The sequence below is a fragment of the Oncorhynchus clarkii genome, chromosome 28 (genome assembly GCF_045791955.1).
Source record: "Oncorhynchus clarkii lewisi isolate Uvic-CL-2024 chromosome 28, UVic_Ocla_1.0, whole genome shotgun sequence".
NCBI lineage: Eukaryota > Metazoa > Chordata > Actinopteri > Salmoniformes > Salmonidae > Oncorhynchus > Oncorhynchus clarkii.
The window spans coordinates 29,832,710-29,904,540 of record NC_092174.1 but is presented as its reverse complement, the minus strand read 5'-3'; the positions used below and the strand labels follow the sequence as shown (position 1 = coordinate 29,904,540).

Genomic DNA, 71,831 nt, shown 5'->3' with positions numbered 1-71,831 from the left:
AGTAAATATCACTTGTGATACCCTAAATAAAGACAACATCCGACATTAGAATTAACATTTATTCTTACCGTTTTGTCAAACTTCTATTGAAGATAATGGATCCGGACTGATTCTGTATGCGCTACACACCAAATAGACACCGCGCTGTCCTTACATCGAGCTACTCAAACAGCAGTCCAAAATTAAGTAACATTTTCACACACGTGACGTAGGCTGTCTTTTTCCATTGAATTATCTCACACGTTTGGCCAATAAAAACCTCTCAACCTTTTAAAATTAATTTGTTCAATCTCTTGATTATTATCCCTTGTTAATGGTACATTTTATTATGGCCTTTCCCTGGAAAATAATAAGCTCGAGTTGCAAATAAACTAAATCGTTCACAGAAGAAAATCTGTATGAATTGTAGTTCGGGGGGAATTACAAAATCGGTTTTGACGGAGCATATACCTCCAAAAAAACGTGTTTAATTCCATGATATACACATGTGTATGTATGTATTTAAGGATCAGAGTATACATTTATTTTTGAGCTACTTACATTTTAGACGTCGTCTTAAAGTTTATTGGAACGCCATTTCCCAGAGTGCAAAACTAAACGGGGGGGGGGGGTGTAAAATAGCTTGTCTCATCCAATGTGCGCATTCCCCACGTGCTAGAACAGAATGTGCGCTAGTTATTTTGGATCTCGTGCTGTGAATCGATTTGCATGAAATGATTATCTTATACAACTCAAATATCTATCATAGGTTTATAGACATTGATAGAATTGACTAAAAACACAGATGGTTCATGTTTTAAATATTTAAAATAATAAACGTCTATACCCTATCTATACATAAAATAGATTCAAGTTAGGTCTATAGAGGTATAGGTCTAGAGGTAAATCGTTGAGTCGTTGAGTTCAACAGATGCTGTATTTTGAGTTTCCATTAAGAGCACAAAAAAACAACAGGATTTTACATACCTCTTATACGTAAGAGGAAGAGGTAATGACAAATACCAGGAAACAGAGGAATGCCTTCTTACTTCAGACAAACTGCTTACTTTGTCATACCTATAGTGCTTATTACTTAAATGCTCCTTTGTATTGCTGGAACAGAACTTTAACTACTGGCTTTTAGGATTTCAGAAAACATTTTTTTCCAGAGGTAAGCCTACCCTACTGCATGCATAAAACATCATAGAGGAAAGTTGTTTCTTCTTCTTGACGGTATATCATCTGTCTGACGTCTGTATTTCACATTTCTCCTCCTTAGATATACAAGAGGATAATGGATTTAAACATCCCCGAACTGAGTGATGACTATAATTACAGCCATTATTATGACTATGGAGATGAACCATTGGACGGCTTTGGACTTTGTGAAAAGGCACACGTCAAAGTATTTGGAAGAATTTTTCTACCCGTCTCTTACATTGTCATTTGCACCCTCAGCATTATAGTAAATATACTTTTTATTTCAACTTTAATCAAATCCAAACATCATAGAAAAACATTTCCTATGAATATGGCAATTTCTGATATGTTGTTTGCATTAACACTCCCTTTTTGGGCAGTGTATGCCCACAATGAATGGATATTTGGCAATGATTCCTGCAAGACAGTTACTGCGATTTACATCACTACTTTGTACAGCAGTATCCTGTTCATCACTTGTATAAGTGTGGATAGGTATTTAGGTGTAGTATGGACTCTTTCCAGCTGGAACCACTGTTCACCTATGGAAAACACCTTAGTGAGCTTTGTGGTGTGGAGCCTCTCCATCTTAGCAGCAGCTCCACATTGGACCTTCGTTCAGGAACAAGAGTTTCACGGCCAGAAGATTTGCATGTACCCTTTTGGAGAGGAAAATCACTTGCCTCTGTGGAAGATTCTCATGAAGTTTCAGCTGAACGTCTTTGGGTTTCTCACACCTTTTCTGATCATGCTCTTCTGCTACCTGCGAGTCTGCTGTGCTGTAGCGAAGGTTAAAGTGGGACCGAGACGAAAGAGTCTGAAATTGGTCATGATAGTTGTTGTGGTATTTTTTGTGTTATGGTTCCCGTACAACATTGTGTCCTTTTTACACTCCTTGCAACACTTGCATGTTATTTCTAATTGTGCCACAAGCCTACATCTGGATTTCGCCATTCAGGTTACAGAGGTCATTGCCTATAGCCATGGTTTTGTAAATCCCATTGTGTATGCCTTTGTCAACAAGAGGGTTTGGAAGGGCTTTGCTACGATGTGTGGGGGGAAATGCAGAAGAAGAACCAGTGATGAGTATGTGCTGGAGTGCTCCGATAGCACAAAGTCCATGTCAGTTCAGAGTGGAGTGATAGAGTTACAAGCAGTTCAGAGCTACCTAGAGAATAATACTCATCAACCAACAAACACAGAGCGGAGATAATCCTCCATAAGAGTTGAAATGGCTTTGCACAAATAACTGTTTACATTATAACATGTTAACTATACCTGGGAAGTTAAGTGGATTATTTACAATCACTCTCTATTTACAGTGTGTTTGTGTCCTTCTATTCCTTGTATTCATATACAGTATATCATTGTACAAATAGGGGGGGGGGGGGTATATTGGCAAAATACATGACAATAAAGATGTTTAATAGTTGAGCAGTTTTTTTGCTATCACACAGTGTACTGAATAAAATGAAGAAATAAAATAAAGTCACTCAGCATATGTGTGACACCAGTTAAACCTCTTGGCTATCTTACAAGGATAAAGTGGTGTCCTCCCTTCCTGTAACTCATCATTTCATAATGGCAGTACAGATTTTTTTTTTAAAATCAGGGCTATGTACATTGCATTTGAAAAGTGTTCAGACCCTTTGACTTTTTCCACATTTTGTTACATTACAGCCTTATTCTAAAAGGTATTACATAATTTTTTCCCTCATAAATCATAAATCCCCATAATGACAAAACAAAAACAGGTTTTTAGAAATGTTTGCAAATGTAAAAAACAGAAATACCTTATTTACATAAGTATTCAGATCCTTTGTTATGAGACTCAAAATTGAGCTCAGCTGCATCCTGTTTCCATTGATCATCCTTGAGATGTTTCTACAACTTGATTGGAGTCAACCTGTGGTAAATTCAATTGATTGGACATGATTTGGAAAGGCACACACCTGTCTTTATAAAGGTCCGTCAGTTGACAGTGCATGTCAGAGCAAAAACCAAGCCATGAAGTCGAAGGAATTGTCCGTACAGGATTGTGTCGAGGGACAGATCTGGGGAAGGGTACCAAAACATTTCTGCAGCATTGACGGTCCCCAAGAACAAAGGGGCCTCCATCATTCTTAAATGGAAGAAGTTTTGAACCACCAAGACTCTTCCTAGAGCTGTCCGCCCGGATAAACCGTGCAGTCGGGGGAGAAGGGCCTTCGTCAGTTCCTCTGGGAAGATGGGAGAACCTTACAGAAGGACAACCATCTCTGCAGCACTCCACCAATCAGGCCTTTATGGTAGAGTGGCCAGACGGAAGCTACTCCTCAGTAAAAGACACATGACAGCCCGCTTAGAGTTTGCCAAAAGGCGCCTAAAGGACTCAGACAATGAGAAACAAGATTCTTTGGCCTGATGAAACCAAGATTGAACTCTTTGGCCTGAATGCCAAGCTTCACGTCTGGAGGAAACCTGGCACCATCCCTGCGGTGAAGCATCCTGCTGTGGGGATGTTTTTCAGCAGCAGGAACTGGGAGACTAGTCAGGATCAAGGGAAAGATGAACGGAGCAAAGTACAGAGCAGTCCTTGATGGATACATGCTCTAGAGCACTCAGTACCTCAGAGTGGGATGAAGATTCACCTTCCAACAGGACAATAACCCTAAGCACACAGACAAGTCTCTGAATGTCCTTGAGTGGCCCAGCCACAGCCTGGACTTGAACACGATCTAACATCCTCTGGAAAGACCTGAAAAAAGCTTTGCAAGGGGTCTGAATACTTTCCAAATGCACTGTATCTAGGTAGAGGATATCTACCATATTCAAGGGATATATGTATAAAACTGCAAAAAATGTCAATGTAGTCTACTGCATCAGATTTTAAATTGTTTGTTTAAAAGTCATTTGTAACAGACTAATCCCGAAGAGGTATTCTAAGGTCATAGTGGTAAGAAAGCAACTTTGACCCATCAGACTTTCCACCCCAATTCCTGCCAGGACAGAACACAATCACTGAAAAGTAGACCCAATTGAATAACTCTAAAATATCTCTTAGAAGACTGTCAATAATATGCAAACAACATGGACCATAGTACTGTGACCCCTAATTCCTGACAGCAGGACAAGACACAATCACTGATAAGTAGACCCAAAGAGATTGAACTATTCTAAAATATCCGCTAGATTAGAAGACAGTCAATAATATTCAAACCACATGGTATTTTTTGGCCATATGACAAAATAGCTCAGTTTTCCTTCAGATCCTTTTCAAAATAATGTGATTTCATATACTACAGGGGTTATATTGTCAAGATACTGACAATAAAGATGTTTATTAGTTGAATTTTATTTTTTGCTATCACACAGTGTAATGAATATTTAAACATGTGGCACTCACCATAATAGTTTATAAAACTGCTACAAATCTCAGCCCACAGCATTTAATTTCTTATGTAAGTAATTTGTCACAGAGACATCTCAATTCCTGTTTCCCCAAGAGGTACTTCAATGTTCATCATAGGGGTATGGAACAAAACAGGATGCAACTTTGACCCATCAGACTTTCCACTCCAATTCCTGCCAGGACACAATCACTGACAAGTAGTCTCAAAGAGAGTATACTACAACATGGAAACAACATGGACCTTTTTTCTGTGGCCCCTTTGTGAAGAAGAATGTATGGTCAGTGGTGGTATAGATACACATGGTAAGGCGTGGCTTAACGTAACCACACACCCGAGTAGTGTACAGCAGTAGGGTATTCTCATTACTCCCGTGTAATTAGTCAAACTTTGGCGGCATCCTCAGCAAACAACTGAGACTTTTTGGTCGTTTCAATAAATGTTTTCAGCAGCCTCACATGTTGTTATTAACATACTTGGCGGTCACAACAACACATTATTTGAAAGATACTTATTCTGCCACTCTAATCGTCTCTTTGGCTGATAATCGAGATGTACATTCCATGCGACAGTCTATCTGTTCATGCTAATATTTTTAAATCAAATCAAATCAAATCAAATTTTATTTGTCACATACACATGGTTAGCAGATGTTAATGCGAGTGTAGCGAAATGCTTGTGCTTCTAGTTCCGACAATGCAGTAATAACCAAAAAGTAATCTAACTAACAATTCCAAAACTACTGTCTTGTACACAGTGTAAGGGGATAAAGAATATGTACATAAGGATATATGAATGAGTGATGGTACAGAGCAGCATAGGCAAGATACAGTAGATGGTATCGAGTACAGTATATACATATGAGATGAGTATGTAAACAAAGTGGCATAGTTAAAGTGGCTAGTGATACATGTATTACATAAGGATACAGTCGATGATATAGAGTACAGTATATACGTATGCATATGAGATGAATAATGTAGGGTAAGTAACATTATATAAGGTAGCATTGTTTAAAGTGGCTAGTGATATATTTACATAATTTCCCACCAATTACCATTATTAAAGTGGCTGGAGTTGAGTCAGTGTCAGTGTGTTGGCAGCAGCCACTCAATGTTAGTGGTGGCTGTTTAACAGTCTGATGGCCTTGAGATAGAAGCTGTTTTTCAGTCTCTCGGTCCCAGCTTTGATGCACCTGTACTGACCTCGCCTTCTGGATGATAGCGGGGTGAACAGGCAGTGGCTCGGGTGGTTGATGTCCTTGATGATCTTTATGGCCTTCCTGTGACATCGGGTGGTGTAGGTGTCCTGGAGGGCAGGTAGTTTGCCCCCGGTGATGCGTTGTGCAGACCTCACTACCCTCTGGAGAGCATTACGGTTGAGGGCGGAGCAGTTGCCGTACCAGGCGGTGATACAGCCCGCCAGGATGCTCTCGATTGTGCATCTGTAGAAGTTTGTGAGTGCTTTTGGTGACAAGCCGAATTTCTTCAGCCTCCTGAGGTTGAAGAGGCGCTGCTGCGCCTTCTTCACAATTCTGTCTGTGTGAGTGGACCAATTCAGTTTGTCTGTGATGTGTATGCCGAGGAACTTAAAACTTGCTACCCTCTCCACTACTGTTCCATCGATGTGGATAGGGGGGTGTTCCCTCTGCTGTTTCCTGAAGTCCACAATCATCTCCTTAGTTTTGTTGACGTTGAGTGTGAGGTTATTTTCCTGACACCACACTCCGAGGGCCCTCACCTCCTCCCTGTAGGCCGTCTCGTCGTTGTTGGTAATCAAGCCTACCACTGTTGTGTCGTCCGAAAACTTGATGATTGAGTTGGAGGCGTGCGTGGCCACGCAGTCGTGGGTGAACAGGGAGTACAGGAGAGGGCTCAGAACGCACCCTTGTGGGGCCCCAGTGTTGAGGATCAGCGGGGAGGAGATGTTGTTGCCTACCCTCACCACCTGGGGGCGACCCGTTAGGAAGTCCAGTACCCAGTTGCACAGGGCGGGGTCGAGACCCAGGGTCTTGAGCTTGATGACGAGCTTGGAGGGTACTATGGTGTTGAATGCCGAGCTGTAGTCAATGAACAGCATTCTCACATAGGTATTTTACGTTTCGAATGAAAGGGTTTTTAGGAATGATGTGGTTTGTTGATTAAGATGGCATGGAAGTATGAAAAATGACCAACCAAGCCTATCCTAAGTGTTCATAGAATGAATAAAAAAATGAATACAGCAGTTGTCGGGTTATGAATAAAGTAAGTAATTTAAGATATATGAGTAACGGGAGTACCCTGTGGCTGTATCCTACTCGGGGGCGTGTTCATGTTAAGCCCTGCCTCGCTGTGTGTATCTATAGCAAAATAAATGTACCCTATCATTTTTGGCCAGATGGCATGTCCCATGACAAAATAACTCAAGTTTTCCTTCAGATCCTTTTCAAAATAATTTGATTTCATATACTACAGGGGTTATATTGTCAAGATACTGACAATAAAGATGTTTATTAGTTGAACTTATATTTTTGGCCATCACACAGTGTAATGAATAATACAACAATTGTCACTCACCATAATAGTTTATAAAACTGGTACACATCTCAATGTAGCCTACAGAATTGTGTTATGTAAGTAATTTGTCACAGAGACATCTCAATTCCTGTTTCCCCAAGAGGTACTTCAATGTTCATCATAGGGGTATGGAACAAAACAGGATGCAACTTTGACCCATCAGACTTTCCACTCCAATTCCTGCCAGGACACAATCACTGACAAGTAGTCTCTAAGAGAGTATACTACAACATGGAAACAACATGGACCTTTTTTCTGTGGCCCCTATTTAAAGAAGAATGTATGATCAATGGTGGTATAGATACACATGGCAAGGCGTGGCTTAACGTAACCACACACCCGACTGGTGTACAGCAGTAGGGTATTCTCATTACTCCCATGTAATTAGTCAAACTTTGGCGGTATCCGCTGCAAACAACTGGCACTTTTGGTCGTTTCAATAAACGTTTTCAGCAGCCTCACATGTCGTATTTAACTTACTTGGCGGTCACAACAACACGTTATTTGAAAGATAAGTATCTGCCACCAATTCTGCCACTCTAATCGTCTCTTTGGCTGATAATCGAGACGTACATTCCATGCGACAGTCTTATCTGTTCATGCTAATATTTTTACGTTTCGAATGAAAGGGTTTTTAGGAATGATGTAGTTTGTTGATTAAGACGTAAGTATGAAGTATGAAAAATGACCAGCCAAGCCTATCCTAAGTGTTCATAGAATGAATAAAAAAATGAATACAGCAGTTGTCGGGTTATGGATAAAGTAAGTCATTTAAGATATATGAGTAACGGGAGTATCCTATGGCTGTATCCTACTCGGGGGCGTGTTCATGTTAAGCCCTGCCTCGCTGTGTGTATCTATAGCAAAACAAATGTATACTATCATTTTTGGACAGATGGGGGCAGCATGTCACAAGCGAAATTAACGCGGATCCTTTCTACAATTATGTGTTTCTAAGCTCCTCACTGACAATATAGTATAGTGTGATGTTTATGGTATTCTCTCTTTTCCTCAATCATCACTCAGGGTTTCAAAGTGTTATCATGGTGAAGGAAGTCCATGCTTAGTACGTTGCCACCCCACAGTTAAACTTAAAGTGGCACTCCAGTCACCTCTTCTAGTCATTTAACAGCTGATTTACTTAAAAGGCGCATCTCAAAAGGTGGTCCAAGTAAGTCATGACGTGGTACAAGTTTTAAACATTGTAACATGAGGATGTTAGCATAAGAATGACCAATTCATAACACATTGTTGGATGTTCTGGATATTTGTTAATACTGTCTCTAATACCACAATGTCTTTCTGAACATCACAAATGTAGGGTTGTTCTCTTTTGCTCCTCTAGTGTTCCTCAAGCAAGGTGGGAGGCCGGTGACATCACACAAATCCCATGAGACCAACTCCTGAATGCCTTGAAGTTTGCAGTTGTCTAAAACACACTATTTTGCTCAAAATGTATTTGACCCTTTAATGTGTGTACTTTACTGTATTTATACTTGGGATATCGCTTTTCAACTGTAAAAGTAAAACAATCGTTGGAGGATGTCTTTAGGGTTTGAAGTCCATGGACTTTCACACATCCAAATGAGTTCATACTACGTACACTGTAGCGAAATGTAAACTTGGAGGGTGAGTGTTTCAATGTTTCACAAATTACTATTTTTCGATCCAAAATATTATACTTTTCCTGTTTTCTACATTTCAGCAGCACATACATTTTTTTTAAAATCAGTTACAATGTAAGTAAATATGAAACTCCCTAAAAGTTGATTTCAATGGCCTAGAGTTAGTTTCCCTTTCAGGAAGAGAGCAGTTTTTCACAATATACTTATCTTTTAGATAAAGTGTACCTTGATACATGGTAAAGATGTCATCTGCCTGTAACATTGTTGAGGGAAAAAAGAACACACTGTTTTTATCACACACAAGATAGAGATCTGAATGTATTGTAAAAGTACTTAGGGGAATCTGGGGCTAAAAGTAACACAGGGTCAGGTGTAACAGCTAAATAACTCAAATATGAAAACCAGGTAGAAAGCTGTCATTCAATGTGCTAGTGATTGGTTAGTGTCTACATACCTGAGAAGTTTTAGGAGTACTCATAAATATTCTACATATAAATCATATATCATTTTTAGCAATATGAAGAGGTATTTTTATTGATAGAGTTGATGATAATAAGTATTGCTCAGATTACTAATTTTAATTAGTAATTGGGGTCAGTTGTAACACATGTTACAATTTACCCCTTTCCTAAAGTTCCTAAAAACAAAAGTATTTTTCCCTCACTGTTATTATAGCGCCCCCTTGGGCCAGTCAGTGTAATTTTGTAAATGCCGGATGTCAATGAGAAGACGTACAGTACCAGACAAAAGTTTGAACACACCTACTCATTCAAGAGTTTTTCTTGATATGTACTATTTTCAACATTGTAGTATAATAGTGAAGACAAACATATGAAATAACACATATGGAATCATGTAGTAACCCAAAAAGTGTTAAACAAATCAAAATATATTTTATATTTGAGATTCTTCAAAGTAGCCACTCTTTGCTTGGATGACAGCTTTGCACACGCTTGGCATTCTCTCAACCAGCTTCACCTGGAATGCTTTTCATACAGTCTTGAAGGTGTTCCCACATATGCTGAGCACTTGTTGGCTGCTTTTCCTTCAATCTGCGGTCCAACTCATCCCAAACCATCTCAATTGGGTTGAGATCGGGTGATTGTGGAGGCCAGGTCATCTGATGCAGCATTCCATGACTCAACTTCTTGGTCAAATAGCCCTTACAGAGCCTGGAGATGTTGGGTCATTGTCCTGTTGAAAAACAAATGATAGACCCACTAAGCACAAACCAGATGGTATGGTGTATCGCTGCAGAATGCTGTAGCCATGCTGGTTAAGTGTGCCATGTATTCTAAATAAATCACAGACAGTGTCACCAGCAAAGCACCCCCACGCTATCATACCTCCTCCTCCATGCTTCACAGTTGGAACCAGACATGTGGAGATCATCTGTTCACCTACTCTGCGTCTCACAAAGATATGGCGGTTGGAACCAAAAATCTCAAGGACAGATTTCTACCGGTCCATTTCATGTGTTTCTTGGCCCAAGCCAGTCTCTTCTTCTTATTGGTGTCCTTTAGTAATGGTTTCTTTGCAGCAATTCGACCATGAAGGCCTGATTCATGCGGTCTCCTCTGAACTGTTGATGTTGAGATGTGTCTGTTACTTGAACTCTGAAGCATTTATTTGGGCTGCAATTTCTGAGGCTGGTAACTCTAATGAATGTATCCTCTGCAGCAGAGGTAACTCTGGGTCTTCCTTTCCTGTGGCGGTCCTCATGAGAGCCAGTTTCATCATAGTGCTTGATGGTTTTTGCAACTGCACTTGAAGAAACCTTCAAAGTTCTTGAAATATTGACTGACCATGTCTTATACTAATGATCGACTGTCATTTATCTTTGCTTATTTGAGCTGTTCTTACCATAATATGGACTTGGTCTTTTACCAAATAGGGCCATCTTCTGTATACCACCTATACCTTGTCACAACACAACTTATTGGCTCAAACGCATTAAGAAGGAAAGACATTCAAAAAATTAACTTTTAACAAGGCACACCGGTTAATTGAAATGCATTCCAGGTGACTACCTCATGAAGCTGGTTGAGAGTGTACAAAGCTGTCATCAAGCCAAAGGGTGGCTACTTTGAAGAAGTTTAACACTTTTTTGGTTACTACATGATTCCATATGTGTTATTTCATAGTGTTGATGTCTTCACTATTATATTACTATTATTACTATTAATGAAAACGGGTCAGGAGATATACTTGTTCAAAGTTTGGTAGGGGACAAAAAGTCTAATTTGCAGAAAGTCTATGTGTGGAGTTTATAGGTTCTTATGGGAAGTTGTTGCTCATGAGGGGCTGCATATATCTACAACATGTCATGACTGTAGCTCAAACGGGAGAGGAGATATGCTTGTTTAAAGTGTGGAATTTCAGTTTATTACTATAGCACCCCCATTGTCCCAATTTTGACGAAACTTGGGTGAATGATGTGTCTTGTCATCGAGATCCAACATTTAATTTGGCAAATGTTGGCTCTCGATGACAAGAAACATCATTCATCCAAGTTTTGTCAAAATTGGGCCAGTGATGTCTGAGATATGAAGTACGCATATAGCCTAGGAGTTATGAGCATTAGGTTGGTAACCGAAACGTCACTGGTTTGAATCTCTGAGCTGGCAATGTGGAAAAATCATCTGTTCTGGCCTTGACTGAGGCAGTTGACCCCCAAAAGCAAATGCTCCCCGGGTTCCGATGACATCGATAAAGGCAGCCCCCCTCTCTGATTCAGGTTAATTATGGAGACACATTTTGGTTGAATGTATTCAGTTGTTCAACTGACTAGATATCCTTTTACTAATGTACGGACAGAGACAGATCCATAGTCCCCCTCTCAGTTTCATAGTGGGGGACAATTACCCATAATTTTTACCATTGAAGACAGTGTTACATCTAATCCTGCAGCCTGTTACATTTAACTCCATCCATAGGGTCAATTGTAACATTTCACCTCCGCCGCTCTTGGTTGAATTGTAAATGACTGTGTAAGGGGTGCGTAACCGGTGGCAGGGAAGTCAGACGCAGGAGAGCAGAACTAGGTAATAGCCGGAGCAGTTTAATAGCAAAACCAACGGTCTAATTGTCAAAGGAATTTAACAATTCCTATATGTGTTCATTAACCAATTCAATTAAAATCATCAGTCTGTTTCTAAGAATTTGTAAGATCCTTATTTGCATGAAATAGACAGAGACCAGTCTATTAAAATTAGCCAATAGTATTTATTCTCGGAGCACGCTGCTCATAGAACCATGTACAACAGCTTATATTTCACATATGACGTCATAGGTTATAAAAGGTATCTCCTCCTCTCGACCAGGACAAAGCAGGTTCAAAAGTTCATTCCAACTTACTAGCGCACATACATGACACACAATATATCTGGATTATCTCCTGAAGTCTCACCATAGTTTATTACCACTTAGCAGACAGTTCCAGATACGAAAACCTGGAGGGGCTCTCACTGTCTTATTTGATCGCCACAGAGTTATAGTTGAGTTGGCTCAAACATAGGTTAATGATTCTCTTTGCTTACTTTAGACCAGTCCTTCTCAAATAGTGGGGCGCGCCCCACTGGGGGGGCTCGAAGCGATGCCAGGAGGGGCGCGTGTGACCCCGGGGAACATGCTTTTTTTGCCGCAGGGAGTAGTTTTTTTGTTGCACCGAACAAGAGCAGACATCACAGAGCAGGAGATATGAAGTGCAGATAACAAACCCTTAAGAGACACCATGGAAAAATATTTAACAGGGATGAAAAGAAAGGCGGAGAGAGACGGAGATATTGAGACAAACGTAAGTCTCCCGAAAGCTAAAACGAGGAAATATGACGAAGCGTATGTAGCGCTTGGCTTCATTGTGACTACGGTGGGAGACGAGGAAAGACAGGTATGTTTACTGTGTCTAAAAATGTTGGCAGCGGACAGCATCAAGCCAAATAAATTAAGGCGTCACTTAAAGACATTACACCCCAATCACGCTGATAAGCCACTTGAGTTTTTTCAGCGAAAATTTACAGAATATTGCCAACAATCATCTCGCTTTGTGAATGCTACTTCAGTAAATCAGCGAGCACTGTTAGCATCATATAAGGTGGCGTACCAAATTGCTCAGTTAAAAAAAAAAACACTCCATAGCAGAGGAGCTGATACTGCCTGCGGCATTAGACATGGTCTCAGTCATGCTGGATGACGCAAGTGCTGCAAAAATAAAAGTACTTTCCTGAAAACAGTTCCCAATATGACTGGGTGAGAGATCCTTTCAATGCACCAACTCCAACTAGTTTCAGCTCTGCAGAGGAGGACCAGTTCAATGATATGATGTCTGACTCCACATTGAGACTGAGGTTCACATCACAGACACTGAGTGAATTCTGGAGAGGCAGTGTCCACTCTTAGGGCAGAGGGCCATGGGCATTCTTCTTCCTTTTGCAACAACTTATCTTTGTGAGACTGGCTTCTCTGCTGTTGCTGCACTGAATACCAAGTACAGGTCCCAGCTAAACATTGAGCAGGAGCTGAGAGTTGCAGTATCATGCTTCAAACCCCTCTTCGAAAAGCTGTGCTCATTTGGATTTTTTTTAAATCAGCACAAATTGTTTTATTCATTTTTGTTTAATAGAGTTAATGTTGCTGATCAATTTGAATTTATTATTTATTGATTATATTTTATTTTATTTTTCAGTATCAAATACAATGGATACAATGTTATGCAGAGATGTACTTATAACAATTTTATAGACAAATGATACTATTTCCAGTCGCGGCGGAGAGTTGGGGGGCGCGAAATGTTTACTTCTTCCTAGGGGGGGCGTAACAGAAAATAATTGAGAAGCACTGCTTTAGACACACACACACATTATAAATCAGATATAGTAAAACAGGGTAGAATTCAATTAGTTATAGTTATAGTTAAATGTATACATTGTTTAGCGATTAACTTTGATGAAATTAATAACAATAATGAATAACAAGACATGGGTAACAAAACCAGTTGCGCACCAGTCAACATGTGCACAAGCACGTACAATAAACACTCCACACAAAGACATGGGGGGAACAGAGGGTTAAATACACAACACTAAATGAGGGAAATTAGAAACAGGTGTATAGGAAAACATGACAAAACAAATGGAAAATTAAAAGTGGATCGGCGATGGCTAGAAGACCAGTGACGCCGACCTCCGAACGCCGCCCGAACAAGGAGAGGAACCGACTTCGGTGGAAGTCATGACAGACTGGTATGTGTGTAATGGTAGCTGAGACATGTATGTTGTGTGTGTATAATATTTGTATTTATCTAACTCAAACAATCTTTTCATAAATAAACAAAAGTCAAAAAGTTTTACTTTTAGCCCCGGTCTCCCTTTGTATTTGAACTCAAACCATTAAGGACACGGGGACTATCAACCCTATATTTCAAATACTGTATGTAAAATGAGGATTATTAAACACAATTATTGTACATTTCTAAATATTTAACACTTAAATCAAATCAAAAATCTAATTTTATTGGTCACATACACATGGATAGCAGATGTTAATGTGAGTGTAGCGAAATGCTTGTGCTTCTAGTTCTGACCGTGCAGTAATATCTAACAAGTAATCTAACAATTTCACGACAAGTGTAAAGGGATGAATAAGAATATGTACATATAAATATATGGATGAGCGATGTCCATGTGGCATAGGCAAAATGCAGTAGATGGAATAGAGTACAGTATATACATATGAGATGAGTAATGTAGGGTATGTATACATTATATCAAGTGGAATTGTTTAAAGTGACTAGTGATACATTTATTACATCCAATTGTACATCAAATTTTACTTACTGTAATATGCAATTATATCAGTGTATTGACCTTAATACCTAATGATTCAACAAACTTGCAACAGCAAGGACTGTTCTGTACTTTTGGGTAGTGCGCAATCTAGTTACTCATTAACTGCTGACAAGGACATCATAGTTTCATCACTGCATGGTTAGATCTGTCCATGTACGGTTCAAAATGTTTACATTATATTCTTTCCAAAAGTTTAGACATTTTTGGCTACGGTACTGAACATAGCTGAGTGTTGTAAAAGAAAGTGACTAAAACAGTCCAAAACACCAAAGTCTACAGTGGTTCCCTGAGCCTGTAAAAGTGATTTAGTAAACTAAGGGGACTCCCACAGTGCTTAGGGAAGGGGAGGAGCATGGCAATCTTAAACACAAAGGAATTGAATCTGTGCCCCAGACTGGCTCAGTGAGAACGAAGAGGAAAGAACATGGGCTTTTTGCTTCCAATCCTTCTGGCTTTGCTAGCTTCTGTCCTGGGAGGCCTCTACTTCCTTGGGGCCTTCAGGCAGCGTCGACCCGGGGAACCCCCACTGGACCGGGGCCCAATCCCCTGGCTGGGCCACGTCCTGGAGTTCCGTAGGGACACTGCAATGTTTCTGGAGAGAATGAAGAGGAAGCATGGGGATATTTTCACCATACAGCTGGGAGGATTATATTTCACATTCCTCATGGACCCTCTGTCCTTCGGGACGGTCGTGAAGGAGGCTCGCGCCAAGCTGGACTTCACCAAATTCGCAGAGCAGCTGGTGCAGAAAGTGTTTGGTTACCACTCCATGGAGAATGACCACAAGTTTCTGCAGATATCCAGCAACAAGCACCTGATGGGGGATGGTTTAGTGGTAATGACACAGGCCATGATGAGCAACCTACAGAATCTAATGCTGCACAGTGTAGGGACAAAGCATGATAGAAATAAGACCTGGAATGAGGATGGCCTGTTCAACTACAGCTACAATATTGTCTTCAGGGCAGGCTACCTGGCTCTGTTTGGTAACGAGACACCCAAATCCCCGGTGAGCTTAGAGAAAGCCAAAGAGGTCGACAGAGAGGAGTCCCAGGAGCTCTTCCGTGAGTTTCGTAAGTACGACCAGCTCTTCCCCAATCTGGCCTACGGGGTCCTGCCTCCGGGGGAGAAGAGGGAGGCAGAGAGGCTGAAAAGGTTGTTCTGGAACATGCTGTCAGTGCAGAAGATGAAGACTAAGGATAACATCAGTGGCTGGGTGCGCGAGCAGCAGCAGTTGAGGGAAGAGCATGGCATGGAGGACTTCATGCAGAACAGGTACATGTTCCTCCTCCTCTGGGCTTCCCAGGGGAACACCGGCCCTGCTGCCTTCTGGCTTCTCCTTTACCTCATGAAGCACCCAGAGGCCATGAAGGCTGTGCAGGGGGAGGTGGAGGAGGTGCTGAAGGAGACAGACCAGGAGGTGAAGCACGGTGGACCCCTCATCGACCTGACCCGGGACATGCTGCTGAAGACGCCCATTCTGGACAGCGCTGTGGAAGAGACCCTCCGCCTCATTGCTGCCCCTGTCCTCACCAGGGCCGTGCTCCAGGACATGTCCCTCAGGATGTCTGACGGAAATGAGTACCGCATCAGAGAGGGAGACAGGGTGGCCCTCTTCCCTTACACCGCTGTTCATATTGACCCAGAGGTCCACCCCGACCCACTCACCTTTAAATACGACCGCTTCCTGACCCCAGAGGGGGGTAAAAAAACAGATTTTTACAAAGGTGGGAAGAAGTTGAAGTACTACAACATGCCGTGGGGTGCTGGGATCACCATGTGCCCTGGGCGCTTCTTTGCCACCAACGAGCTGAAGCAGTTTGTCTTCCTCATGCTCACGTACTTTGACTTTGAGCTCAAGAACCCAGAGGAAAAGATACCTGATATTGACATAAAGCGCTGGGGCTTTGGGTCCATGCAGCCAACCAAAGACATCCAGTTTAGATACAGACTCAGGTTTTAAAACTGAGTGACTGACACGAACCAGCCAACACTTTGAATGTAAATGTCAATTTTCCGAGCTGTTAATTTAATGTTGATTATTATAAACTAGCTTGCGCCTAAACATGACTTTATCTAGAGTACATAGTACAGCAACAAGTGGTACAGTATTACAATACTGGATGTAATTGTTGTATTTATTAGAGGAGAAATCATCAACTTTGTCTCTCAAAAAATATCTTTAAGGATTCGTTTTGAGTCAGCTGGAAAGCAGACATTGCAAAATGGAAAGCTGACATGAATAGAAGACTGTAAATAAATAAAGACTGTAAAGCTGGTTAACAGATAGTATTAGAAATGCACAGATGATCAGAACCAACTACATGTAGGAGTTGAGTTGACAATTATTTTAAGATGTGGGAAGAAGTGTACTAGATTGCAGGGGCCTACCCACTGGGGAGCCAGGCCGACACACTGAGGAGCCAGGCCCAGTGAATCAGATTGTACATTAATAGGGTTCATAGCTTTCACCTGGATTCACCTGGTCGGTCAATATTATAGAAAGAGCAGATGTTCCTAATGTTTTGTACACTCAGTGTATGTCACAGTGCTTCTATGGCTATATACACCATGCCACTGCCTATTTAATTTGTTCATTTAGCAAACAAGACAGAACCATTGCTCTTTGAAAAACATTGTAATGTTAAGCATTACATCTTTGTGTTTTTTTCCTCCTGTCAAATGTAATAAAATATGCTTTTAAAGCCTTGATTGTCATACAAGTCTTATTGTGCACATGAAATGTGGCCTTGAATGTATTGGCAGAGGTGAAGCTAAGTGAGCAATGACCTAGGACTCTGGGAAACTGTGTCGATCAATACTATAGCCTAGCTCCCATAGATGTGCCCTGAGAAACGCTCAGGTGTACTGCGAAACCTGCCTCTAATGCATTGGTAGAGACTGTCTGGAGTTATTTGGGGTTGAAGCATCCCACAGATTCAACACATAGCTCCCCAACAGCTAAACTAGTAAGCTAGATATAAGGAAGCTTTGTGAAATGCTAAGCTTGCTAAGCTTACTGTGCACATAAAAGGGTGATGCATACTCCTACAAGTGTCCTAGGGCACCCAGTGGACACAAAGGGCAAATGTGGAAATCAGTCCAAGGTTACTAAAGTTTCTCCCATACTCAGGAAAAAAGTATTGGTTAATAAGGTTGTAGAGTATATTCTCACTTTAGTTTAACATTATGGCCTTCAACCATAATAATAAAATAAAAAACATAGAAAACATCAAGCCTAAAATTCAGATCGAATTCATTGTATTTCTGAAAATAGACCAATATTAGCCTGGGATGGCTTCTAACAGACCCCATAACAGACAAGTAATAGGGTTACTTGAATTAGGCTTCTTCTTAATGCTGGGCAGCCCAACATGGCAGGGAAATATACAGAACTTCAGCCTCCATAGTGCTGCCTGCCTTGTGTTCAACAATATGGGCCATGAGTCCTGAACACTGCATATAGTGTGATTGTACTGTAATGCCTGGGGCAAGATAATCATCAGTTCCAACAGAGAATATTTACTCCTGTTTTTTCATTGGCAATTTACAACTGAGCTCTGGGAACTAGGCCTGGTACTGAAAACCTGTTTACAAAAGTAAACAGCTTGAATTTGTATTGTGCTAGCAATAATAATGCACAATATGATCATCTTTGAAGCTTGTTGTGCCCTTTGAAAGACACTGTCATTTATTCCAGTTTGATTACCTTCATTCTTGATAAATCCACACTATGACATTTTCAATAGTTGAATCTTTCTGACAGCTCTGTCTAAACCATGAGAGACAAAAAGGTTCCGTTGGTCTGTATTCTACCTTTGATAAGGCCTACATTTGATGTAATATTAACAAATTGTCTTATGGCCAAACTACATGATGGACTCTTATGTTAAGTTTATAATGTACATTGATAATTACAGACAATGTAGAAACTACATTGGAAAGAAAGAGGAAAAACTACTGTTCATATAATTGAAATAGGACTTTTTCATTTGTATTTGACAATGGGTGTAAATTCACCTTTTACGTTTGTCCACATTAATACATTATTTTGCTCTACATATTTAGAGAAAACTGTAGTGGTTACTCTCTCCATCTGAGTTGCTGCCGTGAAACACACACATACACACACTGTTAGTTAAGTCACAAGGCTCTGTAGCTCTGGAGGTTCATAGCAGCATCAGTGACAACTTGCTGGGTGAATAAACAGCTGTAACAGAACAAGTCATCCTGGATGAAATAAACAAATAGTTGAACTACAGTAGTTGAGCAAGAGCACCACCAGTCATGGAGGCGACCGACTGACCAAGCCAGGGAACAATGGGGCCATTGGCAGGAATCCTGAGTGTCTTGCCTGTACTTGGTGGTGAGGGGTTTTGAAGAAAAATGAGCCATTGTCTCTCTCTCTCTCTCTCATCCTGTTTCCGAACCTCAGCAAAGCTGAGCAATGTCTCTGGAAGTCGTCCCAGGATGCTCCACTGTGAAGAATACTAGTCTGGTCAAACCTAGCTGGCCCCATGGAGAGGTAGGTGTGCCTTCTTTATTTGTTATCCATTTGTGATGCTCTTGTTTTACCTCAGGGGTCTTCTGATGTATTTTTATGTAATGCTATGTACTGTAAGTTAGGTATTCTAATTATGAGGGCACCAGGCAGATCAGGCAGCTGCCCTCTGGGCAGTGGTCACACCGGTACATTTTGGCATGTTATTTCCAAAGAAGCTTTCTTGGATTCTTATAGACCATATCATTTACAGGATTTACAGTCAAAGGAGAAGTACAGCTGAGTGTTGTTACTTTTTCTGTATGTCAGTTACCTTCGAACTGCAGACTACAATCAATCAATGTTGCCTTGGAGGCTGCTCTGCAGGGTGGTCAAGAGCTGGCACAGCCATAACATCTGTTTTAAACCTAACCCTAACTTTAATCTTAACCACAATGCTAACTCTAATGCCTAAGACCAAAAAACACATTTTTGTTTTCATGAATTTTTTACATATTGACAATTTTGACGTTGCAGCTGGCCCATCTAGCGTAAACCACTCAAATCAATTTTTATTTGTCACATGCTTTGTAAACAACAGCTGTAGACTAAAAGTGAAATGCTTACTTATGGGTCCTTCCCAACTATGCATTAAGGAATATGATTGTTATTTGTATACAGCACAGTGTGTATTCTCTTCCCTTTCTGTGAGTACACTAGAATAAATAGGATTTTTGTACCCTATCAAATTTAATAACCACCAATTCAATATTAGTAATTGAATGTCAATGAGTTTATATATCACGTATCTTCCTTGAGTTATTGTATTATCATTATTGCATTGTGTTATCATGTCTTTAATGGCCATGATTCCTGAACACTGCATACAGATAACTGGAGGATGACCTGATGTACCCTTTAACGGGCTGATGACACAAGTCACCCTTCAACTCAGGTTGACATTTATTGCCAAGAGTCCTACCCTAGAGGCAGAACAAACTGTAATAACAAGATCATTTCTAAAAAGATTATGCTGATTTCATTCAAAAAAGTTACTTTGCATCAAAGTGTAATTGTTTACGACTTCCGCCGAAGTCGGCCCTTCTCCTTGTTCAGGTGGTGTTCGGCGGTCGACGTCACCGGCTTTCTAGTCACTACCGATCCATTTTTCTGTTTCCTTTTGTTTTGTCTGATTACACACACACCTGTTTTACATTCCCTCATTACATTCCCTATTTAACCATCTGACAAACATTTCTGTTCTGTCTGTGATTGTTCATGTCGTTAGTGGTTGTGTTTGTGTTAGAGTTGTGTTGTATGGTATGTTCCTATTTGGAATTTTGTGTTATTCTTTGAGTAAACTCAGTTGGATTACTCTATACATGTGTCCTGCGCCTGACTCTGCTTTCACTCTGCACCGAATCGCTGACAGTAATGACAAAATCATTCTAAAAAGATTATGCTGATTTCATTCAAAAAAAGTCACTTTTATCAAAATTTTATCAAAGGGACTTTAAAAAAAATGAAATCAGCATAATCTTTTTAGAAATGATCTTGTTCTTACAGTTTGTTCTGCCTCTAGGGTAGGACTCTTGGCAATAAATGTCAACCTGAGTTAAAGGGTGACTTGTGTCGTCAGCCCGTTAAAGGGTACATCAGGTCATCCTCCAGTTAACTGTTGGCACACTACAAAAGTGGATTAGCAACAAGGTCATTCACCTTGTCACCCTGAATCACACTTGAACCAGAAAGAAAGTTCAAATAATTTTTCATTGTAATGAGACTACTATCCAAATACTTTTCAGCCGGACATTGCTGCTGTATTGGGGTATTTCAATAATATCATGGTCCTGTTCAATGACTTCATTGATAGTTGGTATGTAATAAACATTCTCAGTATGGCCAAACCCCTAGACATGTGCTGTGTGTTGACAGAGTAATAGTTACTCAATGGCAACTAAATCTATTCAGATTCATATTTGTTATTCTGCTGGCATTCCTACAGTGACTATTGCATGTTACTAGGCTACCAGCCTTACTCAAAGTTTTACATGCGGTGTCATACTGGGGTGAAGATGATCAGTGTAGACTCACCTCAAGCCAAACACCTGATGCCTTCTGTAAGTCTGAACCAAAATACCTTCTGTAAGTCATAAAATACCGATCCCATATTTAAAAAAGGAATGGGCTGCTATACAAAGGGTCATGCACCTACTTTCTATTGGGCGGGCACTGATGGCCAAATGTGATATCTTTTAATTAATTATGCATAAAATATACAATACATTTTATATGCTCAGCTTACAAATGTGGAAAAAAGGTGGTTTCTGCTATGTAAGAACAAAGGAGGCTCTGACGGTGTGATAGATGCACCATAGGCTAAGCTATCAGATTCAACACATTATTTAAGTATATCTAATATGTTACCCTGTCTGTTTGCATCCACTTCTGATGTAAATGTGTAACTAGTGAAAAAAAAAATATTGTGTCCCATGAAACCCTACAGTGTTGCTACGGTCCTAGTAGAACAAAAGCTTGTCAATTCACTTACAAAGTAGGCTGGATCTGATTACCTAATTCTGACCACACTTTTACTGTAGCATTTGTTACATGCTAGGCTAAGGATTGTGTAGTGATACAATAGAGAGCCTTTTGTCATATTGTTGGAGTGGCCTACTACCCTGAGACAGCGTGTGCACGCACAACCATTCAGATACATGGATGCCACCTAGTGGTTTAAAACATCCACTGTCAAAACCAGATATGGTGGGGAAATTACACCCTGCTTACACACGTTTGTATAGAAATTACATTCTGTATCAGTGACAATGAATATGACCTCTTGCATTAAGAAATAAGATTGTTCTTTGTATACAGAAAGGGGCATATTCTATCCCTTCCTGTGAATACACCAGGATAAATAGGATTTTTGTACCCTATCAAATTTAATAACACGCGATTCAATATTAGTAATGGGATGTCAATGAGTCTATACACAGCATATCTTCTTTGAGTTTATTTCGTTTCAGGTAAGACCCAGATGCAGACGACGTCGAAGTAACAGTTTATTAATCAAACAGAGGCAGGCAAAAGGCAGGTCAAGGGCAGGCAGAGGTCAGTAATCCAGATAGGTGGGGCAAAGGTACAGGATGGCAGGCAAGCTCAGGGCAGGCAAAGGTCAGTAATCCAGAAAGGTGGGGCAAAGGTGCAGGCCGGCAGGCAAGCTCAGGGTCAGGGCAGGCAGAATGGTCAACACCGGGAAAACTAGGAAACAGGACCAATCGAGAGATAGTACTAGTCAAAACTCAGTATTATCTTATTATCAAACATAGTCTACATAAAAACCATAAATCAGCACTAACGAGCTGACTTCAACACCTTGATCTCGTTATTACAGCGTTAGTCATGAAATATCACTTAGACGGTGGCAGGAGCAAGAGCCATAGATATGCAGTTCTGGTGTCAGCTATTGTTGCATGAGACAACACTGCATGGCAAAGCTACAACTAGGAAGTATTGGCTGATATGATATTAGGCCTGCAGTAGCATTGCCAGTGGCTGAAGTTCACTGAGTTACTGGTTCTGCCTCTTACACTGCAGGTTGTTAGAGTACTAAGAGTTCTGGGGGTGGTGTTTTACTGAGCATTTCTCTGCTACAGAAATCAAAATTACCCTTTATAGGTCTGCTACTCTTTGGGCCTGGCCTGGGTCCACCCCATGACATGGCAGTTATGACAAGATAATGTCAAAGATTACGGACCTTATTTGTTGCTTGGTTTGGTTTAAGGGGAAGTTGTGTAGAGTGATTCTTCTGGTGACCTGATAATCATGCAGTCTATTTTAGAGCACATCGATGAAATATATCAGGGATTATTGAAAGTCTGGACAATCTACTTTTTTCCCCACAAAATGTTTTCTTTATATTTTTTATATTTTTTATATATAGACCAAAGTATCAGCTAACACACCAAGTAAAGACACAACCTCCTAATTATTTTTTTTCCGTCTTCATGAAATATAAAAAATGGATTTGTCAACTCTGTCAGATGCCATAAAAGGCTTTTCATTCTTAAACGTATGGTACAACAAGTGTTTGAAACCTTGATTGTTTAATTCTAACATTAGATTATTCAAATATGAAATACGAATATCCAAATGTTGTTTTGTTTTATACATAATGTTATATAATGTTCCAGGTCTAATGTTGTTAGCATTTGGCATGTTCTTCTAGATTTAGAACATGTTTTACGGAGTTGACAAAAAGGGCACTTTTCTAGGTAGCAATTTAGTTTTTCCTCAGTTGCATTGACTCTAAAAACCGCAAAGGTTGTGATGTGTACCTTATGTCTCACATAAAGATGACTGATGGTCAGCTAGTAATGTTACAAACATCTCTAATCATCTAATCATTTATTCTAGACAGATCACATCTTAATGTTGAGATTAAAAAGGCTAACTTTTTTTCAAATGCAAAAATATTGCATGAAAATCAGCAAAGCATTTCTCTTGCTGCCTCATTGAAGCTAGAACGTCTCAGAATAAATTGACTGGTGCTTTCACCTCAGAACCCAGGTGAATGGACAATTGGGTGCTTTTCTGGCATTTTTCATGCAGTTTTACATGAAGCGGCTTAGAGTGTGTTTTATACAATCGAGAGACATGGTCCGTACCAAGCAGACAGTATTAAGCACTTGTTTTAACATACAGTCAGGTCCATAAATATTTGGACATTGACCAAGTTATTATTATTTTAGCTGTCTACCACAGCATATTGGAATTTAAATGAAATAGTGCAGACTTTCAGCTTTAATTTGAGGGTATTTACATCCAAATCGGGTGAACGGTGTAGGAATTACAGCACTTTTTATATGTGGTCCCCCCCTTTCAAGGGACCAAAAGTAATTGGACAATTGGCTGCTCAGCTGTTCCATGGCCAGGTGTGTGTTATTCCCTCATTAGTTAATTTACAAGTAAGCAGAAAAAAAGTCTAGAGTTGATTTCAAGGGTGGCAAAGAGCTGTCACTGCCAGTGAAGCAAAAAATTATTAGGTGGAAAAATCTTAACAAAACCATCAGAGAGATAGCAAAACATTAGGTGTGGCCAAATCAACTATTTGGTACATTCTTAAAAATAAAGAACGCACTGGTGAGCTCAGGAACACCAAAAGGCCTGGAAGACCACGGAAAACAACTGTGGTGGATGACAGAAGAATTCTTTCCCTGGTGAAGAAAAAACCCTTCACAACAGTTGGCCAGATAAAGAACGCCCTCCAGGAGGTAGGCCTATCTGTGTCAAAGTCAACATTCAAGAGAAGACTTCATCAGAGTAAATACAGATGGTTTACCACAAGATGTAAACCATTGGTAAGCCTCAAACAGGAAGACCAGATTAGAGTTTGCCAAACAACATCTAAAAAATCCTGTACAGTTCTGGAACAACATCCTATGGACAGATGAGACAAATATCAACTTGTACCAGAATAATGGGAAGAGAATAGTATGGGAAGGGAAGGAACTGCTCACGATCTGAAGCTTACCACCTCATATGTGAAGCATGGTGGAGGTAGAGTTATGGCGTGGGCATGTGTGGCTGCCAATGGAACTGGTTCTCTTGTATTTGTTGATGATGTGACTGCTAACAAAAGCAGCAGGATGAATTCTGAAGTGTTTAGGGTTATATTCTCTGCTCAGATTCAGCCAAATGCTTCAAAACTCATTGGATGGCACTTCACAGTGCAGATGGACAACGACCCAAAGCACACTGCGAAAGCAACCCAATACTTTTTTAAGGCGAAGAAGTGGAATGTTCTGCAATGACCAAGTCAATCACCTGACCTGAATCCAATTGAGCATGCATTTCACTTGCTGAAGGTAAAACTGAAAGCAAAACACCCCAAGAACAAGCAGGACCTGAAGACAGCTGCAGTAAAGGCCTGGCAGAGCATCACCAGGGAAGAAACCCAGCAGTTTTTTATTTATTTTTATTTCACCTTTATTTAACCAGGTAGGCAAGTTGAGAACAAGTTCTCATTTACAATTGCGACCTGGCCAAGATAAAGCAAAGCAGTTCGACACATACAACGACACAGAGTTACACATGGAGTAAAACAAACATACAGTCAATAATACAGTATAAACAAGTCTATATACAATGTGAGCAAATGAGGTGAGATAAGGGAGGTAAAGGCAAAAAGGCCATGGTGGCAAAGTAGATACAATATAGCAAGTAAAACACTGGAATGGTAGATTTGCAATGGGAGAATGTGCAAAGTAGAAATAAAAATAATGGGGGTGCAAAGGAGCAAAATAAATAAATAAATTAAATACAGTAGGGAAAGAGGTAGTTGTTTGGACTAAATTATAGGTGGGCTATGTACAGGTGCAGTAATCTGTGAGCTGCTCTGACAGTTGGTGCTTATAGCTAGTGAGGGAGATAAGTGTTTCCAGTTTCAGAGATTTTTGTAGTTCGTTCCAGTCATTGGCAGCAGAGAACTGGAAGGAGAGGCGGCCAAAGAAAGAATTGGTTTTGGGGGTGACTAGAGAGATATACCTGCTGGAGCGTGTGCTACAGGTGGGAGATGCAATGGTGACCAGCGAGCTGAGATAAGGGGGGACTTTACCTAGCAGGGTCTTGTAGATGACATGGAGCCAGTGGGTTTGGCGACGAGTATGAAGCGAGGGCCAGCCAACGAGAGCGTACAGGTCGCAATGGTGGGTAGTATATGGGGCTTTGGTGACAAAACGGATTGCACTGTGATAGACTGCATCCAATTTGTTGAGTAGGGTATTGGAGGCTATTTTGTAAATGACATCGCCAAAGTCGAGGATTGGTAGGATGGTCAGTTTTACAAGGGTATGTTTGGCAGCATGAGTGAAGGATGCTTTGTTGTGAAATAGGAAGCCAATTCTAGATTTAACTTTGGATTGGAGATGTTTGATATGGGTCTGGAAGGAGAGTTTACAGTCTAACCAGACACCTAAGTATTTGTAGTTGTCCACGTATTCTAAGTCGGAGCCGTCCAGAGTAGTAATGTTGGACAGGCGGGTAGGTACAGGTAGCGATCGGTTGAAGAGCATGCATTTAGTTTTACTTGTATTTAAGAGCAATTGGAGGCCACGGAAGGAGAGTTGTATGGCATTGAAGCTTGCCTGGAGGGTTGTTAACACAGTGTCCAAAGAAGGGCCAGAAGTATACAGAATGGTGTCGTCTGCGTAGACGTGGATCAGAGACTCACCAGCAGCAAGAGCGACCTCATTGATGTATACAGAGAAGAGAGTTGGTCCAAGAATTGAACCCTGTGGCACCCCCATAGAGACTGCCAGAGGTCCGGACAGCAGACCCTCCGATTTGACACACTGAACTCTATCAGAGAAGTAGTTGGTGAACCAGGCGAGGCAATCATTTGAGAAACCAAGGCTGTCGAGTCTGCCGATGAGGATGTGGTGATTGACAGAGTCGAAAGCCTTGGCCAGATCAATGAATACGGCTGCACAGTAATGTTTCTTATCGATGGCGGTTAAGATATCATTTAGGACCTTGAGCGTGGCTGAGGTGCACCCATGACCAGCTCTGAAACCAGATTGCATAGCAGAGAAGGTATGGTGAGATTCGAAATGCTCGGTAATCTGTTTGTTGACTTGGCTTTCGAAGACCTTAGAAAGGCATGGTAGGATAGATATAGGTCTGTAGCAGTTTGGGTCAAGAGTGTCACCCCCTTTGAAGAGGGGGATGACCGCAGCTGCTTTCCAATCTTTGGGAATCTCAGACGACACGGAAGAGAGGTTGAACAGGCTAGTAATAGGGGTGGCAACAATTTTGGCAGATAATTTTAGAAAGAAAGGGTCCAGATTGTCTAGCCCGGCTGATTTGTAGGGGTCCAGATTTTGCAGCTCATTCAGAACATCAGCTGAGCAGATTTGGGAGAAGGAGAAATGGGGAAGGCTTGGGCGAGTTGTTGTGGGGATGCAGTGCTGTTGACCGGGGTAGGAGTAGCCAGGTGGAAAGCATGGCCAGCCGTAGAAAAATGCTTATTGAAATTCTCAAGTATGGTGGATTTATCAGTGGTGACAGTGTTTCCTATCTTCAGTGCAGTGGGCAGCTGGGAGGAGGGGTTCTTATTCTCCATGGACTTTACAGTGTCCCAGAACTTTTTTGAGTTAGTGTTGCAGTTGATGTCTATGGGTTCCAGACTTCAGGCAGTCATTGACTGCAAAGGATTTGCAACCAAGTATAAAAACTCACAATTGAATGTATTAATATGTAACGGTGTTCGTCTATAGGAGGAGAAGAAGCGGACCAAAGCGCAGCGTGGTGGTTACTCATGTTCTTTAATTAATGGAAACTGAACGATACATGAAATAACTTAACTCTACAAAACAACAAACGGAACGTGAAAACCTATACAGCCTATCCTGTGACAACACACACAGTGACAGGAACAATCACCCACAAACAAACAGTGAAACCCAGGCTACCTAAGTATGATTCTCAATCAGAGACAACTAATGACACCTGCCTCTGATTGAGAACCATACTAGGCCGAAAACATAGAACTGCCCAAAAACATAGAAAAACAAACATAGACTGCCCACCCAACTCACGCCCTGACCATACTAAATAAATACAAAAACAAAGGAAATAGAGGTCAGAACGTGACAGTACCCCCCCCCAAAGGTGCGGACTCCGGCCGCAAAACCTTGACCTATAGGGGAGGGTCTGGGTGGGCGTCTGTCCGCGGTGGCGGCTCTGGCGCGGGACGCGGACCCCACTTCGCCATTGTCTCAGTCCGCCTTATTGTCCGCCTCCGTGGCTTACTCACCATGCCCACCCCTCTCAATGACCCCACTGGACAGAGGGGCTGCTTGGGACAGAGGGGCAGCTCGGGACAGAGGTGAAGCAGCTGCTCGGGACAGAGGGACAGCTGCTCGGGACAGAGGGACAGCTGCTCGGGACAGAGGGACAGCTGCTCGGGACAGAGGGACAGCTGCTCGGGACAGAGGGACAGCTGCTCGGGACAGAGGGGCAGCTGCTCCGGGCGGAGGGGCTCTAGCGGCCCCTGGCTGACTGGCGGCACTGGCGGCCCCTGGCTGACTGGCGGCACTGGCGGCCCCTGGCTGACTGGCGGCCCCTGGCTGACTGGCGGCACTGGCGGCCCCTGGCTGACGGGCGGCACTGGCGGCCCCTGGCTGACGGGCGGCACTGGCGGCCCCTGGCTGACGGGCGGCACTGGCGGCCCCTGGCTGACGGGCGGCACTGGCGGCCCCTGGCTGACGGGCGGCTCCTGGCTGACGGGCGGCATTGGCGGCTCCTGGCAGACGGGCGGCACTGGCGGCGCTGGGCAGACGGGCGGCACTGGCGGCGCTGGGCAGACGGGCGGCGCTGGCGGCGCTGGGCAGACGGGAGGCTCCGGCAGAGGCGCCGGACAGGCGGGAGGCTCCGGCAGCGGCGCCGGACAGGCGGGAGGCTCCGGCAGAGGCGCCGGACAGGCGGGAGGCTCCGGCAGAGGCGCCGGACAGGCGGGAGGCTCCGGCAGAGGCGCCGGACAGGCGGGAGGCTCCGGCAGCGGCGCCGGACAGGCGGGAGGCTCCGGCAGCGGCGCCGGACAGGCGGGAGGCTCCGGCAGCGGCGCCGGACAGGCGGGAGGCTCCGGCAGCGGCGCCGGACAGACGGGAGGCTCCGGCAGCGGCGCCGGACAGACGGGAGGCTCCGGCAGAGGCGCCGGACAGACGGGAGACTCCGGCAGCGCTGGAGAGGAAGGCTCTGGTAGCGCCGGAGAGGCGGGAGACTCCGGCAGCGCTGGAGAGGAGGAAGGCTCTGGACGGATGGGCCGGAGAGACAGCCTGGTACGGGGAGCTGCCACCGGAGGGCTGGGGTGTGGAGGTGGTGACGGATAGACCGGGCCGTGCAGGCGCACTGGAGCTCTTGAGCACCGAGCCTGCCCAACCTTACCCGGTTGAATGGTCCCGGTCGCCCTGCCAGTGCGGCGAGGTGGAATAGCCCGCACTGGGCTATGCAGGCGAACCGGGGACACCTTGCGCAAGGCTGGTGCCATGTAAGCCGGCCCAAGGAGACGCACTGGAGACCAGATGCGTAGAGCCGGCTTCATGGCACTTGGCTCGATGCCCACTCTAGCCCGGCCGATACGCGGAGCTGGAATGTACCGCACCGGGCTGTGCACCCGCACTGGGGACACCGTGCGCTCCACAGCATAACACGGTGCCTGCCCGGTCTCTCTAGCCCCCCGGTAACCACAGGAAGTTGGCTCAGGTCTCCTACCTGGCGTAGCCATACTCCCTGTTAGCCCCCCCCCAAGAAATTTTTGGGGCTGACTCCCGGGCTTCCATCCACGACGCCGCGCTGCCTCCTCATACCAGCGCCTCTCCGCTTTCGCCGCCTCCCGTTCTTCCTTGGGGCGGCGATACTCTCCTGGCTGAGCCCAAGGTCCTTTACCGTCTAGTTCGTCCTCCCATGTCCATACCTCCTCGCGCTGCTCCTGCTGCTGCTTTTTCCTTTGCCCATTACCACACCGCTTGGTCCTGTTGTGGTGGGTGATTCTGTAACGGTGTTCGTCTATAGGAGGAGAAGAAGCGGACCAAAGCGCAGCGTGGTGGTTACTCATGTTCTTTAATTAATGGAAACTGAACGATACATGAAATAACTTAACTCTACAAAACAACAAACGGAACGTGAAAACCTATACAGCCTATCCTGTGACAACACACACAGTGACAGGAACAATCACCCACAAACAAACAGTGAAACCCAGGCTACCTAAGTATGATTCTCAATCAGAGACAACTAATGACACCTGCCTCTGATTGAGAACCATACTAGGCCGAAAACATAGAACTGCCCAAAAACATAGAAAAACAAACATAGACTGCCCACCCAACTCACGCCCTGACCATACTAAATAAATACAAAAACAAAGGAAATAGAGGTCAGAACGTGACATAATATGTAAGTTTGTACAATTACTTTTGAGCTCCTAAAATTGGGGAGACCACATAAGAGTGCTGTAATTCCTACACTATTCACCCAATTTGGATGTAAGTATCCTCAAATTGCTCATCTTGATTGTTTCCTTTCAAATCCATTGTGGTGGCGCACAGAGAAATAATGATAATAACTCCAAATATTTATGGACCTGACTGTATGTGGGTGAGGTAATACATGCTTTCTAGATACTACCTACCAAACGTGCAGAAAATAGGATTGGTGTACCTCAGGTAATACTAATTACATTTTTGGGATCATCCATTAAATGAACAAACAAATCACTTTTAGAAAATCACCGCAGAAACTGAATTTAAGACAGTCCTTAGGCTTACATCTCACTCACTCCAAGTGCAACATCTGCCTGAAAGACAGAGCACTGATACATCACTTCCTACTGACCCCAGAATAGACACAGCAGCATATGCTTTTCCACTATTTCTCTCAACTTACATAAACATTAACGGGACATGGACGTCTGCTCATCATGTCAACCCTACAGGCAATGCCAGTCTTCAGGCGAGAGGTTCTGTCTCAATATACATTAGTCCAGAATGTCTGCATAGAGAAGACTTCATTCTTAGTGTGTTTATACTATCTGAACACAATACAATCAAAACCTCCAGTTAGATATTTAGCAGGCCCAATGTTCTATTGGAACATCCTTTTTGGCTGTAGTTGTAGAAATGTCCTCTTTGTCCGTGTTTGTTCTAAGAAATTGTAAGGAGTTACAGCGTATGCATAGTTCTTACGTAATGATAAGCATGGGTTTCATTGGAGGAAGAGTACTTCAACCATTCCAATTAATTCTCAAGTTGTTTGGGGCAGTCAAAGTTTACAGGCTATTTATGTTCTACATCAGATGTACATTATTATATTATATAAATGTACAGCAAAATGTCAGGGATCTTGTGCAATATGTTACCACGTCCTACACAACTATATTGCAATGCCTTGTTGACTAAGAGTAGACGTCCAAGCTCAGCTGAAGGAAGTTTTTCTGGGATAATGTTGGCATTCACCTCTAGGCTCTTTATCCCCAGTCGCTTCAGTGGACTGGAGCCTCCATCAAACTGGCACGGGACGCACAGAGCCAGGGGGTAGGATAGAATAGGCTTGGATAAAAAACGGAAAGAAAAGTGAACAAATGAGAGAGGACTGCCACCACTCTCAGGAAGCCTATAGGATATAACCCACTCTGCTCTGTGCTGCCTGGGAAGAGCAGTTGGATGGTGTGGGGGAAAGGGGGGGCAAGCATCGATAGAGTTGCATGCTTTTCTCTGGTGTCTTGTGTCACTCTTTTCTCTGGGGGGCCCTATCCAAGTCACATGGCTGTGCTTGATCTGTTACATAAAACACAGACCTCTGTGGCCCCCAGTCGGCTCCCATTAACTTAGTTCTGCAGAGAGAAAAAACTCTCTGTGTCTGGGTGACATTGGCAAAGGGCTGAGGAGAGGAAAGCTGTCAAGATGTTCACTTCTTGTTGTCCTTGTTGTTGCATCATTTAAATTCCACTGCAGACAGACGACATAACTCTCAACGACCTCTTGAAGGTGATAACTGATTGACATTGAGCATTAGGGTCTCACAAATACATTGTATATGTGTGCGCTTATCAAATGCTTGTGTAAAGGGTTGTTTGAACAGCATGCACCATTTTGTGCAGCAAAAGATGACACACTAAAATGAATCTGTTTGTCAACTCAACAAATAATTTTGTACTTTTATTTTGAGTAGATACAATTCTTGGATGGGATAGCCAACACAAACTTACATTTTCTGTCAGTTTACCATCACACCCTTAAAACCTCTTAAAGATATGACCCTTTTTTTTCACTCAGAACCTGAAGCAAGGATATGCACATTCTTGATACCATTTTAAAGGAAACACTTTGACGTTAGTGGAAATGTGAAAAGAATGTAGGAGAATAACACATTAGATCTAGTAAGAGATAATACAAACAAAAAAACGTGTTTTAAAAAAAAAAAAATCCATTATCTTTGAAATGCAAGAGAAAGGTCATACATTAAGGTAGGATCCTAAGTGTAATTTAGATTTTGTCCACAAGATGGCAGCAGTGTGTGCAACGTTTCAGACTGATCCAGTGAAGAATTACATCCCTACACAATATTTTGTATCAAGTCTGCCAGGAGTTTGCGCAAACGTGCCGAATTGGTCAATTTATACATTTTCAAGTACATAACTATACAGAACATACAAAAATGCTATAATAATACAAAAATTAAGTTTACACACTCCCAGGAATGTCATATTTGATGGATCATTAGCTTCCCTACAGAAAATACACAAATTTTCACACATCTAGATGGCCGGGAGGGAGGAGTCAGAGACAGTAGTGGGATCAAACTGTGGAACCCAGATCCTACATTTAAATATACAATTTATTTTATCAAACAAATCTATGCTATATTTTATCTCTGGGACCCTCAGGATGACAAATCAGAGCAAGATACTGAACGTAAGTACATTCATTTACCTTCAGAGGTGAATGTATCAAACCAATTGCTGTAATAAAAGTGTTCCGTTGTTGTGCACTATACTCAAACAATAGCATTGTATTTCTGCAATAGCTACTGTAAATTGGACACTGCAGATAAATTAACAATCATTTAAGCTTTCTGCCCATATAAGACATGTCTCGGAAATTTGGCTGTTGTATTCAAAGTTTTCTAGTCACATTATTGCATATTGAGCAACAACCGTCCCGGTTTAGGGACACAGTAGAGGTTAAATTGAGTGGCATTTTTTCAATTGGAGATTACATTAAATGCCGAGCTTGAACAGAAAGTTTCAAACACTGTCTTAGTTATTAACTGAGTGAGCACCACTTAATATATAATGACTAACTTATAATAACCAGAACATGTATATAAATAGGCTAGTTACTGGACCATCTGTGTCTTTTGGATGGCAGCAAGATTTTGGAGCTGTGCATGTGATCCGACTTGGAGAAGAAGCCACGTGATGGCCTGACTGTGTTGCTTCCCCCAGGGACAGCACAGCACATGGCTGGCTAGATGAACTCCTAATGCTCCAGTCATTCCAGCAGCATCCCCTTTTCTCCTCTAGATCTCCTCAGTCAGATTGGGGGAGGGAGGGATGTGTGGAGGAGGGGATGTTTTGAAGCAAGGCCTCTGGAGGGAGGGTCCTTCAGGCCCAGCTGGCTTGGTTTCAGAGCCAGCACCCCACTCTGTCCACTCACTCACACAGCCTCACGTCTCAACCAAGATTCTCTTCTTGAGCACTCTCACCCAGCTCACCACTCCCTCACCCAGCTCTCCACACTCTCACCCAGCTCACCACTCCTTCAACCAGCTCTCCACACTCTCACCCAGCTTTCCACTCCCTCACCCAGCTCTCTACACTCTCACACAGCTCTCTACTCTCTCACCCAGCTCTCTATACTCTCACAAAGCTCTCTACACTCTCACCCAGCTCTCTACTCTCTCACCCAGCTCTCCACACTCACCCAGCTCTCTACTCTCTCATCCAGCTCTCTACACTCTCACCCAGCTCTCCACACTCTCACCCAGCTCTCCACACTCTCACCCAGCTCTCCACACTCTCACAAAGCTCTCCACACTCTCACAAAGCTCTCCACACTCTCACCCAGCTCTCCACACTCTCACAAAGCTCTCCACACTCTCACCCAGCTCTCCACACTCTCACACAGCTATCCACTCTCTCACCCAGCTCTCCACACTCTCACCCAGCTCTCCACACTCTCACCCAGCTCTCCACACTCTCACAAAGCTCTCCACACTCTCACCCAGCTCTCCACACTCTCACAAAGCTCTCCACACTCTCACCCAGCTCTCCACACTCTCACACAGCTCTCCACACTCTCACCCAGCTCTCCACACTCTCACAAAGCTCTCCACACTCTCACACAGCTCTCCACACTCTCACAAAGCTCTCCACACTCTCACCCAGCTCTCCACACTCTCACACAGCTCTCCACTCTCTCTTAAGTCGGATCACTTTTCACTGGACTCCCATATCATACTCTCATGCTTGAATTTAAAAAAAAGTATATTTCAAGTGGGCCTCTTTTGTCTTCTACTGTTCCTGCAAGCCAGGGGGGAGGCCAATGCCATCACATCAGATCAACTCCTTGAATAGCCTTCTCCTTGAAGTTTGCAGTTGTGTAAACATATGTTGTTCCCCTTAAGTGTGTGTACATTACTGTATTTAGACAGGGATATTGCTTTTCAACAGGAAAAAATAGCCAACGTTTGTCTTTAAGAACTGTTAAATAATTACTTTTTTTCTGAAAATACTTGTCCCCAGATGAAAAATATGACCAGTAACCCTAATCCTGCGTCCGAGGTTTCCAGTGATGTCTGAGCAGAAATAAAACATTGATGTGAAACATCAAATTACAGTTGATACAAATGACAAATCTGTTACCCACACACCCCAGTATACTAACGACAGAGATGGATAAGGCTTGCATCTGCTTTATATCCAGATATACTTAATTTAATTATGATTATTGGCGTCATTGAGGTATCTTTCGGGTGAAGACTATAAGTCACTACACAACACAGCTATATGTTCATTGTAACACTGGCCAGATACATTTATTTTAACATTAGCCAGATACTGTTTTCTTTATACTGTTGTGCACCAAAGGTATTTGAGTTTAGCTCAAGGTCACTTACAGTATTAAATAGCATAGAGTACAATAGCTAGCACATTGGGGAATGATTTTTCCAATTACAACTTATGTATATGAACTATGATTTCTCCTTGGATACAAATATTTCAGCCTGGCCTTAAAGACTGGACGTAACATAGTAGATGTAAATCTGTGACAATCAAATTATTCTCAAAAGTATGATATGTTGCATTTGGTATGTTTACATAAGACAGAAGGTTACTTAAGCCCAAAAAATGTATACATACCATACAAAGTGTTACATATCATGATAAATGGAGGGAGACAGATTTAGGTTTACTATATTAGGTCTACCCCAGAGTCCAGGTTGAATAGTTATGAAGTAGGGATATAGAATATGGGCAGAGAACAATACAATATGAATAAGGCATGGTTTGCTTCCACTGTACACATAGATGCTATTTTAGTCATGTGAAAAAAGCTGGCACATGCACTATTTAACATTGTGTGCTATTGCGTTCCAGTTCTACGGCCTGACAAAAAGCCTTGAGCGTAAACACCATGTCGGAATAGACGCGGAACGTAGGGCAGAGTGGGACCTGTCCACCAGTCCCATCTTTGGCCATCCGCCTGGATGGAACGTCTAAATATTTGGACATCTGATATGACTGAGCGTACCTGTTGGATACATTCAAACGAATCTGGTGTAAGGCAATGTGGTTTTTATCTCTGGGTGGCACTTTGGAGAGTGGATATCCCAGCAGGCTCTCCCTCTCACTCTCTCTCTCTTTCTCTATTGTTGATTGTTACAATTGAGGACACCTGTTATAATTATGACATATAAGTAGAAGTACAGTTGTTCCGTATGTGTGTGTGTGTGTGTGTGAATGAGAGAGAGAGTGAGAGCACTCACACGCATGACTAGCCATATGCCAACTACTGTGAAGATGCGGCTACTTTACACATTGTGCATTTTCAAGGCAAGCTATCACATACAGAACTATAGCTGTACAGGTAGCCTAGGTATGGGGAGGTGAGGAGAGGCAGTTGTGTGGAGATAACCATGTGTTGCTGAGATCAGAGAAGTGGCAGAGAGATGGAGAGCTGTCATGTGTGTTACTTACCGAGTGTTGAGGTATAGGGGGTGGGTGTTGAGCAGTGTTGAGCTATAGGGGGTTGGTGTTGAGCAGTGTTTTGCTATAGGGGCTGGGTATTGAGCAATGTTGAGCTATAGGGGATGGATATTGAGCAATGTTGAGCAATAGGGGCTGGGTATTGAGCAGTGTTGAGCTATAGGGTGTGGGTGTTGAGCAGTGTTGAGCAATAGGGGCTGGGTATTGAGCAGTGTTGAGCTATAGGGGCTGGGTATTGAGCAATGTTGAGCTATAGAAACTGGGTATTGATTAGTGTTGAGCTATAGGGGCTGGGTATTGAGGAATGTTGAGCTATAGGGACTGGGTATTGAGCAGTGTTGAGCTATAGGGGCTGGGTATTGAGGAATGTTGAGCTATAGGAACTGGGTATTGAGCAGTGTTGAGCTATAGGGGCTGGGTCTTGAGCAATGTTGAGCTATAGGAACTGGGTATTGAGCAGTGTTGAGCTATAGGGGCTGGGTATTGAGGAATGTTGAGCTATAGGGACTGGGTATTGAGCAGTGTTGAGCTATAGGGGCTAGGTATTGAGCTGTGTATAGCTATAGTGGGTAGGTGTTGAGCAGTATTGAGCTATAGGGGCTGGGTATTGAGCAGTGTTGAGCTATAGGGGGTGGGTGGGGAAGAAAAGGGTGGGGGTATTGCCACTAACAAGCCTCCCTCAGCTGGGTGGGTGTTCATTTCAAACTGCAGTCAGATGTCCTTAAGTTTGACCCTTCTGATGAGGGTCACTTGCCAGGGGAGGGAGGGAGAGATTTTTTTCTTCTCTTTTTTATATTTCCTTCTTGGGCAGAAGGCTGGCGTAATAGAAACCAGACACGAGTCAGAATGTGAGGCATTCACAGGAGAAAGAGTTCAGTTCCGTCCTCACTCAGTGGATAAACAGAAAAGAGAGAGGATAGACAGAAAATGCTGTAATAACATATAGTCTTATTATAAGATGTTTGATGTTTTTACTATGTGGGGAAGCTAATGTTGTTGTTAGCTAGTGGGGGTCACGGCATCAGATCAGGATCAGGATCAGGATCAGGATGGACCCTCCATGCCATTGCTGTTGTGGAGACTATGCACGGGAGCTCTAGAGATGGCCGTGGAAATGTGGACAAAGTTATGTTTGAACAGAGCGTGCGGTGCAACTTCTTCTCCAGGTGGGTTTTCTCAGTTCTCCGTCAAAATTTTCTCCAAACCCTAGGATGCCTATCTCTGCAGTTACCATATTTTCTACTGTCATACTGTAGGTGTTGTATTTGGGAAATAGAAAGCTGACTTCAACCCATAAAGAACTTGTCTCTGATTGTTAATGATTGAATTTGAATGATAGTTATTTTTTATAGACTGAAAATGCAATATGAAATTCCAAGAACTGTGTCTGGGTAAAAATGCTAAATGCAAAAGTAGAATGTAAAATGAAACTGTTATGCCAGGTGTACCACCGTTTTAAATCCACAGGGTAAAAGTATAGCTTATAAATAACATTGAGATAAGTGTCTATTAGAAATACTCAAGGGGTTTGTTCCATATGCTCAACTAGGGCTGAAAATTGCCAGGGACCTCACCATGCAATATTATCACGATACTTAGGTGCCGATACGGTGTGTATTGCGATTCTCACGATTCTATATGTATTGCGATTCTCAAGATTCTATTGTATTGCAATTCGATGCTGTGATTTTATTGCGATTCGATGTTTCAAACATATTGCTCACCATGTGTCTTCTGCAGAGGGACAAGACAGAGCCATGAGAACAAGTTTTGATCAGTCAGGAAAATAAAAGTGCTGAAAACAAATTGGCTCACTATTTAAAAAATAAGATTGAGAACAATCTATAAAGGGCAACAGGTAGCCTAGTGATTAATTAAGAGCTTTGGGCCAGTAACTGAAAGGTCACTGGTTCAAATCCTGAGCCAACTCGATGAAAAAGTCTGACAATGTGCCCTTGAGCAAGGCACTTAACCCTAATTGATCCTGTAAATCGCTCTGGATAAGAGCATCTGCTAAATGACTAAAACGTAAATGAAGGAAAAATATTGGAGTTTTGGCACAGCCAACTAGCACAAAAATTATATTGCAATATTGTCAAAAAAGATACATCGTCAAAAATATTCCCATACGTAAATGTATCAATCCTTTCCACTATCACTATGCTCATCACTTTAAAGCCCAATATGCCTCCTCGCTCTGACAACAATTTAATCTCAAACATCTGCATCCTTTAGTCCTGCTGTGTAAAACGTATTTTGCAGCAAAAAAAAAAGTAGTTCAACTTGACATACACCTCTGACCAGGGGTACAACTTTCAGTGGGGACGGGGTGACACACGTCTCTCCCAGTTTTATCATTGGAATGTGATACAAAAGGTGGCAACGGTGTGCTTTAGGACCATGCGGACGCCTCCGTGCGGTCGGGTAGGCTGTTGGAGAGTTTATCTGACCGGATATTTTTTTTTACAAATAATAATAATATGTCCCCCCCCACTTCTAAAACCAAGGTTGTGCACCTGCATCTGATACCAAGTTATTTGCAATTCTTTATCATGTATATTCTCTCAGGCAGCTACAACCTCAACATTTGTTCATTTCTGAAATTAGTGGTTCTCAGTTGGAGAGACAGATGGTCATGCAACCTGTGCAATAATGGGGATTGAGATTAAATCCAGAGAAGAAATTCCACGCAATTACAGCAACATGTGCTACTGCAACTTGTTTACACAAGACTTGTAAATGCTTGTTCTACGGTTGTAAGATATTGAGGTATAGTTCTTGTTATTGTTTTCACCTTATACAGACTTGTACGATTTGGAATATATTTGACGTGTTCAAAATATTGGTTTAGATCATGTTCAATGATGAATAAAAGTGATAAACTACAACTTTCATTAGTTATTCATAATAGGACACAGGTCAAAGGTCAAGGTCAAGATCTTGAGGGCAAGTCAAGTTGCACTCCTCAGGTGCGATTGCCTTCAATGGGAGAACAAGGCTGGGGTCAATTCAAATTGAAGGCAGTCAGTTCATGAAGTAAACTTAACTAAAAATGTATCTATTTTCAATGACTTCTCAATAAACTGAGGAGTAGAAGCTATTTACAGTATTTCAAAGATCCCCCCCCCCCCCCAAAAAAAAAAATGATACATGAAAATCACTTTCTGAATTAACTGCCTCCAATTTCTATTGACCTCAGCCCTATGGAAGCCCAAAGCATATGTTGTAATACAGAAATGGAAAGATAGCCTACATAATAACAGTGCATCTTTTTGGTCATATCACTCTGTTGTTTTTTCCTTCAGCTAAATCCAGATACTGAAATCACTATTTACAAGATTAATTGATATTAGGAAAGGGAATGAAATAAGATATGCCTACAATTAAAACTAACACATAAAGATAGTAATTGCGTTCATTAATACAGCATTCTCAAATCATGATTTTTACAATACTTTGTTAAGACATGTTGTTTACAGAAAGTAAATATTGTTATTCCCCAAAGGCTCTGTTAGCAGACTTGTGAGCATGAAAACATGTGTATTGCTTTCTTGCATGGGTAACTTGCTCTTTCTGACATTAAGCATGGTATATACAGTACATGTTAGAGACCCCACAATAAAACAGTACAATATCACACAGCGGAAGAGTAGTGTTAACAAGCTACAAAAAAAATATTCCCTTTTCAAGTTCAACTGTATGAAATACCAACTGAATAAATAATGTTGCAAACTACCAACAAACCACTGAATTGCTGTATACAGTTCCACCTCTAAAGCAAGCCCTAATTGGGGCACTATTCATAATAAAGCCAAGCCATAATCCTCAATTGGGCTTCAGTTAAACAAACCTGCCTTACCTCAAGATCTAGGCAGTGACTTACTTTAGTGAAGTGTAATTTTACAGATACGGTTTACTAACTTATTACACTAGGTAAGTGTTTCAAATAAGGGTTCACCCACCTATTTTTTACACCCCTGGTCCTGGGGCAGATGAAGAGTTACCCACAGTAGCTGCCATCTGTGGCCTGGCCATGTGGTGCTAGCTGATCCTCCCTCCCTCCTCAGTGTGAGACTGAAGCAGCAGCACTGGGTCTGGAGGGCAGGCCTCGTGGCAGCTAGACAGATGAACAAGCCTCTCCTGTTCACTGTGTTCACTCAAATGGCAGCGAAGGGAGATCAGGGGAGATGGCACGTCCCACGCCAGGGAAAACAGTACTGCTATACAGTCATGATACTATCAACTCACAAAGCGGGCAGTCGGCCTGCTCTGTGTGTGAGGGGAGTAGTAACACTAGTGGGACAACATCCTGGGGTATAGATGGTTTACTTTTGACTTCTAGAATTTGAATTTTTATTAGGATCCCATTAACTAACGTCATGGCGTCAGCTAGTCTTCATGGGGTCCATAGAAATTAAAAGAGATTGCAAAAAAATCTATTTACATTAAGACATTACAAACATTTAACAGGTAGACAGACGTCTCTAGACTAAGATTCAACAGCCGATCTGAGAGACCCAGGTCAACGTTCAAGGGAACCTATAGGGATTCTCTCTCAGAATACCGAGACCAGCACACAGAGACACCTCCACATATGTGTTCTCTCTCTCCTCCTCCATATGCCTCCTATCTTCACATCACCCAGCTGCATCACTCAGTACACTCCTTTAACCTGGGGAGAATTAATCTAGTTATCCCTTCATTCAGCCATCAGAAGCTGCATCATTAAATAATATGAGAATAGTAGAAGCTTTTGAGTAATCTTTACAGTAAGTTAGGTACCCCTCACTGTGTATGTACATGTCTGACTAGTCTAAGGTATAGCCTATGCAATGGATTACAATTTAAATGAGTTATATCATTGTCACACTGGTAGGAATTTGTGTGATATGTCATAAAACATTTGTGTGTTTTTAGCTAAATTGAATTGATCATTAACATTATTTAAAAAAGAATGCGTTTAATAATTATAGTGTATAAGAAAGGACATACAAGAAAGCCAAATTAGGACATTGTTTTTTTGCACATGGAAGTGAGTGGGAACAGTCTATTAATCATTTGATTCATTTCAAACGGGGCCCAGGGATTATCTTCATAGTTGTTGCTTTTAATTAACATTAGTCTGTTGTGTTGTGTCCCTCTGAGGTCTTGCATGTCCAACGGCTTGGTTGACACTGTAGTGTGAATTTAATTGGATTATTTTGACTGCTGATGGGCTGAGGATCATTAAATGCCTCAGCTTGCCTTACCAAGCAACTTTGGCATCATATACTATTTATTATAGCAAAAGTTGTGTGAAAATATATAATTTTAATGCATTTATTTTGTCTTCATGTTGGGATTATCTCAATATCAAATAATTTCTGGGTAACCATGAATTACCTTACTATGATTGTTTTCAATTAAAATGCTTAAAAAGAAACAACAATAGTTTTTTTGCAAAGAGCAATTTCTCGAGAATTTTGATAGAACTGTCAGAGTGGAGTGAGTAGGGAGGGGAAAACCAGAAACTAGTTGTTATTGGCAGAGAGCTTTGGAACCCTCTTTCTTATTGGTCTGTTAACTAATTGACCGCCTGTTGACTTAACACTATTATTCCAACTTCATATTGTGAAAACATGTATAAAACACAGAAAATCACATTTTTGACTGCACTGGGCCTTTAAAAGAAAAGCAAAAGTTTTAATGAACCAAACCCCTAATTATACTTATTCTGTGTTCCCAGATTCTAGTTGAAAAGCCTCTATGACCACCATGAGCTGGAGCTTTCTAACTCGTCTTCTGGAAGAGATCCACAACCATTCCACCTTTGTGGGGAAAGTGTGGCTCACAGTACTCATCATATTCCGTATCGTGCTGACTGCCGTGGGGGGCGAGTCCATCTACTCGGACGAGCAGACCAAGTTTACCTGCAACACCAAGCAGCCCGGCTGTGACAACGTGTGCTATGATGCCTTCGCTCCGCTTTCGCATGTTCGCTTCTGGGTCTTCCAGATCATCATGATCTCCACCCCCTCTGTCATGTACCTGGGCTATGCCATACACAAGATAGCCCGCGCTTCTGAGGTGGAGCGCCGGAAGTTCCACCGCCGGAAGAAGCCCATTCAGGCCCACAGGTGGAGGGAGAGCCACCCGCTTGAGGAGGTGCTGGAGAATGAGGACGATGATGCAGAGCCCATGATCTACCAGGAGGACGTGGTGGAAGTCCAGGAGGTCAAGCTGGAGCCGGCCAAGCCGCAGAAACATGACGGCCGCCGGCGGATCATGCAAGAGGGCCTGATGAGGATCTACGTTCTGCAGCTTCTGTCCCGGGCTGTATTTGAGATTGGATTCCTGGTGGGCCAGTATCTTCTCTATGGCTTCCATGTTAATTCGTTCTATGTGTGCAATAAGGTGCCCTGTCCCCACAAGGTAGACTGCTTCATCTCTCGGCCCACAGAGAAGACCATATTCTTGCTCATCATGTACGTGGTCAGCTGCCTCTGCCTGCTCCTTAATGTTTGCGAGATGTTCCACTTGGGTATCGGAAAGTTCCGGGACACTCTCCGCAAGAGGAGGAACCAGGGGGTGCGACGGACATCGTACAGCTACCCGTACTCCCGTAACATCCCCACCTCTCCCCCCATGTACAACCTGGTCATGAAGTCAGACAAGCCCAACAGGATCATCCCCAACAGTCTTATCACCCACCATGAGAAGAACATGGCCAACAATGCCCTGGAACATCACCAAGAGTGCACCAGTCCAGACGAGAACATCCCCTCAGACCTGGCCAGCCTGCACCGCCACCTACGGGTGGCCCAAGAGCAGCTTGACATGGCTTTCCAGACCTACAATACTAACAAGAACCAGCCCACCTCCAGGACAAGTAGTCCAGTGTCTGGGGGCACCATGGCAGAGCAGAACAGGGTCAACACAGCCCAGGAGAACCAAGGAGCCAGGCCGAAATCAGCCACTACAGAGAAAGCTGCGACCATTGTAAAGAACGGAAAGACTTCTGTGTGGATTTAAGAATGATTAACTTCACGTGGTACAGTAATCATACTGAAAAGCCATTTTTCAATTTCCAGGACCATATTCTGTGGATACTGGAAGATGTGTGAGATGAGACAAGATATTAAAGGCTTTGGTGCATGAATCGATTGCACTGCCCGAATACACTGTAAAAAGTACAATTTCATTCAACATACAATTGTAAGGCAACCAGCTGCAATAGGATTGTGAGTTTGCTAAACAACATTTTCACACACAACCGTTTTGTTGTGAGTTTGCTCAACAACATGTTTGTTGAGCAAACTCACAATCCTACTGTACGTTGAATCAACATCTTTTTTCTTTTTACAATATAGATTTAACTTTTGTCACCAACAGAAACCAGCAGTGTGACATGTCGGATCAGGAGCACACAAAATAGGCACATTGTGACCTCAGAACAATAGTAAACACATTTTTTTTAAACAAACAAACAAACAAATACAGTAGTATGGATCATATTATTAGTATGTTATTGTGTGCTTTAAATGCCATAGCCTGAACATAATTCATATATGCATATGTTGCTTAGTCAAACTTTTATCATTTTTGCGATTTATAGGGAGATATAAAATAAACCATGCTGGTAATATAATTTTACCCTAGCTATTGAACTGGATTAATTTGAAAAAATATATTTATAATGGTTTTAACTATAACAATTGTGGCCTCGTTAGCCTAGTTAAAAGCAATGCAGTGGTAAGCACTGTTTAATGGTACTATGCTTGAATCATGATGTTTGAAAAATGGACAGTCAACCAAATGTGAAGATTTTTTTGTTGTTGAGAAATTCAGAACTGTTCAGATTTGCACTTGTAACGTTTTAACTCATTTTGAGTTGTATTATGACATTTAGAGAAATGATGCATGAATCATTTATTTGTTCAAGAAATTTTGGATGTAGTTAGTATAGGTTTTGTTGAAAGAAGAGATGTGACATGTTATGGAACAAATGGTGTTCCATCAGCAGCAAAGATTTGAGCTACACTGTTCTCCATCAAGTCATATTTTAATTCACTCCACTTCTCAAAGCTTTGTCACGTTAGGCATTGTCGGAATAAATTAGTTAAAGAAGAAAAAGGTAAGTTGTTGTATTGAAAACTTACCGTAAACCAATTTCTGATCATTTCTGCTGTTTTTGTGGGGCATATAATGCATGCTACATTTTTACACATATGACATATACAATACAATGTACATATTCAAAAATCTATCCTCATAAAGTTGACTCCATATTTTCCTATATTTAGGAATCTGTCTTGAATCAAGTAGTTTTCTGCATTGTTTTCATAGTAGATACATAATTCTGCCTTTAGCATTATGATACTCCAGTTCAAAGTGCCTCAAACGGTTAAGATTGTTCCTGTGTTTAATTCAAAAATAAATAAACCTAGATTATGTGTGTCTCTAATTATATGTCATTGTATATTGTATATTGTATGTGAAAGGGGATACCTAGTCAAATAAAATGTTATTTGTCACATGCGCTGAATACAACATTTTACCTTACAGTGAAATGTTTACTTACAAACCCTTAACCAACAATGCTTAAGAAGTTAAGAAGAAAAACATGTTAAGTAAAAAATGTATAAGTAAAAAATTGAAAACAAAAGTAACAAATAATTAAATAGCAGCAGTAAAATAACAATAGCGAGGTTATATACGGGGGGGGGGGGGGGGGGGGGTACCGGTACAGAGTCAATGTGCAGGGGCACCAGTTAGTCGAGGTAAATGCGGTAATATGTACATGTAGGTAAAGTTAAAGTGACCATGCATAGATAATAAACAGAGAGTAAATAATAAATGGAGATGAGTAGCAGCTTAAAAGAGGGGTCAGGTTAGCCCTTTGATTAGCTGTTCAGGAGTCTTATGGCTTGGGGGTAGAAGCTGTTAAGAAGCCTTTTGGACCTAGATTTGGCGCTCCGGTACCGCTTGCCGTGCGGTAGCAGAGAGAACAGTCTATGACTAGGGTGACTGGAGTCTTTAACAATTTTTAGGGCCTTCCTCTGACACTGCCTGGTATAGAGGTCCTGGATGGCAGGAATATTGGCCCCAGTGATGTACTGGGCCGTACGTACTACCCTCTGTAGTGCCTTGCGGTCGGAGACCGAGCAGTTGCCATACCAGGCAGTGATGCAAGCAGTCAGGATGCTCTCGATGGTGCAGCTGTAGAACCTTTTGAGGATCTGAGGATCCATGGCAAATCTTTTCAGTCTCCTGAGAGGTAATGTGTGTTTGGACCATGATAGTTTGTTGGTGATGTGGACACCAAGGAACTTGAAGTTCTCAACCCGCTCCACTGCAGCCCCGTCAATGAGAATGGGGGTGTGCTCGGTCCTCCTTTTCCTGTGGTCAGTTGCACAACTGAATTCAACCTAAATCTGCCTTTCGCATTTAACCCAACCCCTCTGAATCAGAGATGTGCGGGGGACTGCCTTAATTGACATTGCACTCAGGAGGATACCAAATAAAATTGAAAAGAATATGTCAATTACCCATAAAACTGTCATTCAGTATCTCATGATTCAGTATGTCACAAAATGTGTAATGATGAATACGAGTATTTAAGTTATGATTTCCAAATATAAATTTGATACAAAACCATCAACATCAAAAGTATTTCTGTTTGCTAATGGTAGCCCAGAAACAATGTTGGCAAGTCAAGCTCATAATGGAGTGCATACACAATAAGTAAGTATTACCTCCCATTAATCATTACTAAAATATCAATGCCAAAGGAATGTGTACCATAAGGCTGAAAATTAAACATCAAACATGTTCAGTCATGCCAAAACAACTGGCCTACTGACCCGTCAAAATTATTATATATATTTTTTATAATTTTAAACATACAATCTATCTGCAGTGAAGCCGCTCAACATTATGTTCAGTCATCTAGCAGACACACCCATCCAGAGCAACACACAGGAGCAATCAGGGTCAAGCGCCACGCGTAAGGGCACAAGGACAGATCCCCCACCCAGTCGAATTGGGGACCCGAACCATCGACCTCTCGGTCACCAGCCCAAGCTCCCAACCGCCAGGCCACTAACCATCCCAAGATCCCCCCACAGTTCCCCTCGAGAGCTGCCCCTCAACCAACCAAGTCACCCCCACAGTCCCCCCTGAAAAACCTCCCCCTCCACTCCACTCCACTCCCCACCCCCAAACCCTCCCATCTCCATCCCCCCCAAGCCACTGTTCCCCTCCAACCCAACCAAAATGTTGTAACAATACGGAGGGCTCCGCATTGATATTATTGCTGACGATATGTGGGGAAGGTACATCCTGCATAAACACAAACTCACTTCCTTGACAACTTCCTGCTCCGCTAAGAGCAAGAAGTATGAAAGCCCTGAAGTCTGCAGATGCTGCATCGCAGTAGATGCTGTACGGCCACTTCAGAGGTCAGATGGACCATGCAGATCCAACCCGACGTCTGCATTGGCCGTACAGCATTTACGGTGATATGGACTCTGCAGAAGTCAAGACATTCATACTTCTTGCGCTTCGCCGAGCAGCACAGAGCTGTTGTGAAGGAAGTTGTCAAGGTAGTGAGTTTCTGTTTATACAGGACCTCACACCCTCACCTACCGTCAACCAAACACGTCAATGCGGAGATATGCGGAGCCCTCCGCATTGTTACAAAATTTGAGAGGTGCACAGCGATGCAGTACGGAGCTCAATTTGGCCTCTGTGTGCCTCCGGAGGCTCCACAAATTGCGTCACACAATCCAAAGTGCGCCTCGGACCACATTTTCGGATCAAGCAACAATTGGCTCTTAGCAACACCAAGTTGGGTTCCAGCAAATCTGTAACCGCAGTCACTCTGCTCTTTTTATAGGCTACAAGATAGATTTTCTTCTAACTGAATTATTTAACTGAAGTTTATAGTAAAGGCTACTAAAATGCTAATATTGAGGATGCCCACTGTTTTGAGCAATGTGGGTTAAGTTTTAGACATTTTATTTACAACACAGCTACTTCGTTTTATTTAGGACACAGGGGTTTAGCACTGAAACAATCATCTGATAGGAGCTGGGCCACTCCATTTGTTTGCTTGTTTGGTTGTTGTATTTCCAGGACATTTTCATACGCTTTCTAGGACCACAATATTAAACATTTCTCACTTTTTTGATATATTGATTTAGACTTAGACATATTGTGTTTTAATGGTATTATTTTACCATAGTTTCACTATTGGTTTATTCTTGGTCCATCTGCATGGAATTACTTTTGTGCCTTTAACTTGTATTTTTCATTAGGTACAGTTTTATTCTACCTTTATTTAACTAGGCAAGTCAGTTAAGAACAAATTCTTATTTTCAATGATGGCCTATGAACAGTGGGTTAACTGCCTGTTCAGGGGCAGAACAGACAGATTTGTACCTTGTCAGCTTGGGGATTTGAACTTGCAACCTTTGGTTTCTAGTCCAACCACTAGGCTACGCTGCCGCCCCAAGTTAATGGAAAAAGTTATTTGTATGTACACTACGCCATCACGCACAGCAAAAATGTACATCTGCAAAAAGTAAGTTTGATGGAAACATCTCTGGTAGGAAAATGCAAATATTGTTTTATGAAGATTTTAGAATATTTACATTAAAATCTGTTGCAAATTGGATGTAAACCAAGCTAATGATATCATGATTGCATGAAACGCTTCCATCTTTGCCTGCAATTTTCTGGTTAAGTTATCCTGCTCTTTTTTTGGAGTGACAGGTCAGCCTCACCCAATGATCCAGTTTGTTTACATCCTAGCTAAATATTGGTACTATGTTAGATAGGCTACCGTGCACCTGGATAACTTGCAAGCAACTCGTTTGTTACTGTATAAAGTACCTTGATTGCTAATTCCAGAAGCAAGATGTGTCAATTGTATCGCCTGAACTATTATCTATCTTCACCCCCTAGCTAACAGGCTAAGACGTTGAATCACACAAATAACTGTGGTCACTTCTAGATACAGTAGCTACAGTAAAATATAACCAAAGCCAAAACCAATTTTTCTAAACACACCAATCTATGCATATATGTCCAGTAACAGTAGCTCCAAGTTATGTGTACCTGCCCAATTTGAAGAGAGTAGATGGATAACTTTGCATTAACATTCTTTAAGTTAGTCCTTTGTGAGACTGGAAACATTGGTAATGTAAAATGAACTAATAAGTGCACAAGTTACAATTCAATAACTGTTAGCTCGTCTGGTAGGCTTGTATCACTGGGCAGCTTGCGGCTGGGTTTCCCTTTGTAATCCGTGATAGTTTGCAAGCCCTGCCACATCTGCCCAGCTTCAGAACTGGTCTAGTAGTATGTGATTTTAGTTCTGTATTGATGTTTTGCTTGTTTGATTGTTCATTAGAGGGCATAGCAGGATTTCTTATTAGCACCCGGATTAGTGTCTCGCTCTTTGAACACGGCAGCTCTAGCCATTAGTTCAGTGTGGATGTTTCTTGAAATACATGGCTTCTTGTGATCCATATGTATCTACGGTCACTGAGAGGATGATGTCGCTGACGCACTTATTAATGAAGCCGGTGACTGGCGTGATAAACTCCTCAATGCAATCGGATGAATCCCGGAACAAATTCCAGTCTTTGCTAGCAAAACAGTGCTGTAGCTTAGCATGCACTTCATCAAACCAGTTCCTTATTGAGCACATCACTGGTACTTCCTGTTTGAGTTTTTGCTTGTAAGCAGGAATCAGGAGCATAGAGTCATGGGGATATTTGCCAAATTTGTGTGTGTGGAGTAAAGGTGATCTTGAGTTTTTCCACCTCTAGTTGCACAGGTAAAAAGCATAATATGTTCGGCGCTGAGGAGGGTGCGCATCTTTCCAGTTCCTTCTCAACTTTGCTTTTTTATTTTATTTTTGAGTTATTGCTTTGTTAGCTCAGAATGTTCGTGCAATTATTTTCTATGACTGACAAACACTTCTGGATTTGTTCCCTGCACAGCGGGCTTACCTGTTGCTCTTGGCCAAGATTACCTAAGGCAACAAAGAAGAGGAAGGAAAGGGGGACTCCAAGCTAGGCTACATGGCCTCCTCTTCTTAGTATCCTGATGGCTAATGTCCAATCGCTGGAAAATAAACTTTGTGAACTCAGAGAAAGGCTTCAAATGCAAAGGGACATTATGTCTTTGTTTTTACTGAGACGTGGCTTAGAGACAATATACTCGACTCTGCTATTCAACCAGATGGCTTCTCCATATTCCAAATGGATCGATCGGCGGCTCCTGGTAAGAGTCAGGAGGAGGGGTATGTTTCCTCATAAACAATTCCTGGTGTACTGAAGTTGAAAACATTGCAAGCTCCTGTTCACCTGAACTGGAGTTTCTGATATTAAAATGCTGACCCCACTATATGCTGAGGGAATTCACATGTGTTATTATAACAGCATCTACCGCCACAAGCAAACACCAAGGCGGAACTCAGTGAACTGTATAGGATCATTAGCCAACAAGAATCCTCTCACCCGGAAGCAGTCCTTATTGTCGCAGGTGGATTTAACCAAGCCTGTCTAAAACACATTTTCCCAAAATATCACCAACATGTGTCCTTCCCCAGAAGAGGATCCGCTGTGCATGAACATGAATACACAAACATCTGTGATGTGTACAAAGCCACCCCCCGCCCCCACTTTGGCCAATCAGATTAAATCTCTCTGTTCCTACTTCCCGCCTACAATCAGCAACTCAGAGGGAGCCACCAACACAGAGAACAGTGAGGTGCTGGACAGAGGCAGAGTCAATGCTGCAGGATTGTTTTGAGAATACTGATTGGAATATGTTCAAAGATTCAACCACCCTGGACTCATCCATTAACATTGAGGAATATACATTGCCTTCAGAAAGTATTTACACCCATTGACTTATTACCGTGTCTGAATTCTGGCTTAGGAAAGCCACCAAAAATTCTGAAATGTCCATCCCCAACGTCAACATTTCCCACCAAGATAGAACTGACAAAGGGTGTGGAGATGCAATCTACTGCAGAGATAGTCTGCAGAGTCTTGTCATGCTATCCAGGTCTGTGCCCAAACAGTTCGAGCTTCTACTTTTAAAAATCCATCTTTCCAGGAAAAAAGTCTCTCACTGTTGCTACTTGTTATAGACCCCCCCAGCCCCCAGCTGTGCCCTGGACACCATATGTGAATTAATTGCCCCCCATCTATCTTCAGAGTTCATACTGTTAGGTGATCTAAACTGGGATATGCTTAACACGCCGTCCTACAATCTAAACTAGATGCCCTCAATCTCACACAAATTATCATTAAACCTACCAGGTACAACCCTAAATCCATAAACACGGGCACCCTCATAGATATCATCCTGACCAACCTGCCTTCTAAATACACTTCTGCTGTCTTCAACCAGGATCTCAGCAATCACTGCCTCATTGCCTGCGTTCGTAATGGGTCCGTGGTCAAACGACCCCCCTCACCACTGTCAATTGCTCCGTAAATCACTTCAGTGAGCAGGCCTTTCTAATTGACCTGGTCCGGGTATCCTGGAATGATATTGACCTCATTCCATCAGTAGAGGATGCCTGGTAATTCTTTAAAAGTGCTTTCCTCACCATCTTATATAAGCATGCCCCATTCAAAAAATGTAGAACTAAGAACAGATATGGCCCTTGGTTCACTTCCGACTTGATTGCCCTTGCCACAAGATGTTTTTGTGTTAGTCATACTGCATTAGCGTTGAATAGCCCCCGCGATATGCAACTTTTCAGGGAAGTTAGGAACCAATATACACAGGCAGTTAGGAAAGCAGATGCTAGCTTTTTCAAACAGAAATTTGCATCCTGTAGCACAAACTCCAAAAAGTTCTGGGACACTGTAAAGTCCATGAAGAATAAGAGCACCTCCTCCCAGGTTACCACTGCACAGAGGCTAGGAAACACTGTCACCACTGATAAATCTACGACAATCGAGAATTTCAATAAGCATTTTGCTACGGCTGGCCATGCTTTCCACCTGGCTACGACTACCCCGGTCAACAGCTCTGCACCACCCCCAGCAACTGGCCTACCCCACTTCTCCTTCACCCAAATCCAGATAGCTGATGTTCTGAAAGAGCAGCAAAATCTGGATCCCTACAAATCATCTGGGATAAACAATCTGGACCCTCTCTTTCTAAAACTATAAACCGCAATTGTTGCAACCCCTATTACTAGCCTGTTCAACCTCTCTTTCGTATCGTCTGAGATCGCTAAAGATCGGAAAGCTGCCGCAGTCATCCCCCTCTTCAAAGGGGGAGACACTCTAGACGCAAACTGCTACAGACCTATATCTATCCTACCCTGCCGTTCTAAAGTCTTTGAAAGCAAAGTTAACAAACAGATTACCGACCATTTCAAATCCCACCGTACCTTCTCCGCAATGCAATCTGGTTTCCGAGCTGGTCATGGGTGTACCTCAGCTACGCTCAAGGTCATAAACAATATCATTACCGCCATCGATAAAAGACAATACTGTGCAGCAGTCTTCATCGACGTGGCCAAGGCTTTCGACTCTGGCAATCACAGCATTCTTATCGGCAGACTCAATAGCCTTGGTTTCTCAAATGACTGCCTCGCCTGGTTCACCAACTACTTTTCAGATAGAGTTCATTGTGTCAAATCGGAGGAGTTCTAGCTGCCTGTTGTCTGGACCTCTGGCAGTCTCTATGGGGGTGCCACAGGGTTCAATTCTCGGGCCGACTATTTTTTCAGATTACATCAATGACTTCGCTCTTGCTGCTGGTGATTCTCTGATCCACCGCTCCGCAGACGACACCATTCTGTATACTTCTGGCCCTTCTTTGGACAGTGTTAACAATCCTCCAGATGAGCTTCAATGCCATACAACACTCCTTCCGTGGTCTCCAACTGCTCTTAAATGCAAGTAAAACTAAATACATGCTCTTCAACCAATCGCTGCCCGCACCCACCCGCCCGTCTAGCATCACTACTGTGGACGGTTCTGACTTAGAATATGTGGAAAACTACAAATACTTAGGTGTCTGGCTAGACTGTAAAATCTCCTTCCAGGCTCACATTAAGCAGCTCCAATCCAAAATGTATTCTAGAATCGGCTTCCTATTTCGCAGCAACCTTCACTCATGCTGCCCTCATAAAACGGACTATCCTAATGATCCTTGACTTCGGCGATGTCATTCACAAAATAGCCTCCAACCCTCTACTCAGCAAATTGGATGTAGTTTATCACAGTGCCATCAGTTTTGTCACCAAAGCCTAATATACTACCCACCATTGCGACCTGTATGCTCTTGTTGGCTGGCCCTCGCTACATATTCGTCGCCAAACCTACTGGCTCCAGGTCATCTATAAGTCTTTGCTATGTAAAGTCCCGCCTTATCTCAGCTCACTGGTCACCATAGCAGCACCCACCCGTAGCACGCGCTCCAGCAGGTATATTTCACTGGTCATCCCCAAAGCCAACTCCTCCTTTGGCCGTCTTTCCTTTCAGTTCTCTGCTGCCAATGATTGGAATGAATTGCAAAAATCACTGAAGCTGGAGTCTTATATCTCCCTCACTAACTTTAAGCATCAGCTGTCAGAGCAGCTTACTGATCATTGCACCCGTACACAGCCCATCTGTAAATAGCCCACCCAACTACCTCATCCCCATATTGTTATTTATTTTTTGCTCCTTTGAACCCCAGTATCTCTACTTGAACATTCATCTTCTACACATCTATCACTTCAGTGTTTAATTCTTAAATTGTAATTATTTCACCACTATGGCCTATTTATTGCCTTTACCTCCCTAATCTTACTACATTTGCACACACTGTAGATATACTTTTCTATTGTGTTATTGACTGTACGTTTGCTTATTCCATGTGTAACTGTGTTGTTGTTTGTGTCGCACTGCTTTGCTTTATCTTGGCCAGGTCGCAGATGTACATGAGAACTTGCTCTCAACTGGCCTACCTGGTTAAATAAAGGTGAACATTTTATAAAAGGTGAAAAATTTATAAATTAATAAATATGACGCATTTTTTTGTGTTACAGCCTGCATTTAAAATGGATTGAATTGTGATTTTTGGCTCTGGCCTACACACAATACCCCATAATGTCAAAGTGGACTTTTGATTTTAGATTTTTTTTACAAATGAATGACAAGCTGAAATGTCTTGAGTCAATAACTATTCAACCCCTTTTGTTATGGCAAGCCTAAATAAGTTCAGGACTTCAAATGCACTTAACAAGTCACATAATAAGTTGCATGGACTCACTCTGTGTAACAGTAGTGTTTAACATGATTTTTGAATGACTAATTCACAGAGTTGTGGACTCAAGTCACATGAATGAACCCCAATGACTCGGTGGCGCATGATGTGTACAAGGAAAGAAGGTACGGGGTCCGCAAATCCATTAGGGACGCAAAAAGACAATACAGACTCAAACTTGAATTGATGTGACAACTCAGACGTGCATGTGATAAGGACTACAGACTATCAAGGAAAATCCAGCTGTGCGGTGCCCACTGAAGCATCCCTCCCACACGAGCGTAACACATTCTATGCTTGCGTCAAGGCAGATAATACTGAGCCATCCTGGAACACTGTCGCTGCTCCGGATGACCAGGTGCTTTTGCTCTCTGAGGCCGACATAAGAAATCTCAAGAGTGAATACTCCCAAAGCCTCCGCTTATCGTTCTGATTAACGTTGTCTTTACTATGGACAGTCTGGACATTTCCGTGCCTCCTGTCCCGAGCTGATCGGAAACAGGATGACTCGTCAGTAGACGGGAGAATACTGGCGAGTCAGATACAGTCCCCAGCTGCCGACACGGTATGCACCTTGCTTCTGGCCAACCTGCAGTGGGACAATGGGCAGTTGAACATTCCTGCTTTCATAGAATCTGGGGCTACCGGCTGTTTTCTGGATCGTTTTCTGGATACATTAGCTCGCCAACAGGGGCTGCCTCTCACTAAGCTGAACATTCCGTTGTCGACCACTGTGCTGGATGATCAACCCCTAAGGTCTGGGAAGGTGGAGCAACTCAACATGCCTATTCAGCTACGAGTTCTGGATTATCATATGGAGTTTATCCAGTTACATTTGGTCTCCTGAGCTTCCCCTGGTTCTTGGACATCCGTGGTTTTCTATCCATAATCCTCAAACTGACTGGCCCTCGGGAAGAGTTCTGGGTGGAAATCCTCCAAACCCTGCATGTCTGGAGGCTTTTGATTCTCCTGTTCCCCTGGCTGGGGATGACAAGCCTGATCTTTCCCACGTACCTTGGGAGTACTGGGATCTGGGTCAGGTCTTTCGCAAACGAAGGGCCAGCGAACTGCCTCCTTACAGATCCTACGATTGTTCCATCGACATCCTGCCCGTACCTACTTCTCAGAGAGGAGGGCTGTATTCTCTCTTAGGTCCAGATACTGCAGCCATGAACAGTTACAGTTGAAGTCAGACGTTAACATACACTTAGGTTGGAGTCATTAAAACTTGTTTTCAACCACTCCACAAATGTATTGTTAACAAACTATAGTTTTGGCAAGTTGGTTAGGACATCTACTTTGTGCATGACACAAGACATTTTTCCAACAATTGTTTAGAGAGAGATTATTTCACTTAAAATTCACTGTATCACAATTCCAGTGGGTCAGAAGTTTACATACACTAAGTTGACTGTGCCTTTAAACAGCTTGGAAAATTCAAGAAAATTATGTCATGGCTTTAGAAGTTTCTGAAATGATAATTGACATAATTTGAGTCAATTGGAGGTGTACCTGTGGATGTATTTCAAAGCCTACCTTCAAACTCAGTGCCTCTTTGCCTCTTTGCTTGACATCATTAGTACAACCATTTACGGTTGGACTGACCACAAGAACATGGCCTACATCCAGGAGGCTAAATGCCTCAGTCCCCGACAGGCTCGTTGGGCTCTTGTCTTCCCTCGGTTCAGATTCACGTTATCTTAATGTCCGGGGTCTAAGAACGTGAAGTCGGATGCCCTTTCTCGCCAGTTCTCCAGCTCCAGTGAGGATTGGCCGCTTGGATCCATCATCCCCAGGTCGCTCATCCTAGTGCCAGTGTCCAGGGGTATAGAGACTGTAGTGAGGGAGGCACAAGGTAGGGAGGCAGTTCCTGACGACTGTCTATCTAACAAACTTTTTGTTCCTCTTGAGGCACGGTCCAAGGTACTTCTGTGGATTAACTCATCGAGTCTCACCTCTCATCTGGGAGGGCAGCGAACACTAGAGTTTCTGAGGAGGAGGTTTTGGTGGACCTCAGAGGAGGCGGAAACTCGGACCTTTGTGGCTGCCTGTCCGACATGCATCCGGAACAAGACTCCTCGTCAGCAGCCTCTGGGTGTTCTTCATCCGCTGACAACACCTCCTCAACCGTTCATCACGGGTTTTCCATCCTCAGAGGGCCACACTGTCATCCTGGTCATGGTGGACCACTTTTCCTGGGGGGCACATTTCATTCCACTGCCTAAGCTTCCATCTGCCCATGAGACTGATCAGCTACTTATTCAGCATGTTTTCCGCCTTCACAGACTTCCTCTGGACAGCGTCTCCGACCGGGGCCCCCAGTTTGCCTCCAGATTCTGTAGGGCGTTCTGTACTCTTCTGGGGTCATCAAGCCAGTTTGTCCTCGGGCTATCACCCTCAGTCCAATGGTCATATGGAGCGGGTGAACCAGGATCTGGAGACCGCCTTATGGTGCTGTGTGTCTGCCAACCCTGCCACTTGGAGTCAGCATCTTCCCTGGGTGGAGTACGCACACAACACTCTCCAGTGTTCCTCCACCGGCCTGTCACCATTCCAGATTTTGTTACGGATACCAGCCTTCTCTGTTTCCAGATCAGGCGATTGAAGTGGCGGTTCCATCCGCTCAACGTCTCATCTCTCGTTGCCGCCGGACCTGGCAGTGGCTAACCATATGATGGATTGCGGTCTCTCCTTTTCCATAAGAAACAAACATGTAAATATGTAATTAATTTGGGTGAACTATGCTATCCCTTTAAAATAGGACCATAGAAAATCCTGCCTCGAGGGAGCTCTCCAAGAGGGTTGGCTACCACTGATCTATGTTTACAAATACTGGGTGTTTCTACAAATTACTCCACATTCATGATAAGTCTAATGAATATCAATCTTCAGGTGGTTGAGACTGATTTGTAAAACATTTCCATCATCTTACTCTAGGCACTGGGCTATATTGTCATATGCTGTCAAAAGGAAGCATTCTGTGACTAATTAATTGATTGGCAATTATGTGTACAACACAGAGCTACAAGTTGCCTTACTACTCTTTTGACAGTTGAGTTCATCAACTTAGTTCAGAAGATAACAAACATGCCTGTCCAGTCTGCCAGTGGCTGTCTGCTTGACTCTAATCATGAGGGGTGTTATGGGATTTGTATGAATAATAACTAAATTATGTATACATTTGTGGCAAAATCTGCTCGGAGCCTTCACCGTGCGCTGCCACTTTAAGAGCGCATGAGCAGTAAGGAAGAAGGAAATAAAGAGAGCTCGTTCAGCTCTTTGGGGAGGGGCTCTTGGGTGGCGCAACAGTTTGATTGTGTGTGCTGTAGAAGTTTTGTTTGTTTTCAGCGTTTGTAGTTTATAAAGTATTTAACTCAATCATCGGTGTGATCGCTTTAGATCGTGGTTGTTTATGTTTGGGACCGCGCCCATTATGGATCACATGGATTAGTAGCAACATTGTTGCGAAGCTTTAACATACAAACCAACAAACCATCGGACAGTCAGACAGTACACCGGCAGGCCTGAAGACCACAGCTAAGATTTATCTTTTTCTCTATCTCTTCCCTCTCATTCCAGTGCTTTACCCTGCAACAGACTCTCTATTTTTCAAATGCACTTCCCATTGAAGTTCATTAGAGCTGGACTATTATTGCCCTGCCAGAAGTATTTGGATGGACATTTTAGTTAAAAGGGAGGTTGCTTGCAAGTTGTATATTATGTGAACTGTATTGAGGTGGGGTGTACTAATGACATGTGGCCGAGAAGACTGTGGACATTTTTAAGGCCTTTGTTGTGTCGATGAACACCCCCCACATTCATACCCTCTGCACTCATCCACTAGAAAATAATACAGATTATTGCAAATCCTCTGTTGATGACTGGGTTCGTTCTTGTATGAAGTTGCTGTTAAATTGCTCTACCATTATTAGTATTATTGTATGAGGTATTCTTGTTGGGGTTACCCCTGTGCTGTGATGTGGGTTTTATATGGTGTGTATTTTTTTCTCTCCACTGGCTATCTGGTAAACAGGCTACACTCTAGGCAGTCTCTTCTGCTGATGTGTGTGTGTGGGTCTGGTAGTGGTACTCTCTCTATTCTACTCTTCCTTTCGGCATGGTTAATACCTGCCTGGCACCCGAACAAAATCTTTCTTTACCCCTCTCTAATAAATACCGCTACACATTTAACTTTAACTAGAACTAAACAGAATACTCTCTGTTACTGTATGAATGTATGAATCTTATTATAATCATAATACTGAATAATGTGTGTAGTTTTAGTCAAGAATTAGAACAAGGACTTTCTGTTCCTTGTTGGAACTATTGTGGAATACTGTGTTCCTTACAGGTCATTCTGTCCCCACCCAGGGAGGGGAGAGACCTTGGGCTTGTAGTAGATTGTCTGCCACCCGTTAAACAATGTGAGAAGGCTTGTGAACTATATTGCCATAGTATCTGAGAGGAGGAGGGACATTTATGACAAAATGTGAGGTATATAGACCAATGTACCGGAAATGATAGGGAGAACGTTCCCGTGAAAAAACATTTAACTATTGTACTATTGTAGACTGGGCCTCTGTCTTCATTTCTATCAGTATCCTACAAATCCTGATATAACAGACTGAGTAGTTTAATTGAATTGGTTAATGAACACATAGTTACCAAATTCATCGAACAGGGGTCTTTCATTACATTTATAAACTGGGTGGTTTGAGCCCTGAATGCTGATTGGCTGACAGCCGTGGTATCAGACCATATACCATGGGTATGACAAAACATGTATTTTTACTGCTCTGATTACATTGGTAACCAGTTTATAATATAAATAAGCCACATTGGGGGTTTGTGGTATATGGCCAATATACTACGGCTAAGGGCTGTGTCCAGGCACTCAGCGACGTGTTGGTCCTGAAGAACAGCCCTTAGCTGTGGCGTATTGGCCATATACCACACCCCCTCGTGCCTTATTACTTAAATTTGCACCTACTAAACCAAATCACAAGCTTCAATCTGCCGCTTTTCACAGTGCGGTGGCAGGAAAATGAATAAGAAAATAGAAGTACTTTTTTCAATGCCTGAGAAATAAGAGGTATGGTGTGTGAAGGGTCAAATGAGTGAGAGTTGGCAGCACTGAATCAATATTTCAGTTGTATGAAAGGCTGAATAAGGATTTTTAAGCCATCTCCCCATCTAAATTGATTTAATTGGAAGTAAATGACCTCAATAAGGGATCATTGCATTCATCTGGATTCACCTGGTTAGTCTGAAACCATGGAAACAGCAGGTGTTCCTAATGTTTGTACACTGTGTAGTAGTCGGTCCATGAATCAGCGTACGCGAACGAGTGGATTACCTTGAAAACAACAGGCGGGCGGACATCTTGGAAGCAGTCTTATTAACTACCTCAGAGCTCTGAACACACGAATCTTCTGGTACGCACCCATCGTCGTGACGTAAATGCACGCAGTGCATTGTGGGATTCAAAATGGAGTTTGTTATCAAGATGTCAGTTGAAACGTCCCGTCTTGGACTTATTTAACGAATTGTATTTAATTGTCTAGTTGCTGTTTTTCGCACACGTACCAAACAATGCACTGTATGGGATTGGTTTGTTTCGCTAGGGCCGCGTTTGGTCCAAACTCTTTTCTTCGACTCTACTCACGCAATTTCAATGCTAGAAAATGTTCCGAACGCCGGTACCAGTGGACAAGTGCTTGGTGCCCAGCAGGATGGACCAACATCAATAATTACAGTCAGGAAGCACGTAAGAATGAATTGGGACAGTATGTTTGCTATCATCTTCCACACAGGACCTTAATGAAAGTTCAAGGGCAAGATACAAGATCGTTTCTTCAAGGTATTGTAACCAATGACATGGAGCTCTTTGCAAAAGAGGAACAGAACGTTTTGTATGCGCACATGCTGAACGTTCAAGGAAGGACACTGTATGACATTATCATATACAGGTAATGCCTTATTGTAACAGCTACATCTTGTTTACGGTCAGGCTAGCCATAACATCCATTGTGGGCGTGGCTTGCTTATCTAACTACTAAGTTTCACATAGAAGTTACTGTGCAGCAGTTAAGACTGTTTCAATTAGTTACTAGAAACCCAGACATGATATACATTTGAAGCACTCCCACATGATGGCTGACATGTTCTTTCTTTTTTTATTTAGGTTGAAAGTAGCAGAAGCGGGTTGTGGTGTTCTGGTCGAGTGTGACACCACCATAAAGGATGTAATTTTGAAACATTTGAAGGTGTACAAAATCCGCCGGCAGGTGAAGATCAGCACCTGTCCAGAGCTTTCTCTATGGGCTGTTTTGCCTCAGGGAACAGCCCCAGGCCACAAGAGGCCTAAGCCAGATCTCACTGCCCCAGAAAAAGCTCTGATGTGGGAGGAAGATCCGAGAACTGAAGCCATGGGCTGGAGGTTGGTGGTGGACAACGAAGTCGATCCTCTGGAAATGATTCCATGGTGTCAGCAAGGCAACTCAGAAGAGTACCACAGGCACCGCTATGCAATAGGTAGGATCAGCCAACTAGAGGTTTAAGTGGTGGAAATGGTTTGCTTGCCTCATCTAATACTATGTGGTGTGTAGCCAATTCTATGGTTGTATATTGTCAACTACTGGGTTGTTGTTATGCCATATATAATAGAACAGTTGGTTGCAGCATACGAGTGGCTGGTAGCCTAGTGGTTAGAGCGTTGGACTAGTAACCGAAAGGTTGCAAGATCAAGTCCCAGAGCTGACAAGGAAAACATCTGCCGCTGGACAAGGCAGTTAACCCACGGTTCCTAGGCCGTCATTGAAAATAAGAATTTGTTCTTAACTGACGTGCCTAGTTAAATAAAGGTAAAATAAAAAATATGGCTAGCAGGGCTGTTGGATTGAAATTATTCCTGTAATCACTGTATGTTTCTATCTACCTGTTTCGATTAGGACTTCCTGAGGGGGTGAAGGACCTTCCTCCCGGGGTGGCTCTTCCTCTGGAGTCCAACCTGGTCTACATGCAGGGCATCAGCTTCAGTAAGGGCTGTTACATTGGCCAGGAGTTGACCGCCAGGACTCATCACACCGGGGTGGTGCGGAAGCGCCTGATGCCTGTACGCATGTCAGCACCAGCCGAAGGCCTGGAGGAAGGAGTATCGCTACAGACCCAGTCTGGCAAGCCAGCCGGGAAGCACAGGGCCGGGGTTGGAGAGCTGGGCCTGAGCCTGATCCGCCTGGCTCACGCTAAAGAGCCACTGACACTCAAGGCGTCAGAGGACACCACAGTGACTCTAGAGGCCTCCGTGCCAGACTGGTGGCCCAAAGACACGAAAGGAAAATGAGGATAGAAGTATTTATTGACCCCAACAATATGAAACGTACATATGTTCAAAAGAGCCATATAATTTCTACATGGATTTCTACACGTCCATAGTTACATCTTCTCATTCCAAATTCATCTAATACAGTATTTCACTGGTACCACTAGCAGCCATGTCTGACAATAGTTTTACTTTGTTTGCAATATTGAAATTGCTTTTTTCTTCCTTAACTATGCTGTTTGCCAGTTGTGCACCACAATTTACTAGCTATTGTCATAAATATTACTATGCATCTCTGGTGTAATAAACATATAAGGACACAAAGTATGGATGTTTCTCATTTTCTCAACATCTCATTCACACAACATCCATAAACGTATGTATTTCAAGACATCAGGCAAGTCATTTGGGCTACCTATCTCTGAAACCAAAGCCTTATCAACCAAATGTATTGATAAAGATGCTCAGAAAGGGATACAGTGGCCTACTCCTGGTAAAGGGAGTGCTGCCCTCTAGTGGAGTGTATGGTTTCTTTAATCTACTCCAGAAAACTAAGTTTTTTAAATTTCACCTTTATTTAACCAGATAGGCTAGTTGAGAACAAGTTCTCATTTACAACTGCAACCTGGCCAACATAAAGCAGTTTGACACATACAACAACACAGTTACACATGGAATAAACAAAAATACAGTCAATAGTACAGTAGAAAAAGTATATATATACAGTGTGTGCAAATGAGGTAGGATAAGGGAGGTAGGTATAAGGCAATAAATTGGCCATGGTGGCGAAGTAATTACAATCTAGCAATTAAACACTGGAATGGTAGATGTGCAGAAGATGAATGTGCAAGTAGAGATACTGGGGTGCAAAGGAGGACAATATATAAATACAGTATGGGGAGCTGCTCTGACAGCTGGTGCTTAAAGCTAGTGAGGGAGATATGAGTCTCCAGCTTCAGTGATTTTTGCAGTGCGTTCCAATCATTGGCAGCAGAGAACTGGAAGGAAAGGCGGCCAAAGGAAGAAGAGGCTTTGGGGTGACCAGTGAGATATACCTGCTGGAGTGCGATCTACGGGTGGGTGTTGTGTGAGCTCAGAGTTGAATGTTCCAGTTAAAGTAATTGCAGAGCATGCATTCTAGAATGTGAGCCATCCTCTGCAGGTCACAGGCAGCGTGGTGAGGTCCTAACGTGGTCAGGGTATTTGAAAGATGCAGAGGGTAATTTGAGGTGTTTCAAGAGCTCAAGTAAGACATGCGGTTGTCAGCGATGATCTTTTGGAAAGAGGCAAACTCCCTGTAGTCAATCCCAGAGCAAGACTTCATGATGACCTGGAAAACAAAAACAATTTAGTTACTACAGACCACAGCTTTTGGAATGGCGTCCTGTAGTGATGAGAGAAACAAGCACATGATGTTAAGGGAGAGTGAGATAATAGGATATCCATATTAGGGTCTATAATGAAATATGTTTTGTTATACCATGAGTCTTTGGGTTCCATGTAGACGTAGCGGTAGTTGTCCACCTCCAAGGTATCCCAATACTTATTGAACCAGTCAGAAGAAAAGAAGACTGGGGTGGTATAAACGTGTTAAGGAAAATCCCTGCTGCAGACAGGAGGGAACAGTTGAGCAATGTCTAAATCAAATCAAATTTCACATCAATTCAAATTGTATTGGTCACATACACATGGTTAGCAGATGTTAATGCGAGTGTAGCGAAATGCTTGTGCTTCTAGTTCCGACCATGCAGTAATATCTAACAAGTAATCTAACAATTTCACAACAACTACCTTATACACACAAGTGTAAAGGAATGAATAAGAATATGTACATATAAATATATGGATGAGCGATAGCCGAACGGCATAGGCAAGATGCAGTAGATGGTATAGAGTACAGTATATCCATGTGAGATGAGTAATGTAAGGTATGTAAACATTATATAAAGTGGCATTGTGATAGATTTATTACATCCAATTTTTAATTATTAAGTGGCTAGAGATTTAAGTCAGTATGTTGGCAGCAGCCACTCAATGTTAGTGATGGCTATTTAACAGTCTGATGGCCTTGATATAGAAGCTGCTTTTCAGTCTCTCGGTCCAAGCTTTGATGCACCTTTACTGACATCGCCTTCTGGATGATAGCGGGGTGAACAGGCAGTGGCTCGGGTAGTTGTTGTCCTTGATGATCTTTTTGTCCTTCCTGTGACATCGGGTGCTGTAGGTGTGTCCTGGAGGGCAGGTATTTTGATGTGTTGTGCAGACCTCACTACCCTCTGGACAGCCTTACGGTTGCGGGCGGAGCAGTTGCCGTACCAGGCGGTGATACAGCCCAACAGGATGCTCTCGATTGTGAATCTGTAAAAGTTTGAGTGTTTTTGGTGACAAGGCAAATTTCTTCAGCCTCCTGAGGTGGAAGAGGCGCTGTTGCGCCTTCTTCACCACGCTGTCTGTGTCGGTGGACCATTTCAGTTTGTCCGTAATGTGTATGCCGAGGAACGTAAAACTTTCCACCTTCTCCACTGCTGTCCCGTCGATGTGGATCGGGGGCTGCTCCCTCTGCTGTTTCCTGAAGTCCACGATCATCTCCTTTGTTTTGTTGATGTTGAGTGTGAGGTTATTTTCCTGACACCACACTCCGAGGGCCCTCACCTCCTCCCTGTAGGCCGTCTCATCGTTGTTGGTAATCAAGCCTACCACTGTAGTGTCGTCTGCAAACTTGATGATTGAGTTGGAGGCGTGCATGGCCACGCAGTCATGGGTGAACAGGTAGTACAGGAGAGGGCTGAGAACACACCCTTGTGGGGCCCCAGTGTTGAGGATCAGCGGGGTGGAGATGTTGCTTCCTACCCTCACCACCTGGGGGTGTCCTGTCAGAAAGTCCAGGACCCAGTTGCACAGGGCGGGGTCGAGACCCAGGGTCTCGAACTTAATGACGAGTTTGGAGGGTACTATGGTGTTAAATGCTGAGCTGTAGTCGATGAACAGCATTCTTACATAGGTATTCCTCTTGTCCAGACGGGTTAGGGCAGTGTGATTGTGATTGCGTCGTCTGTGGACCTATTGTGGCGGTAAGCAAATTGGAGTGGGTCTAGGGTGTCAGGTAGGGTGGAGGTGATATGATCCTTGACTAGTCTCTCAAAGCACTTCATGATGACGGAAGTGAGTACTACAGGGCGATAGTTGTTTAGCTCAGTTACCTTAGCTTTCTTGGGAACAGGAACAATGGTGGCCCTCTTGAAGCATGTGGGAACAGCAGACTGGGATAGGGATTGATTGAATATGTCCGTAACCACACCAGCCAGCTGGTCTGCACATGCTCTGAGGACGTGGCTAGGGATGCCGTCTAGGCCGGCAGCCTTGCGAGGGTTAACACATTTAAACGTTTTACTCACGTTGGCTGCGGTGAAGGAGAGCCTGCAGGTTTTGGTAGCGGGCAGTGTCGGTGGCACTGTATTGTCCTCAAAGCGAGCAAAGAAGCTGTTTAGTTTGTCTGGGAGCAAGACATCGGGGTCCGCGATGGGGATGGTTTCGTGGTCCGTGATTGACTGTAGACCCTGCCACATACCTCTCGTGTCTGAGCCGTTGAATTGCGACTCTACTTTGTCTCTAAACTGACGCTTAGCTTGTTTGATTGTCTTGCGGAGGGAATAGCTACACTGTTTGTATTTCATGTCATGTTTCCGGTCGCCTTGCCCTGATTAAAAGCAATGGTTTGCGCTTTCAGTTTTGCGTGAATGCTGCCATCAATCCACGGTTTCTGGTTGGGGAAGGTATTAATAGTCGCTGTGGATACAACGTCACCGATGCACTTGCTAATAAACTCGCTCACCGAATCAGCGTATAGATCAATGTTGTTCGATGCCATCCGGAACATATCCCAGTTCATGTGATCGAAGCAATCTTGAAGCGTGGAATCAGATTGGTTGGACCAGTGTTGAACAGACCTGTCGTGTTCCTGGTAAGTTGGCGTTGCTCTTATATCCAATAGTTCCTCCCGGCTGTATGTAATAAGACTTAAGATTTCCTGTGGTAACAGTGTAAGAAATAATACATAAAAAAACAAAATACTGCATAGTTTCGTAAGAACGCAAAGAGTACAAGTACTATTCATTACAAATAAACACTTTCAAATCTTTTGGACTGCTGCTCTTTTGGACTGAGGCAACATATCAGTGAATTCAATACCTTGACATGTGTCAATACTTCAGATAAAAGATAAAAGATAAAAAAACATGAGCTGGCGCCCACCCAGAATAATAGTTTGTGTGGAGGTGCTGACTAACGGCGAATAAGCTATCAAAATAAAGTTGCACACTCCTTGTATAATCGCCCAGCAATTTAATGGGTATTTACCAATGTTTTGGCATCACTGTGCCTTCCTCAGGGTGATGCCGAAACGTTGGTAAATACCCATTAAATTGCTGGGAGATTATACATGGAGTGTGCGACTTTCTTTATTTTGATAGTTTAGAATCGTTCAGATAGACATCCTTTTGGTGACGAGTGTCCATTCTGGATGTATTCTTTCCAGTAGTGAATAAATAATTTGCTTGGGGTTTGCATTGTATTCTTTCACATTACTGTTTGCAACAGGAACCAGAGTCTAATCTGCAAGGGTAAAAAACAATAGAAAAACCTTTTGTGAAAACAACTTAGAAATGGGTTATTTGTTCATCATAACTGCAGCACAAATTATATCAGATAATTCCACAGACGATGAGATATGGCTGTCAAATCACAGATCAGGACAGCCCATGCATAGGCTAATCAAACTCGTTCATGTCACACCAACATTATGAATACAAAGTTACTGGGCATTGTAATAGATCTGTAACAACATTTATTTACCAAATTGCTGCAGCAGTTTCTGGAAGGTTGGTTTCCCCTCTTCAGTGATCCACTGTTTTCTGCATGTCCAGTCTAGTGAATTTCCTCGAGAACATGAATGGGTGGTTGGGAAGTAAGTACCTTTTTAAAGAATTTGGAATAGCTCAACTCCTTGTCTATCTAATCCACAAAGTGCGAAGACTAGAATTTTTCATAGGATTGCCTTGGTATTTTGACAAGGCTGCAGCAGTTATAGTAAGACTCCCTGTCCATGATATTCAATAATGTAAACAAATCCTGGATATAGCTAACTAGTTAGCAAGCGATTAAAACTGGCGACGTATCTACGATATAACTACATAATTTTTGGATTTGCATTACAAAGATAAGTCGAAAATTAGGAGGGTCTGGTTCGTTTATTCGAACCTACAAATAGCTTTCTATTTTACATGCTATGGCTATGATATTCAGTTTGCATTGCAAGGGAACACATTTATCGATGCACAAGCCCAATATTAATTACAAAGCTACATTTGTTTATTTTTTTTGCCCCTTATTGTTTCCGTACATCTTGGATATTGTCTGTTAATTCAACGTTGTCTTAAAAATACAATTTATGTAGTACATATAAGCAACGAAATTAGACAATCATGTTAATCTACACATTTAAGGTAGCAGGATCATTGTTTATAGACGGACTGTAAACATGTCTGTACTGAGAACCTGCCGCTGTTCCACTTCCTAAACAAATCAGTCGCCTGCAAACAGGTGTTTTTATTTAATTTGACAAATTATTAAACTGATAGATTGAAATATATATTCACAGAACAACTGTACTCGAATAAAAATTACTTTTGCACAATCGATAATATTAGCGCCTTGCCCAACATTGCAGAATTGTTGCCATTGATTTCCTGGGATAGTCATAACCCTGCAGGAGCTCACGTGCCAGGTTTCTAAAAAGTAAACAAAAACATGAACGTTGAATGTCCGCTAGCTATTTTGTTTGGTTACAGCTATTCTTTAGTTTGTACACGAATGTAATTTAATGCTAAATATATTTTATTTTATTTTAGAGGTAAGCTTATGGAGATGGCTGCTGGCTGGATAACTAGCTAACGTTAGATAGCTTCCTGGCGTATTTCGATTGTGCATGTTTTTATAGCCAGAGAGCAATCTTAGCATATACACAGTGGCCCTAGCAAAGTAACGTTAACTATTACTATTAACGTTATACTATTACTAACTAAACTATTATGTTTCTAGCTGTAACGTTACTGCCATGCAGTAGGTCTAAATAGCTAGTCCAAAGTTAATTGATTACCATGATGACATCTAGCTAGCTACTTGAAATACCTAGCTAATAGTTCCAAAGGTTTAGGGTCTAATCTTTAATCTTGATTAACATCTTGACCTTGATTCAAATACTCTGTTATTTCTAATATGACATCTGAATTTATGTTCACCCCTTTTTACCTAAGTGAGCACCTGAAGCCAACCAAGTCAAGATGACAAGCCCAAACCGAGACATCCCCATCCACAGCTGGCCAGGCTCCTACTACATCAACAGCGAGAAGCGCTGGGAGGCCGGGACCCTGTCCCTGACCCGCACCATATTGCGCTTCACCTCACACCAGAGCAAAGAGAACCTGGTTGGCTTCCGCCTCACCAGGATCATGGAGATCAAGATGGAGTCGTCCAGCTTCATCTTCAGCACTCTGACTGTGTTGGAACAGGGGAATCTCAAGCACTGGTTCGGCTCACTGAGGCCCAACCGGTTGGTGGTCTACAATGTCCTGGAGCATTTCTGGAGGGAGAGGTTGTTGTCCCCCTCTACTGAGGTCCAGGGGGCCGAGGCACAGCCCACCAAGGGGAGGGAGCTGATTAACCTGGTGGCAGGGGCTCAAAGACGGCTAGAGGACACAGGGAATGTCCTCCACCACCAGGGAGAGCAGTTTGATAACGTCATGCAGGGCCTGAACAAGATCGACTCTGATCTGGGCGTGGCAGACAAGTAAGGAGGATTTTGATATTCTATTCTACCTCTGGGCCTTGTCATGTAACTGTTTTATTGTTTTTATGTTTACAAATATTGTAGCTTGCCATGGATATTGTCTGACGTTTTGATGCCTTTCTATTTACATGTAATTGGTTAATCTATAATAGTAAGGAATTGAGATTGGATAGCGATAATCCAGAAGATTGATTTGTGTGAACCGTCACTGAATTGGATAGATTCCTCTAACTTCTGTCACCATTCACTCCGCAGGCTACTGTCTGAACTGCAGTCTCCCCCTTGGTGGCCTTTTGGCAAATTACCCTGGAAGAGTCAGCAGGATGCCAATGCTGAGCATGCTGCCAGAGAGGCCACTTGTAAGGGAACAGCAACAGGCAAGCACAGAGGGATCACCAGCATACCAGCCATCGTTTCCAGAGGTGGAGACTCGGACCTAAAGCCTGGCTGCTTGATGGTGATGGTCTCCTCTTTAGAAGTCCGAGACACAAACTATGTGCTCCTCCACCGCTTTGAGAGGGACGAGGTGGATGACATCCGGGTGCACAACCCTTATGAGATCAGTGTGAGGCAGAGGTTCATAGGGAAGCCAGACATATGCTTCAGACTCCTGTCGGCTAAAATGCCGGAGGCCATGTCTGTGCTAGAGATGCAGTATAAGAAGAAGGTAGAGTACACGAGTGAGTACTCTGCCTTTAAGACGACCCCAGCCACAACCCCAGGTGACCAGAATCAAGGTTTAATATGGAATGCAGGTAAGAACTGTAGATTGCACCTCTGAAGTCACAGGCAGTTGTTCTTCTTTGTTTATTTTGTATTGTACATTGGTTTGTATTTGACCACCAAGTGGCAGTAAAGGTCTGTATTTTAGCATTAGTTCAATATACATCTTTGAAATAGCTTTAGGCTCAAATGTCATGCATGATACACTCTAGATCATTTTATTTGGCACCCCAAGTTTTCAGATTTTTGTTGTTTGACATAAGACTGTAAAATCCCCAGGATATCAGCTCAAAGTGTATTTTAATTTAGGAAATCTGTTCCCAAGTGCTCCCACACATAACTAGAGAGACATTGGCGGTCGTATTCCAGTGTAATCAAGGTTTTAAAGGATTCTGTGTTTGTCAAATACTATATCTGTTTGGGATTCTTGCGGTAAATTTTGCTGTATACAAATTATTTATAACTATGTTGATCCCTACTCTAGATTATTGATTTATTACAAAATTCTGCCTTTTATGTTATGAGCTTTCCCCCATACATTATCATGGGGATACTGTTACGCTCATAGGATGATCATTTGTTTGAGTTGCCTTCTCACTGTATCTCTGTCCCCCTTCCTTGGCAGCAGGCTTGCAGCAGTACCAGGAGACAGAGGTCCCCAGTACGGTCCCAGCAGGAGAGCTTTCCCAGGTGCATCTACATGTCCTTACGCCAGAGGTTACTCAGGCTGAGGTTCAGGAGCTCCGACAGGTGAGAGATCTCTCCATCTGTATACTAAAGCAGTCTAAAGTTATACTGCCCTTACATTGTCTCTCTTTCTGCTTAATACCTGTCCTGTAGACACCTGTTTTGTATGTAGAGGAAATGCATAATTTAATAACCATGTTACGATTCAGTAAAGGTATTCCATTTCAATAGCAGGTTTTAAAGAACAAGCATAACTTTGCCCATGGAAATCATGGGAAGATAAATGCTGTATTTCCATTCCAAACAGAGATTCACTGTAATGATTTAGATTTGTCAAATTATATTTTATATGTAAGTCGGTGAGACCACAAACCAAACTCCAATGTGTTTAAGAGAGGAGAGAGGGAAAGATACATGGCCAGTTATTTGGTCGACTTTTCTGGTCAGACAGTGTATAAAGTATTTCCATTCATAGCCATAATGTTGAACAGGGTGAGCTCCATACATGGTCTATGGTCGCGAGACATAAACAGTGACGCAAATGCAGTCAATTATTTTTTATTTAACACATTATTATAACTTTCTCAGAATGCTGTATTCCATATTAAACCTCTTCATAACACAACATTTTGTGTATATCTAAGACCACATATGTAATTGGTTGGTGAACCGTTACAGGTATGTTGTCATTTTCATAATCCTCCTGAAACATAGGCTACAGTCTCTCCAGACATGGATGGTTCTTACTGTCCCATAAGCAATTCTTTAAAACTGAATGAAGCTAAGATTGAATGAGCCTTTTGTGGAAACTGCGTTTACAACGGAATAGTTAGTTAGGTATTGCAAGTTAAGTATTGACCACTTCAGAATGGTCTCAATACGATTGTATCTCAATATAGTTTTATATATAATCATTTTACAAACAAATCGATCATATAAGTGACATTTTTCTCAATTAGTCTGTGTACAATTCAGGGATGTGTATTCTTTCTCTATCAATGGATTATTATGTTGTGCTGATAAGTCTTAATGGTTCTTTTGAACTACAAAGCCTGCCACTTTCTCAAGTGATACAATAGTACACTTTTTGACACACCCAACCCTTCTCTTGAAGTCATTCATATCATGATTAGAACCTATAGTAAGAGCCCCTCGTTGAGAGCCACTTTCAACCTTATTTCCTACCCAAGTGTATAGCAAATAGACCCTTTTGTCAAAAGATATTTGATACAGATTATCAATAGGTTTATTGTTCAAATCAGTTAAATATTTACAGTTCTTTATGTCCTAAACAAATTCCTACAAAGTCACCTCACCTCACCTTTCATCAGTTTGCTGAGGTTATTAGCCTGCTTTTTAAAACTTGTGTGTATTTTACTAACATATCTGACAAGTTAATACACCCAAACAAACCTCATGTTCAAGCAGTGGTGTGATGATATTGAACTTGAGCAGTAGGACTGAGTTAAAGGTCCTGTGCACATTGTTTCTGTGTCACTTACTGGCAGTTGAAAACGTACATAATGTCAATGGGGTGTGTGTGTGAGCATGTGTAGGATAACATAATATTAGTTCAGAAACCATGGTGGAGTTTGGAGTGAATGTTTATTAGATTTTGCTTGGCACAACGCAGTTTATTTTAGATGTTCCATTGACCATTACATACACAGTTTTTGGAGCTTGGAGATGGAGTTGCAGAATTCCCTGAACACATGGACAGTTGAAATAACATTTAATTTGACTTGTTTGTTATCGATGACCAGAGGAGCACCTCTGTCAAACCACCATGTGCTTGAGTATCATATACTAGGCACATGAATATTGTTTCACATGGCGATTGTGTCTTGACCTAGCGATGTAAATTCAGTTATTATAGATCGTTTTCTTTCTGTCTCCTTGGCCCAGGCAGGCAGTGGAAGAAGAATTATGACTGAGAAGAAAGTGTTATTCCTCCTCTCTGCTCATCTCCCCCGTCTTTTCCACTGACTGACTCACTCCCTCTCCTCTCAGGACATAACGCCTAGACAAGACACTTTTTCCCCCACAACAAGAAACAAAATGACTCCCACAGACCTAGGTCAAATCCATATGTCAAATACTTGAGCTGCACTTGATTTACTTTGCCCTGTAAAGTGAAACAGAAGAAATGGATCCAAAAGTGCGAACCACAAGCTAAATCAAGTGTGTGTGTGTGTGCCTATGTGTTTCTCGCCCTGTTCTCTCAGATGCTAATGCAGTTGAAAAATCTTGCTCTGGAGGCTGAGACTGAGCTGGAGAGGCAAGACGAGGGCCTGGATGTTCTGACCACCTCTACGGACCAGGCCACCATGCACATAGACAAACACACCTGCCGCATGAAAAGGCTGCTGTAACTAACTCACTTACAACGCAATGCAGAAATGCACCGAGTTGCTATTGCCTTACGACAAATGTATTCTGTTACAAAGTTGTTGTACTGTACCTCTATATTTGAGGTTCCATAACCGTTGAAACCAGATTTTACCATCTGCTTCGTTGTATCACATCAAGTTAAGTCTTAGCCTCAGGTGTAGTCATACACCATTACCTCATTGTAACGTGTAAAATATAGAAATCGATGTTCCTCTCAATGTGGTAATTACTGACCAGTCCACTAGATGTTATTTACACCAAGGTGAGGAAGCGTTCACTCATCAGCACTTTGTGGAGATATCGTCCTCTTTGCACTGACAAACTATGAATATATCCAAACTTAGTTGTTGTTGACGGGAGGTTGGACAGACATAATGGTCTCTGTCACACATGTAATCCATGGTTTCTGATGTTGTACTTAAATCACAGTGAGGAGCGATTGTCACATGTTTTTTCCTTCTTCTTTTTCAGTTGCAGGTGTCAGTAAAGCCATCCCCCTCCCTCCATGCACAAGGTTTCCCTCCAGCTCCAAGTGTTGCATGTTCCCATGTTTCTGCTGAGTAAAGCGATGCATCGAGTGGGATCTGTAGAACTGTGAGGTAGGCAGTGGGTATGTAACATGTAGCAAAGTCCATTGAAACTGTGTCCCTTGAAATACACTGAATACTTTACAGAGCCCCTTTCTCTTAAGTCAATTTCTATACCATAATGTTCCGTACTAGAGAAAGCAGGGAGTAACTCACAATAGG

At 42.6% G+C, this 71,831-nt stretch overlaps 6 protein-coding genes across 11 annotated transcripts in view; 5 read left to right on the top strand and 1 right to left on the bottom strand.

Moving 5' to 3' along the window:
* Positions 1-382, bottom strand: part of LOC139387163 (HIG1 hypoxia inducible domain family, member 1A) — a 4,097-nt gene extending 3,715 nt beyond the window's left edge. Inside the window, exon 1 of the mRNA XM_071133211.1 lies at positions 69-382. The gene's annotated coding sequence lies outside the window, so the exon portion shown is untranslated. The remainder of the gene's footprint in view (positions 1-68) is intronic.
* An 868-nt stretch (positions 383-1,250) lies between these two features.
* Positions 1,251-2,585, top strand: LOC139387080 (atypical chemokine receptor 2). Its single transcript, XM_071133065.1, has one exon. The coding sequence runs from the start codon at positions 1,274-1,276 to the stop codon at positions 2,390-2,392; it is 1,119 nt and encodes a 372-aa protein (XP_070989166.1). The 5' UTR covers positions 1,251-1,273; the 3' UTR covers positions 2,393-2,585.
* A 12,248-nt stretch (positions 2,586-14,833) lies between these two features.
* On the top strand, positions 14,834-16,842 carry LOC139387301 (5-beta-cholestane-3-alpha,7-alpha-diol 12-alpha-hydroxylase-like). Its single transcript, XM_071133416.1, has one exon. The coding sequence runs from the start codon at positions 15,019-15,021 to the stop codon at positions 16,555-16,557; it is 1,539 nt and encodes a 512-aa protein (XP_070989517.1). The 5' UTR covers positions 14,834-15,018; the 3' UTR covers positions 16,558-16,842.
* A 2,131-nt stretch (positions 16,843-18,973) lies between these two features.
* On the top strand, positions 18,974-43,111 carry LOC139386913 (gap junction protein gamma 2). Its single transcript, XM_071132794.1, has 2 exons — positions 18,974-19,119; positions 41,571-43,111. The coding sequence occupies exon 2, from the start codon at positions 41,591-41,593 to the stop codon at positions 42,854-42,856; it is 1,266 nt and encodes a 421-aa protein (XP_070988895.1). The 5' UTR covers positions 18,974-19,119; positions 41,571-41,590; the 3' UTR covers positions 42,857-43,111.
* Positions 43,112-58,501: 15,390 nt separating this feature from the next.
* On the top strand, positions 58,502-60,781 carry LOC139387162 (putative transferase CAF17 homolog, mitochondrial). The gene is made up of 3 exons (XM_071133209.1): positions 58,502-59,085; positions 59,301-59,650; positions 60,067-60,781. Exons 1-3 carry the CDS (start codon positions 58,709-58,711, stop codon positions 60,456-60,458), a joined length of 1,119 nt encoding a protein of 372 aa, XP_070989310.1. The 5' UTR covers positions 58,502-58,708; the 3' UTR covers positions 60,459-60,781.
* Positions 60,782-66,026: 5,245 nt separating this feature from the next.
* The window catches only part of LOC139387161 (synaptosomal-associated protein 47-like), a 13,717-nt gene continuing 7,912 nt past the window's right edge, over positions 66,027-71,831 (top strand). The window contains exons 1-6 of one of the 6 annotated variants that reach the window (XM_071133206.1): positions 66,027-66,230; positions 66,749-67,281; positions 67,537-68,036; positions 68,630-68,754; positions 70,917-71,059; positions 71,554-71,831. The exon at positions 71,554-71,831 is cut by the window's right edge and continues 1,858 nt beyond it. In XM_071133206.1, coding sequence (XP_070989307.1) covers positions 66,776-67,281; positions 67,537-68,036; positions 68,630-68,754; positions 70,917-71,059; positions 71,554-71,569 — 1,290 coding nt within the window. In that variant the 5' untranslated portion in view covers positions 66,027-66,230; positions 66,749-66,775 and the 3' untranslated portion in view covers positions 71,570-71,831. The other 5 variants (XR_011629136.1, XR_011629137.1, XM_071133207.1 and 2 more) reach the window with 5 other exon arrangements.

What these genes read in the sequence shown, in the direction of transcription:
- LOC139387080 (XM_071133065.1), top strand. Translation starts at nt 1,274, where the DNA reads ATGGATTTAAACATCCCCGAACTGAGTGATGACTATAATTACAGCCAT.
- LOC139387301 (XM_071133416.1), top strand. Translation starts at nt 15,019, where the DNA reads ATGGGCTTTTTGCTTCCAATCCTTCTGGCTTTGCTAGCTTCTGTCCTG.
- LOC139386913 (XM_071132794.1), top strand. Translation starts at nt 41,591, where the DNA reads ATGACCACCATGAGCTGGAGCTTTCTAACTCGTCTTCTGGAAGAGATC.
- LOC139387162 (XM_071133209.1), top strand. Translation starts at nt 58,709, where the DNA reads ATGCACTGTATGGGATTGGTTTGTTTCGCTAGGGCCGCGTTTGGTCCA. An exon ending in TATGACATTATCATATACAG is followed by an intron (nt 59,086 to 59,300) that starts GTAATGCCTTAT and finishes TTTTTTATTTAG; the next exon opens with GTTGAAAGTAGCAGAAGCGG. An exon ending in CAGGCACCGCTATGCAATAG is followed by an intron (nt 59,651 to 60,066) that starts GTAGGATCAGCC and finishes TGTTTCGATTAG; the next exon opens with GACTTCCTGAGGGGGTGAAG.